The following is a 72089-nucleotide window of genomic DNA, read 5'->3' on the forward strand; positions in this document are numbered from 1 at the left end:
TCAACAGGTGCCCGCAACAAGGACTTCAAAGATATGTAGAGTTATGTAGAGTTGATATCATGAATAAGGGTGGATTTTAGTTTCAGCATATGAAATGACTTTAGAATCTCATTCACATATTAAGTGTTAGAACTCACAAAATTCTTTGAGAATTTCCAGTACAAATAATATTTTCATTTCTATTTTACTCAAGGATTTATTGAACACTTTTGCAGAAAGTACTACCAAGGACAAGGATACAAAAGGACACAGTATATGGAAGTATCTCCTCAGAGAATGACACAGTGTATGAAAGGTTTCTCCTCAGAGAAAGAGAAGACTAGTACATAATATGTGGAATAAAATACATGAGAAATGACTAATTGCTATAAGAAACTTAGGAAGACTTAAAGGAGTTACATTTGAATTTAACCTTGGGGGATTTTGAAAGGCAAAGTTCGGAACCAAAAGCAATTTTAGGGCCATAAACAGAGACTCCAAGGTTGAGTACCTCTTATTTTCTATGTAGTAGCTAGAGTTGTATGAAACATTAATCAGATCATATTGCCCTTCTACAGAAGAAAGAGAAAAGAGAACCAAGGACACTTTTTTGAATCCTAGATGGCTAAGTTTTCCAAGTTCCTCTGCATTTATTACAGACAAAATTTCATTTCTAGTTTTAGATAGAGAAAAAACTCAGAGTCCAATGGAACAAATTAAGCTTTTACTTAAGTCAACAATTTTCTGCACCCAAGACTTCCTAAAAGTATGGATGTCACTGACAAGGATGTCCATGAGAATGTTCCTTTTTAATTGGCTTTTGTCACACTGCATGTTCACAGTACAGCTTCCAACAATACCAACAGAGCCAACACAACTTTATTTGTGAAACTCAAAAAAGTTTTGATCCTTTTGAACTAAGTTGAAACTATGGCATTACTCAGAGATACTTGCCTAAAATACGTGTGAATTGATTCTACTTTTAATCCCCACAGTTATTTGAAAAATTAAGACCATTAGGCTATATATAATGAAGACAGCCTTCACAAATTGTGACTATTTTGATGGATTATATATAAAATGCATTCTTGCTTCATGTGGCATTACCTATGCAGAATTTACTTTCTATGCTGTTAAATTGGAAACATATTCAAGGACATGAACTTTAACATCTTAAGTGGAACATGGCATTTCTATGTGGATCTGTGAGTATTCTATAATGTTCAATTCTTATTGCCATAAACTTTCTACGAGAACATTTAAGAAAACATTTGCATTAGAAAACATTTTATTCAATGACATATATGGGTATGGTCTATTTTTGAGCTATTATAAATGCTAGATTTGATTAGAGAAATTTCACATTACCAGCCTATTTATGAAATGCACAGTTCAAAATATCTAAGGAATTACCATTTTTTTTTGTTGTTGCTGTTACTGTTGAAAGATTCAACAATACTGTGATAGAAGCAGAAATGCCTGAGGTCTTTTGATTCAAAATTTAACTGGTAAATCACTAACATTGTACTTGTAGTCATCTTAGGTTGTTTAAATATTAAAATCAGGACCACATTCACCATTACTATCAGAGAACAGCTATATTCAAGGATTCTTATTTAGCTTGCTTGCAGAAAGAACAAAGGTTTCAGACATATGAACCACAGCAAAGAGTTTTTATAAAATATCTCTTCAATAATAAAAGAGTATCTCTTTAAAATTAAAGAATATCTTGCATGGGGATAGCACTTTATTTTTACACAGTACTGTAAAGTATTCATTATTCTCTTTGATCCAGTCAACAATACTACAAGAATGCAAGGCAGAAGCTACTATTAACTTTTTACATTAAAAATGAAAAATGGAATTAAAAAAGAATTAAATGAGATAAAGTGAATCACCCCAGGACTAATTATTAGTAAACTGTATTTACTGATAGCGGAATCTGCAGTGTTGTCTTAATAGCATGTTTATTTTTAAATAACCCATATTTCCTCAGCTTCTATGTTTGCTTGCCTTTAACAGCCTGCATCTGTGACTTTGGAGGCTGCCACAGGGCTATGACAACTACTTTGCCTGCATAGAAAGCAAAATGCTAGGATTTTATGTCTCTCCTGGGATGGTTCAGAGTCAATGACTAGGGCAGATAGTCTAGCCCAGCTCCCTTACTTGAGTCAGGACAAACTGACTCCATGTGGGTCAGAGAGATGCTAGCACTTTCTCTGTAATCACAGCCCTAGCTTTTTCCACTTCTTAGTCCTTCAGGCAGCCCTTACTTCTTATTGGGAGCAATTCTTTAATAAATTACTGCACAGAAATTCTCATCTCAGAGGTTTGGTGTTTTGTTTGTTGGTTCTTTGTTTGTATTTTTTTTCCAGAATCCAGACCATGAAATAAACTAAGGAAGTTGAGAAACGTAAAGTTTAAATATCCAGTATAAGAATGCATATTTCATATATGAGGAAAATAAAAATCAAACATAAGCACCATAATTTTTCTTTCTTTCAGTTGTTTCATGACAAAAGACTAGAATATGAGTGTTGAAGCTTTTACTTTACCATAAATTTAATTTCCTTTAATTTAAGTCCAAGTTAGTTAAGATGTAGTGTAATAATTGTTTCAAGAGTAGAATTTAGTGATTCATCTCTTACATATAACACCAAGTGCTCATTCCAACAACTGCCTTCCTTAATGACCATCATCCGTCTAGCCCATCCCCTGCCCCTTCCCTTTGTTCTGTGTATTGAAGAATCTCTTAACCTTTTTGAGCCTGTATTTTCAAATGTAAACTGGGAGATAATAGCACCTGCTCAGACTGTTGCATATAGGTATTGTGATGGTAAAATAAATAGTAAAAATAATTTATCAACTATAAAATGTTCCAACAGCATTTCTCGAAATGTAAAAAATAAAACGTAGATTCCCAGGTTCAACAAACCCTCTCCTCAAATGCACAGATTCACACTTAGGGAAGAATTAGGGAATCTGCATTTTTAACAAACACCCTAGTTGAGTTAGCTGAAGATTGTCCAGGGTACATACTTTTAGAAACTTCAAACTGTTGATGAGATGGTATCACCATCATCTACGAAGAATGGTCTTAATCTCTGACTTCTCTGTATAAAATCTAGTGTTTTGTTATAGGGTTTTAACATTATTAATTGATTTTCCCCATTATCTTCCTTTTACTTCTTACCTGACACTAGCAAAATTTTTATAATTTAGTCAAGGAAGTAAAATGAAACAAGTCCAACAGAAAGACTAAATAAGCACATCAGAAAAAATTGAAAATGACCAGGAGGAAGTTCTTAAAAATTAGCTTTGATTTTTTTTTCATACAGACAGTGCTTATTAATGAGTCATTAATATTAAAAAGTTTAGAGAAAAATAATATGGTGCCAGTTTAAAAAATGAATTCACCTACAGCACTCTTCAAGCCATGAACATAATTACCAAAGTTACATAAGAAAAATGCAAAGCTTGAAGTAATTATACTTTCTAAGTTTTGGATCTTCTGCAACTTTTATAGTTCAAATGCATTCAGAGAGTGTACACTGATACAAGGGTTATTAATTAGATATAATACTGACTGGCTATTATTGTCAATTGGTGTTTTCTGCCTTTATGTATAGTAAAGAGAAGTAGGCTTCTGTTTAGTTGACTTCAATTCTATCTATCCAAATACCAAAAGACTATGCAAGATATTTTAAATGTCTATTTACAACCATATACTGGTATTTCTTTAAATTTAGGCATGATATCAATTATTCTAGTTAGCAAAACTTTGAACTGTTAAACTGCAAAATAGTAACTTAGTTTCTTTTAAGGGAAATAAATGTAGTATATACTTTTTTGGCAAATTAAGTGATTTGATGCTTTGTCCATGCTGATGCCTCCCAAATTTTTATCTGCAGCACAGAACTCTCCCGAACTCCAGATTCCCATAACCAACTGCCTAAATAATGTGTGTTATAGGCATCTCAAAATTAACATGTCATCAACTGAATTCTTGACATACCCCTTAGGCCTCTTCCACCCCAGTCTTCTACATCATTCTACCAGTTGCTTATGACCAATGTATAGCTAAAAAGCCAAAACAAACAAATGTGGACATTGTAGTTACTCTACTCTTTCTCTTATACTCACTATCTAATTTGTCTCATTGTAGTGATTTGTTAAAATATGTAATACATATTATGCCATTTCCCAAACTTTTCAGTGACTTTCCATTTCACTCAAAAGACAATCATTATAAAGATCTATATATCTCTTAGTAATACAGAACCAGATCCTCTAATGCTTTCAATCACCTATGGCTCTCTAAGTTGGACCAGCCTACTCTGATCCAAATTATTTGACCACTGGCCCTCTTTGCTGTTCCTCGATTATGCCTGGAATGCTCTCTTCCCTAGGCCTTTTCACTGCCATCAGGTATCCAATGGCCTTCCTTGGCCAAATAATTCTTATTAAATGTTATTTCTCAATGTTATTTCTCAGTGTAGCTATCATCATATTATAATTTAAAATTATCCAACCCACACAATATAGTCTCTCATCGTCCACTGCTTTTTCTTTTTTTCACAATAGATTTGATGATCTTGTCACATCCTGTATAATTAGGTTACCATACTTGCTCACTTTCTTCCCACTTCTTCTAAATGTAAGTTGAATGAGGGAAGGAATCTTTATTTTTTTGAAAATCCTAACTAATGCATTTTTAAGCACTTAGAAAAATGATTATCACATGGTAACAGATCAATGAATAATTATTGAATGAATGAATTCACATAAATGAAAAACAAAGAAACATTGTGCATTTCAGGAAACACGTAATGAGAGATGAGGTTCTAAGCAGAATGAACAGGAGAACTGGTTCTGGTGGAAATGGATAATCTGGGTAATATAAAGAACATTAAAATATTTCAGTTAGAATCCTCTGTTGTGAGATAATATTTAATTTATTAGTATTGGAAAGCTATAAAAGAACCAAATCAGAACAAGAAAGAGATCCCGAAATAAACTGTAGATGATGAAATTAAAAACAAGCCAAGAAAAAATCCAGAAGAATTTCATGGAAAATTGTTGAAAAACTTCTCAAAATATAGAGCAGCAAGATAGGAGAAGCAAACTCTAAGAAAAATTTAAGGAACACAGAGGATGGATTTAAGAGGTCCAGTTTTCATAACAGGAATTCCAGAAAGGGGACACAGGTGAAAATAAAGTGAAGAATAATGGATAAGATTTCCACATATGAATGTAAACATCTTCAAATTGAAAGAAAATTTCAGGCAGGCTATACATAAAGATACACAGCATCTCTCAAAAATTTTCAGAACAAAAATCATTTAACACGCGCATACACACACACACACACACACACTCTATCTATCTATCATCTATCATCTATCCTGATTAAAGGAACTGAAGACGACATGAACAAATGGAAAGAACTAATAACCTCATGGACTGGAAGAATTAATATTGTTAAAATGTCAATATGACCCAAAGTCATCTACAAGTTCAATACAATTCATATCAAAATACCAACAGCATTTTTCACAGAACTAGAGCAAATAATCCTAGAATTTGCATGGAATCATAAAGACTCTAAAAAGCCAAAGCAATCTTGAGAAAGAAGAACATAGCTGGAGGTATCACAATTCTAGATTTCAAACTATAGTGCAAAGCTGTAATATTCAAAACATTATGGCATTGGCACAAAAAGAGACACATAAATCAATAGAACAGAATAGAAAACCCAGAAATAAATGCATAATTATATGGTCAATTAATATACTAGCAGGAGGAAACAAGAATATACAATGGGAAAAAGACAGTCTCTTCAACAAATGGTGCTGGGAAAACTGGAGAATTACATGAAAAAGAATGAAACTGGACCCCTCTTCACACCATACACATTAATGAATTCAAAATGGATTAAAGACCTAAATGTGAGACCGACAACCATATGATTCTTAGAAGAAAACAAACCTAAGCAGTAATCTCTCGGACACTGGCCTTAGCAACATTTTTCTAGATATGTCTCCTCAGGCAAGGTAAGCAAAAGCAAAATCAACTATTGAGACTATAAAGGAAACCATCCACAAATGAAAAGGCAGCCTACTCAATGGGAGAAGATATTTACAAAAGGTATATCCAACAAGGGGTTAATATCCAAAATACAGAAAGAAACAATACAACTCAATACCAAAATAACAAATAATGCAACTAAAACATGGGCAGAGGACCTAATAATCAGGAAATGTGAATGAAAACCACAATGAGAGATCTCATTACACCTGTATGAATGGCTAGAATCAAAAAGACAAGAAATAAGTATTGGAGAGGATATACAGAAAAAGTAACTCTTTTGCACTGTTGGGAATCTCAACTGGTGCAGCCACTGTGGAAAACAGTGTGAAGATTCCTCAAAAAATTAAAAACAGAAATACTATATGATTCCATGATTCCACTAAGGTATTAACCCCAAAAAAGCAAAAACACTAATTTAGAAACATATATGTACCCCTATGTTTATTGTGACATTATTTACAATAGCCAAGATATAGAAACAACATAAGTGCCTATTGATACATGAATGAAGATGTATTCTATACATACAATGGAATATTAATCGGCCATAAAAAGGATGAGATCTTCCCATTTGTGACAGTGGGGATGGACCTAAAGGTATTATGCTAAGTGAAGAAAGTCACAGAAAGACAAATATCACATCAATTGACTCATATGTGGAATCTAAAAACCAAACAAATGAACAAAGAAAAGCAGAAACAGACCCCTAGGTACAGAGAAACTGATAGTTTTCAGAGGGATAGGCGGAATGGGCAAAAAGACAGCGGAAGATACTGGCTTCTGCTCATGGAATGAACGTTACCGACGTGAAAGGTACAGAATAAGCAGTACAGCTAGTGGTATTATAATAACACTGTAAGGTGACCAATGGTAGCTACACTTGTAGTGAGAATAACACAACATAAAGACTTGGCGGATCACTATGTTGTACACCTGAAACTAAGGTAACACTGTGTGCCAACTATAGTTCAATAAATAAAAGAAGAAGAAGACGAAAAGTAAGTAACAGAATATTTAAAAACCTGACATAACAAAGCAGAATTATAAACAAGTGAAGTTATCTTCCAAAAAATTAAGGTGCAATGAAAACAATTTTGGGAAAATGTGTGATAAATAGCACTACAAGAGATATTGAATTTGTTTCAACTGAAGAGCAATGATTCCAGATGGAAGCCTGGGGTCTTCAGAGATAAACATTACCGGAAATTTTAGATATATGTATTTAAGAGTAATGATTGCTTAAAACACTAATAATAATAGTGGTATGTAGTTTAAAACATGTAGAGATAAAATATAAACAATAAGACGAAGGCAGGAAAGTGGATAAATGCAATTTTACTATTATAAGGTCCTTGTGTGTTATGTGGTAGAATATTAAGTGAAGATGTACTCTAATAAGCAAAAGATGCATTTGTCATCTCCATACGAAACATAAATATGACATTACCCCAAAACAATAGAAAACAAATAACTAGATTATAAATGTAAATTTGTCTATATCAGCAACTAAATAAAATAATAATTGCTATTATACACTGATGATATAATTTTATACATAGAAAATCTCTATGTATCTGTAAACATAGTAAGTACATTAATCAAGGTATCTAGATACTAGCTCTGTACAACAATATATTTTTGTATACCAGAAACAAATATTTGGAAGCTGAAAAAAATATGTATGATAGCATCAAATACATAAACATAAGAAATGTAAAAAATTTTTATACTTACAACTACAAAAAATTGCTGCATGAAGTGAGAGAGCATCTAAATAAATGGAAAGGTATTTTATGTTCATGGAATGGAAGATTCAATATTGTTAATATGTTAATTTTCCCCAAACTGATTTGCAGATTTACTACAATTCCACTCCAAGCTTCAGAAATATTTTCTTTTGTAAATATTAACAGACTAAAATTTATTTGGATGTGCGAGGGACCTAGACAAAATAATACTGAAAAAGAGAAATAATTGAAGGTCTTATGCTACATGATTTCAGACAGTCTGTAAAGCTACAAGAATGTGTGGTTGACACAATGATACTTATATAGATCAATAAACAGAATGGAGCCCAGTAAGAGACCACAAATTATTTTCAATATAGAAAGAAAAAATTATTTAAAAGGACATATAAAGCATTTTCATTAAGTGTCTCTGGAACAACTTTTTGTGTTTTTATGTATGTTTATACACATACACATACATATGTATATAGGTTGAAAATAAAATTTGACCCCTTAACTCTGTTTATATTGTTCATAAAAATTAATATTTTACCTATTTCTACATCTGGAAACAAATATTATTTGTTATATATTCTAGAAATAAAACTTAAGTGAATGTTTTTCTGGCTTTCAAGCAGGCAGTTTCTTAACACAGAAAAACCACCATAAAAGAAAACACGTGAAAAATTATATTTTACCAAATTTAAAACTTCTGTGATCTGAAGATACCATATAGGAAAGTAAAAATGCAAGATATAGACTGGACGTCATATGAAATATATGATATGAAACAAAAAATTGATACGTAAGATATATAGCAAACTTCTACCAATTAGGAGAAAACAAACACACTTAAAAAAAAAGTGGACAGAAATATCCACAAAGATACTTCACACACACACACAAAATTCAATGGCCAAAGAGCATATGAAAATTTGGTCAAGATCAGTACTCATCAGTGAAAAACAAAGCCACAATGAATAATGGTAGAATGTGTGATCTTAAAAATTTTGATGAGACTGGGTGTCGGTAGGAATGTGTAACAAAGAAAATTTTCATAAATTGCTGGTATTATTGTAAAATGCTCCAGCCTTTTGATCAACTAATGATTTCTTTCAAGTTAGCACACAGACTTGCTCCATGGCACAACAAATTGACTCCTAGGAACTGGAGAAATAAGCCTTTTTGTCTACAAAAAGACAGGTACAGGAATATTCATACCAGCTCAATTCGTAACAGTCTTCAGCTGGAAATAACCCAAAAGCCCATCAATAGAAGAAAATATACATGAACTTTGGATACTGGTAACAAAGGAAGACTCCTCAGCGATATGAAAGGAAAGGACTATCGATCCATACTAATACATACACGAACTTTAATTTTTTTTAAATTTTTTATTTATTCTTGAGAGAGAAACAGAGCACAAGCAGGGGAGAGGCAGAGAGAAAGGGAGACACAGAATCAGAAAGCAGGCTCCAGGCTCTGAGCTGTCAGCACAGAGCCCCATGGGGGGCTCACACTCAGGAACCGCAAGACCATGACCTGAGCTGAACTGGATGCTCAACCAAGTGAGCCATCCAGGTGCCCCAATACATAGATGAATTATAAAAACATGTTGGTGAAAGAAGACAGACATAGAAGAGTACATATGATATGATTTCATTTATAAGACATTCAGCAATAGGCAAAATTAATTTGTGATGACAGAAATTAGGAGCCACTGGACCAAGTCACAAGGTGCTTTCCAGAGTGATAGATTCTTTCCCTTGTTTTGGGTAATGGTCATATCATGTTTATATTTCTCAAAATTCTCTTTACTGATTTTAAATTATAACTCAAAATACTAATTCTAAAAACCAAAAATGAGATCTAGAATTAATTATCATAAAATATCTCAAAAGAGCTCTAGAATTAAGTGTCAGATCATAATACTCTTTATAAACTCTTAGGAAGACAAATAAGAATGGTAGCTGTAGACTTTGGAAGAATTTTAAGATACTCCTTCCATCAGTTTCTTGTGTCATTTTTTTTTTTTGAGCATAAATTATTTGGGGTATGGCTCTGCAGATTAAATGAATTTAAATCTTTGATTACTTTAAGTCCATTGGTAGATTCTCATTGTAAATTTAATATCACAGAGAAATTTCCAGGAATTTACTCAAACAACAACAAAAAACAAAAAACAAACAAACAAAAAAAAACCCCATCACTTTCATTTAAGTAAAAAACACCCAAACTCAAACTGAGTCAAACTCCATATCTTTTGAAGCTTTTCTGAGCTGAGACCTCCTGTTCATATCCAAAATTTGGATTTAAGAAGCATTTAAATATTTAGCAATATCCACAGGTATCTTAGCTTGGAATTATTCCTCAGATTCTGGGTACTAATTTGTAGGGAGCAAGATACATTTTCCATCTCTGACACTTGTATAACTCTTGAAATTTCTTGTTATTCTTTATGTGGACCAAAATAAAACGAAACAAAAACACTCTGATGCAATGGGGAAAAACTACATGATTATTTACAGTATTTTTCTGATCGTTGCTGCACAACAATTGTTAATAATAGATATTGTTTCCTTACTCAACTCTTTTCTACTTAGAGCGGAAAGAAAATGCTTTACATCTTTACAATCTGAGGCACTGGTTCTCTGGATAGGATTGGTAATAATTATTGCAGTCAGCTCTAATACACTGCAAATGTCATTGTTCCCCAAAACGATTTTCTCAAAGACCAACACTGTTGATTTAGCTGCTTGTCAGTAGTTTCTCATGGCTTTTGTCAAGTTTTATAATCTCTCGATCCCATTTCAAGGGCTAACGAGTATTCGTGTCTTCTAGATTTCTTACACAGATTATTTCAGAGCCTATGAGGTTCAATATATCCTACAAACAGAAATATTTTCCTGTTTCTTGATGGCAATTAATGGCTAGGACAATTCTATGCAATAGAATTCAAACTTAACACAAACTGAATTCATTCACTGATACCAAATCTTCTTTCTCTCTCCCTCTAGGTTTCTTCACAGATGTGTTTGACTATTGCTAAGCATCTCAACAAATCTTCAGCCTACAGACTTCCAATCTAGAAATGATGTGGGGATCAACAAACTCAACTTTAACCCTATCAAGAAGGTAGGGTATGGAAGAAGAGAGATAGAGACTAACACACAGACTCATTTTTTTATTCCCTACCAACTTGTTACTGTTGACACAGAGGCTGCCTTTGCTGAAATTTACCATATTGAGATAACTGATTGATTGTATCACCAAAGAAACATGGTGTGTTTAATATACAGGGAAGAAGTGGAGGTAAAGAAATGGTCAGTGCCTACACAGAGCTGTCAAGAACATGTGCTGCAAAACCTCATTTTGCCTTTTTTTCCCCATTCAGTAGGAACTCTGTGAATAAGAGAAGCATAGAAATGATACTAGTCTACTGCACATTCCTTCTTGAATTGCCATGCAAATCTGTTAATCAAAATTACCGAGTAAAATTAAATCATACAATTAGACCTAATCACCTAGGCCACATCATCACAGTTGAAACATCTTAAACATACCCAAGGTGATCTAATTTAAAAACCTGTCATTTTGTGGGGATATATTAACACTTTCCTATTTGGAGGACACAGCAACTCCTTTACCCCATTCTTCTTAAATATTTATGTGCATGACATCAGTGTTCTGAAAATACCCTGTGTGTTATAAAGCCAATATATGGTTTCTCCAAAAGGAAAGCATTAAAATAATTTGCTTAGAGAAATTAGGGTTATAAATTTTTAAATTAATTTAACTCCACATATTTACTCTTATAGAAATGGGCACCAGAGTGAAAACAGGGAGATAGGAATCCAAGAGACTGATGGTGACCAGGACCAAGGTGCCATCAGGAATGTACTGAAGTGATTGGATTCAAAATATATATTGCAGTCAAAGAAATTGCTAATGAATATAATGTAGAAGACGGGGAAAAAAGAATTCCTGATTGAAGAACTGGGAAAACTAGAGGTGCCTGGGTGGCTCAGTTGATTAAGTTGCAGCTCTGAATTTTGGTTCAGGTCATGATCTAATGGATTTTGAGTTTGAGCCCCTCATGGGGCTCTGGGCTGACAATGCAGAGCCTTCCTGGGATTCTGTCTCTCCCTCTCTCTGCCCCTCCCTCACTTGCTCTCTCAAAAATAAACACCCATGGGGGAAAAAAAAAGAAATGGGAAAACTGAAACAAATAAAAATACTTTGGACCTTACACATTTATAAGCTCTGAAGAGAGATTTTTTTTTCCCCCAGATCACTTCATCCCACAAAGAAAACTCAAAGGTCTTCAGCAGGCTATGGGCAATTCATTAAAGAATGGCAAAATCATAGGGTAGTCTGAAGTACATATATTAGAGACCTGGATTCAGCTGTGTGATCTTGAGGACACCATCTTAACATTCAGGCCTGTTGCCTCATCTTTAACAAAGGTCAATGATAATGCTCTACAAAGCTTTCGTAAAGGTCAAAAGAGATAATGCCTGAAAAAATGCCATTTGATGGAAGTTAAAGTTGTATTAATTGTGTCTTTTAACTTTTCTCTGTGTTTCTTATCACAACGTCATATCCAAACAGGGTCTTTTATAGCATTCGGTTTATTTGGATCTAAATATTTCATTGATATTAAGATATATAATGTGTAAAAAAATTACATATTATATTATTCATATTAATTTACTTAAATGATATATAATTATTTTATATTAATTACATAACTATATATATAAGTATTTGTGCAGGCATATACAAAGTAACCAAAAACTAAAAATGAGAAAACCAAGCTCCCCCACCCCTGCTTTTTTTTTTTTTTTAGGCTAATACTGTTGCAAAGTTTCACAATGAAAAAGGAATATGGCAGCAAAGAGCTCTTTTTCAGACTTATTTATTCTTTTCAATGCTAGGTTGGTCAAGGAATGCCTAAAGCTCTGCAGCTCAAGTCTCTGGAGCAGGTCAGTTTTCTGATTTTTTTTTCCCCCTCTGGAATCTGTCCAAGGAGAAAGGCAAAGGCTGTGGTTGAACAGCATTTTTCACACTGGCCAGCTCATTCATTTGAATCAGTAGCACTATTTAAATAAGAATCAAGACAGTGAAAACATCAGGAGGCTCCTTGAAGGATGCTTCCAGTCGGAAGGATTTTTTTCTGCTGTTTAACTCCAAAAGCATGTTAGTATCTCTCTTAGTACTTTTCACTGTCATTATAATATACATGTGCATGTGTGTCATACACATATACACATATACTTACATGCATGTTCATTATATAGCACATGTATTATACTATAAATATATGCTAACATGCTTTATGTGGACCATCACTTTTTAGGTTATTGCTTTCTGTAATAACCTAGCACCTGGTTTATACTGGAAAGTCAAATTTATTTCAGATGAATCAAAGAATTAATGATTGCATGGATGGCTAGATAAATGGATACAATGTTTAGGCAAAACTCTAAATAGTCGGAAAAATAGGATGAATTTATTATTTTCTTAGTAGGCATATTTATGTAAAAATTGCCTCTCTTTAACCTGTTTAGAAGACTTTTTATAGCAGTCACATTCATTTATTCATTCAACAAATATTTTTAAATAAATTTTTAAATGTTTATTTTTGACAGAGAGTGCACATGAGAGCTGGGGAGGGGCAGAGAAAGAAGGGGACAGAGGATCCTAAGTGGGCTCGGTGTTGACAGCCAAAAGCCAGATGCAGGGCTCGATCTCAGGAATCCTGAGATGACCTGAGCTGAAGTCCAACAGTTAACCAACTGAGCCACCCAGCGCCCTCAATATTTTTAATACTTCTTTAATGTATTTATTTTTGAGAGAGAAAGACAGAGCATGAGTGGGGAAGGGACAGAGAGAGAGAGGGAGGCACAGAATCTGAAGCAGGCTCTGGGCTCTGAGCTGTCAGCAGAGAGCCTGACGTGGGGCTTGAACTCAGAAATGGCGAGATCATGACCTGAGCCCGAAGTTATTCGCTTAACAGACTGAGCCACCCAGGTGCCCCAGTTTTTAAATAAATGCTTTGACCAAGGTACTCTGCTAGATACTGAGTATACAATAGTAAAAATAAAAACAGCTTATGCCCTTGTAAGTATCATCTTTCAAGATATGCCCTTGAGCTAAATTGTAGATTAATACCTGAGTTGCAAAGTAAGTTAATAAAAGGTAACCTTTGCTTAGACTGTCCTCCCTCACCTCTTCCAAACTTTCCCAATCAGTGCTCCTTTAGGTTTGGGGGCCTACTCTGGTATTTTCATAGTCACCTTGCAATCGCAGTACTTACTAATGTGTTTGAAAGTTTTGCAGGGACTACCCTCTCTTCAAGAATATAAGAGAGAAAATAAACTTTTTTCAAACATTACACACATTACTGATTTTCTTAAAATATTGGAGATAGCAGATGATGTAAACTAAATCATTTCATTATCTCTTATGCTATGTAGATGATTTTTGAAGAGTATTATATTAGGTGGAATATATTTTATTGGATACTTAGAAGAAATATACTACAAATTTTCCTTTTGAAGGAATGAGGTCATAATGATTTAATATTAATAATGGTAAAATGTACATAATTAAGTTTTAACTTATTTCCCCTAATAGACTGTAAAATTAAAAGTTATTTGTCTGAGATGGCCAGGAGTCAGTGAAGTGAGGAGGTTGTATGGAAAGCAAATTATCTTAATTCTTTACGGCCTAAAAATAAGTTATATGGACTGATACAAATTTTACCTAAGATTTTTTTTTAACTTCCATTATGTTTATGACATTGTTTTTATAAACCAAACATCTTGACAAAAAAATGTGTGAACCAAAAGTAAAGGCAGAAAAAGACCAAAAAGCTATAAATCTTAAATCAGTATGCACATGGATAGAAAGGGAGTGGAGGCAGAATGATTATATTGAAAATATCTTGGGGGCACCTGGGTGGCTTAGGCAGTTAAGCATCAGACTTCAGGTCAGGTCGTGATCTTGCAGTTTGTGAGTTTGAGCCCCAGGTTGGGTTCTGTGCCAACAGCTCAGAGTCTGGAGCCTGCTTTGGATTCTGTGTCTCCCTCTCTCTCTGCCTTTCCCCATTTTGTGCTCTCTCTCTCAAAAATGAGTAATAAAAAAAAAGTTTAAAAATTCACAAAAAATTCTTGGGACCAGGGTTTCAGAAAGTATAGATTTATGTCTTGACTTAGCCATTTTCCCAATGGTTTTATTCTAATCACAAACTCTCTAAGCCTTTGTTACCTCACCTCTTCAAAGAAGGTGTGAGAGCATTCACCATATACTACCTCAGAGAATTACTGCAAGGGTAAATAAAATAAAGGAGATAAGCAAACAAACATGTGTTAGTAAACTTCATAGAGCTACTAATTATATATACATACCTTCAAGAAGTTTGCCACTAGTGGGGAAGTGAGAGCTGGCACAGAAGCTCAAAGAACAAAAAAGTTTCTAAGAAGGGTGTCTGGATGGCTCAGTTGGTTAAGTGTCCGACTCTTGGTTTCGGGTCAGGTCATGATCTCACAGTTCGTGATTTCGAGCCCCGTGTAGGGCTCAGTGCTGCTGGTGCAGAGCCTGCCTGGGATTCTCTCTCTTTGCCCCTCCCCTTCTCTCTCTTTCTCTCAAAATAAATAAACTTAAAAAAATTTTTAAAGTGTCTAAGGAGGAGTTATGTGTTAAATTGTGTGTCCCCCACCCCCACTTCCTGTGTGGAAGTCCTAATCTCCAGTAGTTTAGAATGTGACCTTATTTGGAAATAGGGTTAGGGCAGATGTAATTAGGTAAGATGAGGTCATACTAGAGTAGGGTGAGCTATGACTGTTGTCCTTATAAAAAGGGAAAATTTTGGCACAGAGAGATAGACATACATATAAGGTAGATGACAGGAAGAGACATGAGAGAGGACAGCCATCTGCAAGCCCAGGAGATGCCTCCCTCACACCCCTCAGAAGGAACCACTTCTGTGGACGCTTTGACTTCTGACTTCTAGCCTCCAAAACTGTGAGACGATCAACTTATGTTGTTTAAACTATATGTTAAACTCTGTTCAAACCTATGTTGTTTAGGGTTGCAAGTCATGTACCTTCATATTTAGCTTTCCAGACTTCTTTACAGGTTATGAGTAGTTTTGTGATCTAATTCTGACCACGATAATATAAGAAGTGCTCCATTGGCTGGAGCTTACAGAAAAGTTATCATTTGTCTCATAAACAAAAGACAAATCATTCAACATTTACCTTTGCCAGTTTGCAGCATTTTGTTAAAGCAGACTGAGCAGGGAGATAAAAATAGAAAAGCCTAGGCCATTTTATAGTGTGAGGAAAGTAACCAAAGAATTGGAAAAGTGTATCCTTAGATTTCATTTTATTTTTGTCATCATTTTCACACCATGTCTAAAAATGGGATGGGCATGATGGTCACTAAATAATATTGACCGACCTCAGTATTGTGAACATGACACAACAGCTAGAGCAGTGCCACATTGATTTCTGCTTAAGCTAACTACTGTGCTGTAACAGTAGAAAAGTTTAAAAAGCAGTAACTTAAGACTAACAGTACAAAAGGAGAGATTCACAAATAGGAACAAAGAAAAATTTTCAATTTTGACCTCAGTATATTTTATAGAAAATGGAAACGCACTTCTTGGAAATGCAAGAAGTGTCTTAGAGAGAAAATCAATTCCTTTGCCCTATTCCGGTTGCAAGTTGCTTACCATGGTGCCCCAGCTGAGGCGTTTATCCTTCCCTTCTTTCGTTTTTCTTTTTTTTTTTTTTTTTTTTTGCATATGAAGTAAACCGTATACTCCTACATCCCTGCCATTCTTCCACCATTGTTGTAAAAGGTGATTACGTATAGCAGGTGGACAGGGCCAGTTAGAGTAGCTAATGATTGCCGGTTCACTCAAATTACCATCCTATGAATAATAGCAAAACTGGAAAAATAAAGGTCGTATCTTTTTCCATGAGGACACTCACATCACCAACTGTAGACGCATCTCAGCATTTATTGACTGTCAACAGTAATGAAAAGTGGCAGCACCAGTTACATATGGTAATTCCAATCTAAAGAGTCTATTGAATGATGCATTTGCTTTCCATCAAGGCACCCAGCGCAGCATTATAGGAAGTTAGAGTTTGTTATTCCCTCATACATCAAAGTCGGCTTGCCAGTATTGTATTTATTGACCTGTCCAACTCTTTTTACATGATTGATCACTTTTGCCACCCAAGGGTTTTCCCTGTTGCCCTGACAGAGCAAAGTTCGTAACAGTACTTAAAAAATTTAAAGTCCTCTTTACTGTTTCCCGGGGAAAAATTTTAATTTCACAGGAACTAGAGACATCCAGTGTTGTAGCAGACATTGACTTTGCTACTCAACATGCATTCTCCCCTTCATTACCACCAAAGACAATCCTTATTTTGTTTAGGGTTACAAGGTACGTGCCTTCACATTTAATTTTCCAGACTTCTTTATGATTTGAGTTGTTTTGTGATCTAATTCTGACCACAATAATATAAGAAGTGCTCCATTGGCTGGAGCTTACAGAAAAGTATCATTTTTCTCATAAACAAAGGACAAATCATTCAGCATTTACCTTTGCCTTTCACTTGGCCTACTTCTTTTTTCCTGGTATGTGAACATAATACATCGTGGCAAAACAATTTTGTGAACATGAGAACTGAACCACTCAGTAAAGATGCTTATGTGAGGTCCTATGGCATTTCCAGGAGGCAAGCAACGAGCTCTGGAATGGTCACCTCTGAACTCAAGTGAGAAAAACTGCTCCCTATTACATTTAAGTCACTGGCATTTATTTGAGTTTTCTTCTATAGGCAGATGAATGCAGTATTAAAGAGTTCACAGGCTCCATGTATAGGTACAACCATTCTATAATAGCTGGGCTTTGTAATGATATTTTTATCAGGGCAACAACTATTTCTACCAATCAATTTCAAGATAAAAATGTTATATTTTAAGAATTATATCTTATAGACTTTAGAAGACATTGTATATGTAGAGAACTAGGTCTGTTTTCCTCTTTCCTTCTGGAATTAAACATCAGAAAATACTGACATCTTAATATAGATGGCATAGAAAATGTCAAGTCTCCCTACCTTTGACATGATACTAACATGGTATATTGGGCTTCCTTCCCTCCAGGTCACAAGTCACTCTCTAGCAATAATTTAATCCTCAGAGAGGTTCATCTTGATGAATTTGAGTGTGGAAGGTGAGAGGGAGGGAAAAAAGAAGCAACAGGCAATAGGCCATTGACTTCCCCAGTTTGAGGAATTCACATTAATAATCTCAGCAACACAGGAATTGCATGCCTATTATATGATGTATACTATGTATAATATATATAATATATAATAAAGTGATAATGTATTTATGTACTTTTTTATGGAAAGACATATCTTCTCTGTCATATTGCTTTATTTTCCTGAGCAGTTCACATATGTTCAGTGGCACAAACCCAGGGAAATAAGCCATAGGCATTTGCTGATAAAAATAAATATGTCTTGACTTCTCCACTCATAAATATCTATGAAAGATATTTTTTGATTCTGACATCTCAAAGATGAGTACAACAGTTTTTTTTCTAATATATGTATTGATAAGCCAAGTTACCACTATCCATTTTATTACATCCCTGAAAGAAAAGAAAAACTAATTATAGTGTGAATCATTTTGGTATATGGATAATTAAATATGTGTAATTTAGAGATGACAATCTTAATTTCAATTTCTTTTTAAGATTTATGAGAAAGTGATCTGTATTCAACTTAGGAAGAATGCTGTAGCTGTAGAGTTTCTGCCAAATAATCGATATATTAATGTTAAGGAGATGCAACCAATGACAGAGTTCAGTCTCTGAATGACCAAGATCTAGAACCTAAACCTGATAGGGGGAATAATCACTTATGAACTACTGCCTATTCCATATCTTACTTATCAGTATCTTTGGGCACCCAACAATATTAGATACACTTAGAAATAATTCAAAAGAGAGAACAAACACCATCATGGAAACACAAAATTCTCTAAGACTTCCAATAAAATAATTTGTTGATTTTATTATGTCCTCCTACGAATTTTGCTTCTCTTTAAGTGGCTACTGAACATAGGTTGGAATCTGTACAAACTTAGGAATCTATACAAACTTCACTAGAATCTATACAAACTTAGGAGGAAAGTGAAAATACATTTGATTTCTCCCAGTACCTCACCCATTAGATGCTGCTGTCTCATTTTATGCTTTGCTTAGAAATGTAAAGCCAGAAATCCATTCTATCCCATACCCATTTTTTAACACATACTTTCAATCCTTCTTTCCAGTTAAGGTAAAAATGGTTGATAGTTTCCAAAATGTTCCTTTCTGAGGGGTCCTTAAATTTTAATAATGACTAAGATCTAGACCGAAATGGAGGAGGATAGGTATTTCAGGCAAGGACCCTGAAGTGGCTTGGGCCTAGCACACGGTTAAATAATCACTTTCAATATGAAAAGTAAAGGAAGGGAGAAGAATCTTTTGCTAGCTTAATACTTATCATTCAACTCAGAGAGAAATGAAGACAGAGATTTGACTCAATGTCCATAATATGTATTTATCATCTATTGTCATGTAACAAATTACCTTCACACTTAGTTTAAAACAATTTATTATTTTTCACAGTTCTATGGTTGACTGGCACACCTCAGTGATCTCTCTCAAGGATTCTCATGAAGTTGTAGTCAGATAGACACTGAGACTGGAGCTATCCAAAGGCTTAAACTGGCTGCATGTTCAAAGTGAATCACTAATGTGGCTGGTGATTGATGCTTACTGTCCTTACTAGGTGGGCTTGTTCATTGAGGAATGAACTTAAACATGCCTTCTCTACATGTCTTGGTCTTCTTGCAGCAAGATGGTTTGGTTTCCCCAAGAGGGTCCCAAAAATGTGTATTCCAGAAGACCCAGGGAGAAGATGTAAAGCTGATGACTTACCCTCAGATGTGACAGAATGTCACTTCTGCTACCTTTTATTGGTTAAATATCCCAGAAGTCAAGATAAACTTTTAACTCTAATTTTGGATGGGAGAGTGGCAAAGTGACATTGACAAGAGCATATGGGATGAAATACACTTACAGATCATCTTCTGAAAATGCAATCTCCACAACCTCTATGACAAGATGGTCACTGCTTGACAGTTTCCATTTTCTCATTTGTTTATAAAATGGGTTTCCAGAAATATAACCGGGTCCATTTATGGACCCAATTATTTTCCATAATAGATACTATTTCACTAGAAATAGTATTATCTAGTGTTCTGTTTTGTTTTTTGGTGGCTTTTGTTTTTGTTGTTGTTTTGTTTTCTTAAGCTCACTATATGATATTCGATCAAGTTCCAGGCAAGGAATGTGAGCAGAAGGGATATACGCATGTTCAAGACCTGTTCTTAAAAGTGAGGCTGGTTGCGGGACACCTGGGTGGCTCGGTCGGTTCAGTGTCTGACTTCAGCTCAGGTCATGATCTTATGGTCTACGAGTTTGAGCCCCGCGTCGGGCTCTGTGCTGACAGCTCGGAGCCTGGAGCCTGCTTCGGATTCTGTGTCTCCCCTTCTCTCTGCCCCTCCCCTGCTCATGCTCTGTCTCTCTCTGTCTCAAAAATAAATAAAAACATTAAAAAAAAAGTGAGGCTGCTTGCTCTCTATGGACTTCTCTTACCCTGTGTCCCATAGCTTGAAACTGTTGAAGATCAGAGCAACAGTAGAAGCCCCATTTTATGAACAGCAGCGTCTCCCTACCAGCCTTGAGCTTCCAGTCTTGGAATTATCCCATGGGAGGAAAGTAAAATATCTATCTTAGTTAAGTCTTTGTATTTATGGGTCTTTCATTATAATAGCTTGTGCCAACTGTAGATACTATACTTTCATATACCATTTCCCAAATCCCTGGAGTAACTATATGTTATTATAGGGCTATTTTTCTGATTGAGCTTAAGTCTTTTAATGTAAGAGGTAGAGATAGTGGACAATGGAATGTGTTACTGAACTACAAAGAAAATTACATATATGCTTACTCTTTTTTTTATGTTTATTTTTATTTTTTGAGAGAGAGCGAGAGAGGCAGAGAGACAGAGGGGGACAAATGATCCAAAGCAGGCTCCAGGCCCTGAGCTGTCAGCTGACTGCCCAACACAGGGCTAGAACTCAGGAACCATGAGATAATGACCTGAGCCAAAGTCAGACACTTAACGGACTATGCTACCCAGGTGCCCCCATATATGCTTACTCTTAAAGTGTGAACGTGCTCTATCATGGATAATTTTTCACCTTCTTTTCAGCAATAATAACTTTAAAATTTTGTTGCACTTATGTCTTCCCAGGGGAATAGATGAGTGTGGTTTGTGCAGACAGGGAGAGAAAGGAGTTAAAATGGGAATTATTTTCCATAATAATTCTTAAACTTGAAGATAAGTATAAATTTAAGGAACTGAAAGCTGTGATTTTGTTTCAACTCTATACAATTGTTATTGCTGGTTCTGTTTATAAAATCTTTGAAACGAATTCTGCTTATGTATAATTTTCACAATTAAAATTTTCTTCAAGAAAGCTAAAATCCTATATGTATTTGTAATTTGCTAATATTTCACCTGTACTTTAATTTTTCCCTGTCCAACTTCTCAATTTCTCTGTCAAGGATTTTAGAAAGCAAAGAGCTTTCTTTTTTCGTTTTTAATATTATTTATTTATTTATGTGAGAAGAGCTTTCATGACTTCACTGTTGAGGAAAAGAAATCTGTTTATTTGTAACTGTAGGAAAATACATTTTAGAGATACCAGCCTAAATTTTAACATAGGGCATGTAAGCCATAAATATTTCAGTTCAATATGAGAATATTTTAAAAAAAGGAATTTTAGGGGTGCTTAGGTGGCTCAGTTGGTTAAGCCTTTGACTTCAGCTCAGGTCATGATCTCACAGTTTGTGAGTTTGAGCCCCGCGTCAGGCTCTGTGCTGACACCTCAGAGCCTGAAGCCTGCTTCTGATTCTGTGTCTCCCTCTGTCTCCGTCCCTCCCCCACTCACTCTCTCTCTCTCTCTCTCTCTCTCTCTCAAAAACAAGTACTACTTGGCAATGAGAAAGAATGAAATCATGCCATTTGCAGCACTGTGGAGGGAACTGGAGGGTATTATGCTAAGTGAAATAAGTCCATCAGAGAAGGACAGATATCATATGTTTTTCCTCATATGTGGATATTGAGAAACTTAACAGAAGACCACGGGGGAAAGGAAGGGTAAAAAAAAAAAGTTACCAACAGAGAGGGAGGGAGGCAAACCATAAGAGACTCTTAAATACAGAGAACAAACTAAGGGTAGATGGGGAGGGGGGAAGAGGGGGAAATGGGTGATGGTCATAGAAGAGAGCACTTGTTGGGAGGAGCACTGAGTGTTGTATGTAAGCAATGAACCACGGGAACCTACCCCAAAACCAAGAGCATGCTTTACACACTGTATGTTAGCCAATTTGACTTTAAATTATATTTTAAAAAAAAATTTAAAAAAATGGTAATGTCAAGAGAACTGTTTTATTCCTTGGACTTCTGAGTATACACATCAAATTAACAAAGAAGGATCACTATATGCATTCCATTTTGTATGCAGCTTATACCTACTCTAATTTTCCCTATCACAAACATAAAAGCCAGCTAGCTAGCTAGCTCCCAATAAATTGTACTTATTAGTCCTTTTGGCCAAAGCACATAATTTAGTTGATTCCAGATTAGAGAGGTAGTGCAGGATGTCCAACCACAATGTGAGGGCGCTGGCAACTTGTATAGCAATGGCAAGGATCGCAAGAACTTTGCAAAACTGGGACTACTTTTTTGTGATCAATCTATTCTTCCTCTTCTCTCACCTTTCCCCTTCCAACACTGTTAAGATTTGAGATACTTTCATTCTTTTCTGTTACCAGGGTTTTCTTTCTTGTTTCACTGTTTGTTTGTTTTATCGCTTTATTGTGCTATAATTGATATACAAAGAAATGCCCATATACAGTGTGTGTAATTTGATGAATTTAGATGAATATGCAAACATTCATGACAACATGACCACAACCAACATAATAGACATATCCAGCAACTCTCAAAGTTTCTGTGGATTCTTTTTCTTATTCTAATAGTAAGAACACTTAACATTAGATCTATCCACTTAAAAATTTTGAAATATATAATACCATCAAGTTTGCTCTCCAAAACTTATGTCAAGAAATTTGCATGGAGGGGCACCTGGGTGGCTCAGTCAGTTAAGCGGCCGACTTCGGCTCAGGTCATGATCTCACGGCCCGTGAGTTCGAGCCCCGCGTCGGGCTCTGTGCTGACAGCTCAGAGCCTGGAGCCTGTTTCAGATTCTGTGTCTCCCTCTCTCTGACCCTCCCCCGTTCATGCTCTCTCTCTGTCTCAAAAATAAATAAACGTTAAAAAAAAAGAAATTGTATTCCCTCTGGGAATAAGTGTCATAGGATACACATTTTTCTGTGAGGAATTAATAGATACTGATCGATCATTTCCTAGCACTCAGAGTTGCTCCAGAGAAAGCCCTCCCCTAGCATTTTTAATCATTGAACTACTAATATATACTTCAAGCTCTGAGAACTTCAGGTCAGGACCCAAGATGTTTCTACACACAGTTGGAAAAAAGGCTTAGAACAAACAGACTTGTTTTACTTTGTCCTATTATAAAAACCAGAATCTATAGACTGTTAGCTGAATAATGGGAACATTTGGGGAATACTCTTCTCCTTATTTCCTGATACCCATATATCTTGGATAAAGTTCACATGTCATCACTTTTATTTAATTTTTAATAAAAATATTTACTGCCTAAGACTTGCCCTTACTTTCCTAAGCTTTTTTTCCCCTGAATTAAATTTTCCTGTATTTAGAAAGGTATTATTCAGTAGTCTTAAATAGAAGTAAAACACCTTAGAAAAGAGAAACCAAAATATAAAGCATTTCTAGGACTCCTTTCTGCTCTTCCCAAGTCCCCATTTAAATAAAGAACGTCACAGGAATTGCTCTTAGAATAGTCTTTTCTTCCATCTACACTGTCACAGTAAATTTGTTCTCTTCTGAAATTTGGAGGTATACAGCGACCTAGGAAGTGTGAGGTAATAGTCTTTCCTATTTCCAATCCTGATATTTGCTGACGGATCAGCTGTCTCACCTCACGGTTGTTCTTTCCTTTCAGGACCAGGCCCAGCAATCTGTAACTAACTATAGAAGCTACTACATGCACAGGGATTAAGTGTTATCTTCCAAGGTCAATGTGTAGTTATACTCTTAGTAGAATTTCCTCTTTCAATTGTATTTTATCTGATCATCTGGGAGAAGAAGAACTGAGATTTTTCTTGTGTTTTTAATTATTAATTTTTATTCTCCATCTATATTCTCATCTTTCTATGTCTGTAGACTAGTTTTTAAAAATAAATGTGTTTTCCATTTGGTGCTTCCCTATCTGTGGTTATGGAAAACCATCTGCTTTAGCTGGTTTCTGCAAGAAAGTTTCACCAAAATTAGAAAAATTTTACCTTGGCAAACTGCACACAAAGTCTATCATGTCCCAGAATCCTCTAGAGGAACTGAAAGCATGGTACTAATTAAGACTGAGTTGGTTCTTACACTGAGTCAAGATTTTGGAAATATATTTTATCAGCCTTCACAGTTGAAAAACTTCACTATATATGATATACCTGCTTTAAGCAATCACCAATTTGGCTTCAGAGTTTGCAGAAGTTTTGCCAACTCTGTGTCTAAAACTTATTTTGTTCGTACTGTATGTGAAGTTAGCTTATCCTACTGGAAAATAGAACATTTAAAGTATCAAGGGAAGAATAAATGATTATTTTTTTAGTGAAAAAGCACATAGAACTGGGAAAAACATTTACATGACGTGAACTGGGCTGATTTTTATGAGTTTACAAAGGTAATCTTTTTTTCTTTGCACAAGAGTTTCTTGCAGTATTATTACAATTAAAAATATCTCATGTCAGTTTCTCCACTAAAAGAGAATTATATTATTATAATTTCTGGGTACATTTTGAAGAGTTCTATTTTTAATGCCAAACCAAAATGAAAAGGCTTTCAATTACATATGGCAAAAATGTAGAAAATGTATACTAAAATAAAAACACTTGTAAAACTCACAGAAATGGGGAAAATAGACAAGTGGTGATATACCGCTGTATACAACTCCAAACACAGACCCTAAAATAATCACCTGTGGCCTATAAGAGTCAATGTAATTACTTCCTTCGAACCATGATCCAGAGGAAGGAAAGGGAAATACTTCACTCCTGTCAACTCCTAATGGAGCAGAAAGCTTAAGCTGGACACTGGGTTGTGAAGCAAGTAATGTTTTCTGTAATTCCAACAACTAAAATGGTTACCTTTTCACAATGCTAAAAGAGGAACGGCAATAATATAATAAGGTATTGTGTTGCATTATTAATAATTATTCCTACCATTAGTGAAAATGCCAGGCAAAAACTGGAAATCCTGTTTTTCCTTCTTATAGGCCAAAACTTCCTCCTTAATTCATTTTTCTCCTTTATCAGCTACTCCTAAAACAAATGACCTTGATATGTTAAATGGTAGTTTCAAGCATGGAAGAGACGGGAGATCTAAGAAAAGAGAATTGTGGCTTTTAGACAAACACATGTCGGTAGTATAGTTAGCTTAGGAAAGAATAAGTTTTTAATTAGTGCAACTTGAAAACATTGTATTCATTTCATCTTTATGTTATTCATTGAAAGTTGAGTATTCAAACATAGCATGGTTACAAATGACAGAAATACCTGGAGTGGTGAGATAAGCTGATATCTTCTTATGATTACTGGCCCTGCCACTAATTCTGCATCACTGAACATAAATACCTTTTCAGCATAACCTCTCCACTGTCTTTTTAGGGAGAAATATCTCAGTTTGGTTGTGCTTTCTTAATGAGTCTCTGGAATGCACCAACAAGAGGCTGAAATTACAGGTATAGTTCTATTTGGGTACATACTTCTTTGATAATAAAGAATCCAAGCAGACGAGTGAATACTTAAGAATCCTTTGGCACAACCTGACCTCTCTGCCTTAGTTCAGGCCTTCTAATTCATCACATGAGAGAGAAAATTGCCTTGAAAACTCTCAATGTCACTGACCTTTATGAACCTAATAACAAAAACTAGTGAATTGCTCATCGATACAGAGAAGATCCTCATTTCACCGATGGTACAACTGCCCAATAAAACTTCTTTTAGAAAGCTTATGTTTCCTGTTTAAACTCTTTAGCTGCAGAGGATTTCAGATAGGTCTCCAACTTCTCTGGTCATTGTTTTCCACATAGACTTCTATCAACCTAAGTCTGCACAGTTAAAGCCTTGATTAATGCACAGGGTGAAAAAGGCTCTCTCATCCATGTGCTGAGACCTGACAGGTTCTGTGACAACATCATAAGCAGAAACTGTTTGGACAATCAGTCATTGCAAGGCCACCTGAAAGTTTGGCCATTTACGAAGAAATGAAAACTGACATAGAATAGGCAACTCATCCTAAAATCATATTTGGGAAAATAGTTCTGATGCGTGTCTCATTTGAAACAGAAAGCTTTTGAAATTATTCCCCCTGTGACATTTTCTGTAAGCTACAAATTTCACTGTTTTTCCCCAAAGTTATGTGGATCTGAACTGATATTGCCTTATCTTCTTGTAAATCTATTTTATTCAATACTTCTATGAAGCAACAACTGTATGAGTTTCAGGGAGACAGTGGGAAAAAAAAGAGAATGGGAGAAATAATGGGGAAAACAACAAGCAATAAGCAGGTAACTAAATATCACATAATTCCAGATACAGATGAATTCAGATAGAGACAGATTTCAGAGAGAAAGAGTATAAAATAAGTCAAGGCAATGGAATGTGTACTGTGTGTGTACATGTGTGAACACCAGGCTGTCTTGAAAAAGTATCAAGCAAAGACATCAATGAAGAAAAGGAGCCAGCCATGCAAAGATCTGAGTGAGTTGTGTTAAAGACAGAGGGAATAGCAAATGCAAACAACAAACCACGTTCACCTTGCTTGAAGGTTAAATGAAATATAACCTATTTCCTTGATAGCTAAGTCTATATAAATAACATGAGCCCAGTAAAATTGCCTAAGGTTCTGTAAGTGAAACTAGTTTCTGTCTTCCTGGTGTTAAGTCACACCACACTAAGAAGCCAAACAGGGGGAAAACATGGTATTGGTAGCAATGTACTTTGCAAAGTTCACATGGTATTGTTTTTAATGTGTTGATGGAAAAGCCAGGTTGCCTTTCTTTACTAACTGCTCTTTCATTACTACATATTTGGCTCTAGAGATTTTTCCCGATCTGTCATTCTCTGTCTTTGAAAATGAAAACCTTGGAGGATTCAACACCATTAATCTGTTTTTTTTTTTTCATTAATCTGTTGAGTTATTAAAAAGGCACATTGTTCCCCTTCACTTAAAATAAAGCATTTATGTTACTTGGGAAGAACTCTTTGACACTAACTGTCACTGTATAAATAATAGATATACCACTCCAGAAAGCAGTCAGAAAAACTAACTGACATTTGCCTCTTATCAGGTTTTGATGCAAGACCAAAATGGAATTGTGTGTATATAATTACATGTTGCAGAACAGTTAATGTACTCACTGTTATTCTCTGAGCTTTTAAAGGACCAAATGTCTATTCTCTGAATTTACTGGAATTAAGATTTACACATTCCTGTAGTCAAAATGATTTGGAATCACAACAGGAATAAAATAGATGTTCAGAAATAATACTTACAGCTTCATAATTAAATTCTCTGCTAAGGGAGTACTCTTTGAAACACGCATATTGGTGTTTGGCCAAGAAAATACTCCTGATGGCAATAAGTGGGTGTTTCTAAAGCTGATTTAAAATAGAGTTTTGAAAAGGTGGCTGTAAACATTAGAAACTATATTGTTCAGAAGCAATATAAAAACTACTTTGGAAATGATGTAAATGTACTAGGTAGAGTGGGAGTTTTTAAAGATTGATGTATGTATGAAATGATAACTTGAAGGAAAATTTATGGTTACATTATGTAAAAATTAAAAATCTCATTCTCAAAGAAACATTACAGGGTAATTTCAGAAAGATTCCAAAGTGTTTAGAGGAATAGAATTTGTTCATTTTTCCCCCCAAATCAGCTAGAAATTTTTTTTAAAGAATATTCCCCTTCACTTTATTCCTTCCTCATAAGTTTCAAGTACTCCAGTAAATTTCATACAAGCAGTTTCTAAAAGATTTTCTCTCCAGAGAACATAAGGATCCCAAGCCAGAGGGAGAAAAATAATGAGATGCAAATATAGGATAACTCAGGGGAAGCTTAACAGTTTCTTTCCTTTTTTCCTCTTTTCCCTTCTGGCAGTAAGAGTGGGAACCACTGTGGGAAAATGTGGATGGGCTCACATACATGCTAGTGGGTATATTTACATACAGTTAAGTGCTTAGAGGTAATGTAGAGGTGAATTTGAGCCTCAGAGCCAAGCACAGGGACAAAGTCTACTTTATTAGACTAATTGGAAGGATATCAAATAAGCTTGGCCATCTAACAAGAGGAGGTGTGCTCCATCCATTTGGAGGAGATGGTGAAGAAAAGTTGACTGTTGCTAGACAAGTCGAGTTTTTACACACAATCTTCGCAAACTGACTTCAGGGGAATCATTTGCATAGTTTAACAGAGAGAGAGGGTGCTGTGTTAAATATATGTCTTTAGTCATTTAATACTCTTTTTTTTCCTGCAAAATACAGTTAGCCATTTGTTATGACTAATCTGCAATCTTTTTTGGTCACTCTGAAGATTCCTAGTTCCTGATTCTGGGCACAGTGTGACATTTACCTGAGCAGACAGGAGAATATCACTAGAAGATGCAAAAGGGGATGTAGGTGCCTACGGATTACTATGAATGTAGAGAAGAGCACAGTGTGGAGAAAAAGGGAGAAGCCAGAGACCTTTCCCCTCATTCAGGAGCCCACATGATTCCTAAAGCCAGCTACCACTGGCAGAGAATTCCATCTCCAAGTTACCCTTAAGATGCAAGCCACTGTCCCCCATCTTTGTGGTTAGCAAGAGCCTGGGGTATGGAGGGGGGAGTCTTTTCTTGTTTAACATGAAATGGTGCTTTATAAACTAAGAATGAATGTCAGCACTCTTTGGGTTTTTAAAAAAGTGATGGAACTGGTCAGAGAGGACCTCAGTCACCAACATCACTGTAATAATGGAAAATCCTGACGATGCTGGATGCTGCATGACTTGTGTGCTCAAGTTGAAGTTTATACATACCTGTGAGTCTTGATCTTCTAATTTTGCTCTGTTTGTTGAGTTTAAATGAGTGTGTGTGTGTGTGTGTGTGTGTGTGTGTGTGTGTGTTTTCTCAAGTTCTGAGGTCTATTTGCCAATTGCCTCATCTGTAAGAGAATAATCCAGGGAGCCATGTTGTCTCATTGCATTAACTAGTCAAATAAATAAGGTACCCAGAAAGGGAGCACATGTACTCCCTCTAGATTACTAAATTTATTCTGATGTAAGGTGTCATTTCAAAGATCGGCAGCTAAGAACCAGAAAGTAGTATATAATTCCTCAGATTTTGGTGATCTGAGATCCACCCCCACCATAAATTGCCTGTAGTTTGCTTTCTTGATGGCTCCTCCAGGAAGTGGAGCCGGCATTAATGCTAATGCACAAGGGGTAGGGAGACTCCCTTTCTCATTACAGATGTGCCTAAGATTTAGGTTATTAATCAGGTCGACAAACAATACTCCACTACTTCCTACAGTAAGATTTTAGGGGCCATCTTTTTAAAATGCACCACTTTATACACCTTCTTTCCTCAAGATAAAAGTTGTAAACTAGTGGTCCCTGGGCTGAATTTAACTGACAGAATAGCTGACTCATTTCTAAAATTAAACACTATTTTTTCAGCTAATTATAGATTCATATATGAATCTGTTGTGAGAAACAGAGAGACATCTTATATACTTTAAACCCAGTTTCTCCCAGTAGTCACATCTTGCAAAACAATAGAAAAGTATCTCAACCGGGATATTGATATTGCTACAATCTACCAATCTCATCCACAGACTTGTGGATAATTTTAACTCAAATCATGTTGTACATATGATTATCAGCTAATATTTACAAATTTACGTAACAGTGGGGTACCTGGGTGGCTTAGTCAGTTAAGTGTCTGACTCTTGATCTCGGCTCAGGGCACGATATCATGGTTTCTGAGTTCGAGTCCCACGTTGGGCTCTGTGCTGACAGTGCAGAGCCTGCCTGGAATTCTCTTTCTCCCCCTCTCTCTACCCCTACTCTGCTCATTCTCTATTTTTTCTCTCTCTCAAAATAAATCAATAATACTTAAAATTTTACATAATAGTATGGATTTAAATCATCTCAAAATTGGGCCTGCATTCTACATATAACATTAGGCTAGAACTGAACAGCATTTTTATTAGCCAACATAAATTTTTCATTTGGTACCAGTCCTCACCTACCCCAGGTGTTTCCTTAATAGGTAGCCCAACTCATGTATTTATGTTCCTATGAATGTCCCTCTTGTAATCTGGGATGCATCTAATCCTCTATTACCAAGTCTGTACCCAGTGTGCTAAACCTTGTCAGATATCCAGCAGAGGGCACTCCATCCCTGCCTGTGTTCAAATGTAGCTGGGAAGACTGAAGGTACCATTAGGCCTCTGAACAGTGAATAATTGGAGTCCTTAGCGAAAGAGGCCAGATATTTCTCAATAGAATAATGTCACCAGATGAAATGAAATGAAATAATAATTTGAGATGATACGTCAAATGAAATTTTTTTATTTCTAGTCTTGACTTTTCCCTGAGTCTCCAACATATTCAACAACCTATTTGATATCTCGACTTGGAAATTTAACACGTCTAAACTTAACATACCAAAACTGGACCATTTGTTACCTTTCTCCTAAACCTCAGAGTCCTCATTTCAGTAACAAGTTCCACCATGTAACTACTTGTTCAAGACAAAGACATGGAAATCTACCTTGATTCATCCCTTTACCTCAAACCAACCTAACTTCCCTTCATATCAAGTTCATCTGTACATCTTATTGGTTGTGTCTCCAAAATAGATCTTTAATCTACTAACCATCAAGTCCAGCCTATCATGATCTCTCACCTGGATTAATGCACCAACTTCCTACCTGGTCCATCTGTTTCCATTTTTGCCCCTTTAAAAATCCATTCTATAGACATTTTTTCAGATGGCAAACAGACATGTGAGAGGATACTCAAAATTACTCATCATCAGGGAAATATAAATCAAAACTATAATAAGATATCACCACACCTTTCAGAATGACTGAATTCAACAACACAGGAAACAACAAGTGAAAGGGGAACCCTTTTACACTGTTGATGGGAGTGCAAACTGGTGCAGCCACTCTGGAAAACAATATAGAGGTTCCTCAATAAGTTAAAATTACAACCACCCTACAATGCAGCAATTGCAGTACTATGTATTTAACCAAAGGATACACAAATACTGATTCAAAGGGACACCTGCACCCTGATGTTCAAAGCAGCATTACCAACAACAGTCAAATTATGCAAAGAGCCCAAATGTCCACCAACTGATGAATGGATAAAGAAGATGTGGTGTATATACAGCTCCCCTAAACACCCACACCACACCCATCCCCCCATACACACAATGGAGTATTACTCAGCCATCAAAAAGAATGAAACCTTGCCATTTGCAATGACATGGATGGAGCTAGAGAGTATTATGCTAAGTGAAATAAATCAGTCAGAAAGAGACAAATACCATATAATTTCATTTATGTGGAATTTAAGAAACAAAACAGATGAACATAGGTTAAGGGGGGAAAAAGGAAGCACATCAGAAGAAACTCTTAACAATAGAGAACAAACTGAGGGTTGATAAGGGGAGGTGGGCGAGGTATGGGCTAAATGGGTGGTAGGTATTAAGGTGGGCACTTGTTGGGATGAGCACTGGTGTTTTATGTAAGTGATGAATCAATGAATTCTACTTCTGAAACCAATATTACACTGCATGTTACCTAACTAGAATTTAAATAAAAAATTTGAAGAAAAAAATAACAGAAGAAAAAGATTTGTATAGACAAGAAAATGAAGAATGAAAATCAGGATCACTTCAGCAACATCTTTAAAGAACAGAAAGAAAAAAAACTTATCAAACTAAAATTCTATACCCTCCAAAAATATGTTTCAAAAATAATCCAAAATAACAATCTAAAAGAAAGAAGAAATGAAAAAAGAATTAACTAAAATGTTAAAATAGACAACAGTGTGACTCCAACATAATTATAGCATTAATCATATTATATGTAATTTTTAATACTCCCCAATTAAAAGGCAGAGGTTGTTGAATTAGATATAAAAGGAAGACCCAATTAGCTGTCTATAAGAAATCAGTTACATATAAAGATACGAACAAAGGTAAAGAATGGAAACATATATGCCAAACTGTTACAAAAGAGTAAGTTTAATTATTTCATATAAGACAGTACAATTCACAGTAGTTAATGGTAAGAAGGAAAAGAAGGTAATCTCATGATAAATTTATCAGTTTATTAGGAGGACCTAACAGTTGTAAATGTTTATTGGGAAAATGACAGTGTTGCAATATATATGAATCAAAACCTGATAGAACTGCAATGAGAAAGAGACAAGTCTAGAATTATAGCTACATACTTTAACACTCCACTCTGAATACTGATAGAATAAGTACAGAGTGTAGTATATTTGATCAACACTCTCAACCAAAGTGACCTAGAACGTTCAACCAAATAACAGCAAAATACATTCTTTTCAAGTGCATATGGAATATTTATCAAGATAGACCATAGACACAGTCATAAAATAATTCTGTATGAACATAAAAGGATCCAAACATGCCAAATACATTACTTATTACAATGGAGATCAATTAAATATCAGTAACTTTAAAAATTGGAAGATCTAAAATATTTCAAAAGTATGCATTAATAATTATAGATCAAAAAGAAACCAGAAGGGAAATAGGTAGTATTTTGAGCTGAAAAAAAATGAAAACTTGAAGTACTAAAATTTATGGTGTGCAGATACAGGAATGTTTACAAGGGAATTTTGATAAGTTCTTCTATTACATAAGTAGACAAGTTTAAAATGAATGACCTAAGCTTCCAATTTAAGAACCGAAAAAGAAGACAAAAAAGACAAATTAAATCTAACCTATGGAGGAATAATCAATGAAAGAACACCAAATTAAACACAAAGAACAGAAAACAAGGGCATGGAAAATAGAAAAAAACAAAACAAGACAAAACAAAACAGAGCAAGTCAATGAAATCAAAGCTGTTTCTTTGTAACAATACATACAACTTGATAAATGTGTAGGCAGACCAATCAGGAAATAAAGAGGGAAACAATATCAATATTAGAAATGAAAAGAATAACCACTACAGATTTTACAGATATTAAATTGATCATGAGGGGACTTTAAGGACAACTTTCCCAATAAATTTGAACAATTTAAATGCAATAGACCAGTTCCTTGAAAGACACAAACTATTAAATCTAAATAGCCTTATATCTCTCAAAGAAATGGAATATATATTTGAAAATATTCCTACAAAGGAAATTCCCAATACAGACATCACAGGTAAATTCAATGAAATATTTAAAGGAAAAAATTCCTTCTATACAAGTCTTTTCAGAAAATAGAAAAGGAGAGAATACTTCTCATCTAACTTTATGAGACCAATATTACCCTGATTAAAAAAATTAAAACAATTATAAGAAAACAATAGGACTGCATCTGTGACCTAAGATACAAATATTCTTAAAATTTTATCCAGTCTAATCCAACAATGTATTTAAAAATAGTATATTCTGATTAAGTGGGATCAACCTAATAAGGTTAAGTTTGGTTTAGCATTTAAAATTTTATATATTTCACCATATTAACATTTGTTTTAAAAAAAGCCATGACTATTTCAATTGATTTAAAAAAAATCACTTGACAAAATCCAACATCCATTAATGATGACAACTCTCAAAGCAGTAGGAATAGAAATGAACTTGATCAGTGTAGTAAAGGATATCTATATTAACATCATCCTTAAATGTGAAATAATGGATGCTTTTCCCCTAATATTACGACCAAACAAGAATAATTGTTGTCATCACTTCTACTGTACTACATTGTACTGGAAGCACCACCCAGGCAATAAGACAACTACTGCAAAGAAAAGAGACAGAGGAGGGAGACAAAGAGAGAAGAGGAAAGAAAGAACAAAAAAGAAAAAAGATAAACAAAGAAACAAAAAGATATACAGAATGGAAAAGGAAATAAAAAACAGGTAGATGACCTAATAGTCTATGTAGAAAAGCTTAGCTAATTTAAAAATCTGTAAAGCTAAGAAGTAAATTTAGAATGTTTGCAAGATTAAAAATCAATATACAAGGGGTGTCAGGGTGGCTCAGTCGGTTGAGCATCCGACTTCAGCTCATGATCTCAAGGTTTGTGGGTTCGAGTCCTGCATCAGGGTCTATGCTGATAGCTCAGAGCCTGGAGCTTCAGATTCTGTGTCTTCCTCTCTCTCTGCCCCTCACCCGTGCTTACTTGCTTGCTATTTCTCTCTCTTTCAAAAATAAATAAACATTTAAAAAATGTAAAAAAAAAGTCACTATACAAAAATCAAATTTATTTCTATAGCAACAAAAAAATGAAATAAAATACACTTCAAAATTGGATCAAACATTGAACAATCAGGAATAAATCTGATTTCAAACTTTCAAGATTTATATGCAGAAAACCATAAAACATTTCTAAGTGAAATTAAGCAAGGGAATAAAATGAGATATATACTATGTTTATGAATTGAAAGATTCAATATTGTTATGCCACCAATCATCCTCAAATTATCTCTAGATTAGAAATAGCCTTTTAAAAAAAAAATTAAGGTTTACTTATTTTGAGAGAGAGACAGAGTGTATATGAGCATGCTTGCGAGCAGGGGAGGGGCAGAGAGACCAGGGGAGAGAAAATCCCCAGGAGGCTCCACATTGTAAATGAAGAGCACCATGTAAGATCATGTGAGATCATGATCTGAGCCAAAACCAAGAGTTGAATGCTTAACCAACTGAGCCACCCAGATGCCCCAAAATTAGATAATCTTTTTTTTTTTTTTTTACTGTTTATTTATTTTAGAGAAAGAGACAGACAGAGCTCAAGTGGGGGAGGAGCAGAGAAAGAGAGGAAGACAAAGAATTGGAAGCAGGCTCCAGGCTCTGAGCTATCTATCAGCACAGAGACTGAAGTGGGGCTTGAATCCACTAATTGTGAGATCATGAGCTGAGCCAAAGTCTGACGCTTAACGAAATGAGCCACCCAGGCATCCTTCAAAATTAGAAACAATTTTAAACAAAATATTAGCATTTTCTTCCGTAGAGACTGATACTCTAATTCTAAAATTAATAAGAAATGCAGAACACAATGATCCAAAATGTTGATACAGAAAAACAAAGTTGGAGGACTCATAAAACCCTGATTTTAAGACTTAACATAAAGCTACAATAAATACACCCTATCACACTGGCATAAAAATACACACATAGATTAACCAAACAGTATAATTTTGAAATAGACCCATACATATATAGGCAATTTATTTTCCATGAAATTTCTAAGAGATTTTGATGGGAATTGGTAATTATTTCAATCAGTGGTTTTACAAACATATGCAGAAAAACAAAACAAAACAGAACAGAACAAAACAAAACAAAAACCTTTCAAACTTTACCTGACACTGTATACAAAAATGTACTCAAAATGGGTAACACATTTAAAGGGAAAACACTATAAAATATCCAGAAGGAAAACTAGGAGAAACCCTTGGTGACCATGGTTTTGGAAAAATGTTTTCTATAGGAAATCAAAGCCATCAACTATATTAGAATACTCTTTTTTCTTCTGAAATAGTTTCTCCTGAAAACAACCATTTTTAAAAATCAAAGGGCAAGGCACAGACTAAGGAAAATATTTGCAGAACACGTATCTGATAAAGTGCTTATACTCTGCTATATTAATGACTGTCAAAGTCAGTAATAAGAAGAAAAACAACAAAAGAAATTTGCAAAATACTTTTACATATTACCAAAGAAGACATACAGATGGCCAATAAGCACATGAAAAGATGCTCAAATGCATTAGTCATCAGGGAAATGCACACTAAACCAAAGTGAGATAGTGGTACATACCCATTATAAGGGCTAAAACTAGAAGACCTAACCATACCAAGTGTTGACAGGGATGAGGAACAACTGAAAATCTCAAGTACTGTTGATGGAAATGTAAAACTACAATCATAGAAGAGTTTGTCCCTTCTTTCAAAGTTAAAAATACATCTACTGTACAAGTCTACTTTCAAGTATTTATTCAGCCAAGAGAAACGAAAGCATGTGTCCACACAAAGAAGTGGTTAATGAAAGAAAACAGATTAACATATACAGAGTATATGATTCAATTCCATAAAATTCTAGAAAATGCAAACAACCATAATTGTAGGCATAGCATTTGCCAAAGAACAAAGATGGGTGGATAGCAGGGGGGATTCGTCGGATTACAAAGTGGCATGAGAAAAATTTTTAGGGTAATGGATATGTTAATTTACTGACTGTAGTGAGGGTTTTACAGTGTGCAAATAGGTTACACTCATGAAATGTTATACCTTAAATATGTGGCAGTGGACTGTGTTATTTAAACCACAGTAAGACTGTTAAAAAGAGTAAACCATAACTGAACACCTGGTAAAACAAGTGGCCCCACTCTTCAGTTCCATCTTCTTGAAACAAACTGTACCTTTAACTGACCAATTGAAGGATCACATGAGAAAGCCATCTTACATGTTATTATCATTTTATGAGCTTTTAGTGTATGTCAGGAACTCTTCTAAGTATTTGTCATAGATTAAGTCTTAATCTTTATAATACCTGATGAGGTAAATTCTATCATTACCTTCTCATATTTTATTATTAAATTGTATTATTAACTTCCCCAAATTTTTAACTGACCTGTTCAAAATCACAGAAAGAGAGAGACTGGGATTAAATATAGACACTCCTACACTTAGTAACAACACTTGATTTCCTTAGGGTGGCGGAGAGCAGTATTATGCTTCAAGTAATGTGTTGAAGCAGAATGCTTATCACAAAACCACTGTCCGATCATAAGCCTTTAAAAACTGAGCAGGAACCATTGCTTCTTTTCTTTAAATAAAAGATGTCTTTACAACAATGATGACAGTCCTGGAGCCCAGGAGAGATCAGGGCAAGATCCTGCATCCTGCCAGCAAGAAAGGATGAGCAAGCAAAGCTGATTCTTGCTGTAAATTGTTAACAGAGTCCCAGCTGTTGACATAAGGTCTCTCCTGCCAGTCATTTATGTCAGTACTGTTGAGGGAAGAAAGAGAAAATGAAACAGACAAAGGTTCGGCATTAAAGAAATAGGTGTCAAGAGAAGAGTAGGAATGAGTATAGGCAGATGTTTATGGGCTGTAACACTAGAGTTGGCTTAGTACAAGTAACTTAAGAAGGAACGGGATGGTAAATAGGAGTATATTGACTCTCTTAGTTCAATTCATTTTCATCCAAAAATTCTCTAGGTATCCCTAGTGTGTAACTAAGTTTGGGAATCAACTATGACAGTCAACTCCTATATTTTATATTTGAAGAAAAAGAAGTTCATAGGGCCAAGTAACTTGGTAAGTCATCTCAAACTAGGTCAAGACCCCCAATTTGTAGACTTTCAACCAAAGACAACTTATCAGACATTGACACATCACTGTGAATGAGTTTGAAATCCTTCATGACAGGCTTTTTTACAGAAAGAACATAGAAATGATAAAGTCTGGAGCCATAAAAGGGTTAACTCCACACCTAAACCTCCTATATTCACTATCAAGTTGAGGACTGGGATGCTAGTCTGTACCCGTTTCCCAACCTCTCTGTGATACAACTAACAGCAACAGAAACTTGAGAACTGTTTTCTTATACTGTAGAGATCATCATTATAGGTAAGTTTTTTTAGTATGAAATTTATTGTCAAATTGGTTTCCATACAACACCCAGTGCTCATCCCAAAAGGTGCCCTCCTCGATGCCCATCACCTACCCTCCCCTCCCTCCCCTCCCCCATCAGCCCTCAGTTTATTCTCAGTTTTTAAGAGTCTCTTATGGTTTGGCTCCCTCCCTCTCTAACCTTTTTTTTTTTTTCCTTCCCCTCCCCCAAGGGTTTCTGTTAAGTTTCTCAGGATCCACATGACAGTGAAAACATACAGTATCTGTCTTTCTCTGTATGGCTTATTTCACTTAGCATCACACTTTCCAGTTCCATCCACGTTGCTACAAAAGGCCATATTTCGTTCTTTCTCATTGCCACGTAGTATTCCTTATGTATATAAACCACAATTTCTTTATCCATTCATCAGTTGAGGGACATTTAGGCTCTTTCCATAATTTGGCTTTTGTTGAGAGTGCTGCTATAAACATTGGTGTACAAGTGCCCCTAGGCATCAGCACTCCTGTACCCCCAGGGTAAATTCCTAGCAGTGCTATTGCTGGGTCATAGGGTAGATCTAGTTTTAATTTTTTGAGGTACCTCCACCCTGTTTTCCAGAGGGGCTGCACCAGTTTGCATTCCCACCAACAGTGCAAGAGGGTTCCCGTTTCTCCACATCCTCGCCAGCATCTATAGTCTCCTGATTTGTTCATTTTAGCCACTCTGACCGGTGTGAGGTGATTATCTCAGTACGGTTTTGATTTGTATTTCCCTGATGAGCAGTGATGTTGAGTATCTTTTCATGTGCCTTTGGCCATCTGGATGCCTTCTTTAGAGACATTATAGATAAGTTTAAATAAGAAAGGTACTTTGTTCAAATGTCACCTCATTTACCAACACAATTTCTCTTTTATCTTCTAATGACTAAGGCAAAACTTCCCCCCAAAGACAGAATGCCACTAGATATTAGTATCTCAGTTAGACAGATCTTGGAAGACAAATAAATGACAGTGATTAGTTCCCTATACAGTTGTGAGCCAGAATCTGTGAATGGAGTCATCACTGTATTCTCACTAATATTCTTCCTGTGCACTGTGGCCATAACTGAGGCTACACGTTGCTATTGTTTTTGGGCAAAATTGTGACTATTTCAGGCCTTTCCTACCTACTACTTAAAAACAAAAGTAGTACCACCTTAGGTTAAGACTTCATAAGTTTTTTGAATGTTTATTTATATTTAAGAGAGAGAGAGAGAGAGAGAGAGAGAGAGGCAGAGAGAGAGGGAGACACAGAATCCAAAGCAGACACCAGGCTCTGAGCTGTCAGTACAGAGCCCGACGTGGGGCTCGAACCCACGAACCGTGAGATCATGACTTGAGCTGAAGTCAGACACTTAACCAACTGAGCCACCCAGGTGCCCAGGACTTCATAATTTATAAAGTATTTTACAATTACTATCTTACTTTTTTATATAATTGCCTTGCTTTATAGTTACAGATAGCAAGAGGTAGAGACAAAGTAATTTGTTATTATTTACATATCTTATTGGTAGAATCAACATATTAATTGATACAGTTAAATGGAAAACCCGAGTTTCACCCCAAATCCTGTATTCATGCTAAAAAAACCCAAAGCTGTCTTCCCATTCTTAATTGTGTGGCATTAATTCTTAGAACTGCTTCATAGGTTATCATTCCCAGTGGGTTAGGCATATTAAAGAAAGCCTCAACATAAATTTTAAAAATTCTAATTGGCTTTTTGCATTGGGGGCTAGCTTGTGTGTCAACTTTGGTGGTCATTTCCCTCTCTTGGAATCTTCCCAAAGGATGCATATACTTTTCTTCCACCTATAATCCCCTTCCCATTTGCTTAAATGTCCTTCTCTGAGAGGCTTTCTGGCCACCCTAACTCACATAAACCTCAGGGTTTGTTCCTCAGACCCTTGTTTATTAGTCCCATAGCCTTCCTGCCATTTGGTGTTATTTTTAGCATGTTTGCTGACCTAGATACTGCTTCCTCCACTAGTCTCTGTGATCTATGGCTGTCTCCCCGAAGTGTGGTTTAGTGTTGCCACGCTTTTGAAACTTGACTGATTGTGTAAGTGTCGGAATTCTCAAAGCTCTTTAACCATATGGCCAGTCTTGCGGGCAGTCCTGGCAAACGGGTACTGTGGGATGAGACCATGCATGCCTTTGGAGAGAGGCTCTACCACTTGCCAGCACACAGTAAAAGTTTTGATATTTTTGGTGTGATTTCTCAGCTGCGTGTCACCCGTCACATTGATCCCTCAGGCACATTGACTCACCAGGGCTTGGAATGTAATATTCTGATTTATGCCAGCTAAGGTATTTTTTAAAATTAATTTGCACCCCAAAAATCTGTCAAATTCAGAATTTTGCTGAACTATGTTAATCTCCCATCTGTGCAGAATGGGACTCACCAGAAGTTCCTGGTGGCTAATAATGTTGGACGTGTGTTTTGGAAAATACACCTGACACATTTTCAGAAAGCACACTTCTTTCTGGCATAAACTTTAATAGCAGATGACACATAGCAAGGAACTCTAGATATGAAAAGACTTTGCTGATTTTCTGAATTTTTATTATTTTTCCTTCATCTTTTCTTTAACTTTTCCTCTAGAATATCACATAAAGAAGGCAAAAATGTAGAGCCACTGGTTAAAAATCCCTTCCATTCTCACTGTCCAATTCAGCTCATATTCTCCATATCATCTGATGGGATGGGGCTTTCTGGTAGTGATGTTACTGCTAAGTACCCAGTGCCCTGCTACAGAGTAAAAGGACAAGAGTGAATGACTGATGGTGATGATGATAACAAATATGGAGGATGAAAGTGCTTGACTATGCTAACTGGTGCAAAGCTTCATTAATAGAAGCTCACATATCAGAAGCAATAGATAAAAGCATAAATGTATGCTCTCCAAATGGCCAGGGAGGGGGTTCAGATTCCAAAATAGGAAATTATTCTCTAGCAGCCTAGAATCTAAGAAGATCTGGTATTTAAAGAATAAAGAAAGGGCATAAAACTCTCTTAAGCTAGGATGCTGAGGACTAAATGAAAGTTAAATCTTTCTTGGTAATCAGGTGAGGTGAAAACATGCTTAGTTAAGAAGACAGTGCTGATGGGACTGTCATAATTTTAAGATAAACTTCAGCTACAACATGCCTGGAGTCTTCTGATCAGAGAAGTCCAGAACTTAGAAAACGTTAAACGTTCTATTTGATTTTCATTGCTGATAAAGTGGATTCTGAAAAGAGAGGGGATTTAAAAACCCCTTTCTTTGAGGTCAAAGTCACTATTTGGGTAATGGCAGCAAAGAAAGAGGCACATGTGATACAGCAGAAATGAACTTGGTCTGTCCCAGGGATCCCAGCAGCACTAAAGGAGATGTGGATGACAGAATAGGAGGCCAATGGCAAGAAAAAAGTTGAGTTTCCAAAAAATGAGAAACACTGATGTGACTATCCCCCACCCCCGACCCCCAAATGTGAAATTGGAAGATCAGTCTGGGAAAGGAAAGGACAACTGTTACTAACCAAAGATGAGGCTGAATACAGGGCATGAATCCACACAAGGGTAGGACAAGCCCTCTACAGGGAACATATCACAAAGAATTTTTAAGATTAGCAACTGGAAGGTAGATATCAAGGACTCAAAATACGAAAATCAGGAATGAAAAAGGGGACATTAATTTTGCCTTAGAAAAATGAAAATAAGTAAATACTTTGGGCAACTATAATCCAAGACATGCATAAACTAGATAAAATAAACTCAAAGACATGAACTATAAAAACTTCTTTATGATAATATATAAAATCGGAAAAGAACTATAATAAAGGGTTTATAAAATTAGTTATAAAAAATTTCCTCAAAGGAAAATCTAGAACCGGAGGGCAGCACTGTCAAATTATCAAACCTTTAAAGAAAACTTAACATCTATCATTCAAAAAAGACTTCGGAAAATAATAGAAGAGGAGAAAACACTTTCCAAAGCATTCCTAAGTAGTAATATCAATACTGAAAGTCCTTATGAATAAAACTACAGATGAATATCCTATATAAATAAAGACACAAAAATCTTGAAGAAAATACTAGCAAACCAAATGCAGAAGTACAGAAAAAAAGATTATACACTGTGGTCAATTGGGATTTACCCCAGGAGTGCAAGATTGGTCCAACATAAGAAGATCATTAACACAACGTACCATACAAGTGGATGACAGAATAAAATCCGTATAAATATACAAACAGATGCAAGAAAAAAAAAAAAACATTTGACAAACTTCACTCCCTTTCATGGTAAAAATACTCAACAGGTAGGGATATCAATCTAGAAAACCTACAGATAACACCACCGACCCAAAAGACCTATAGTTCTTTACATTAAGCCACCCTCCTCGCCACCCACTCCTACTACACTGATTCAAAAGGGTCAGAGGATATAGGACAAAAATAGAACAAGTAGTGTGAATAACAGACCATCTCTTCCCTCTTGTGGTTTACATAAGTTACCAAAAATTAAATTGGCTTGGTACTTGAAAGTGAACAGAATAAACTGGGATCACCCTGAGATATCTTCAAGAGGCTGGGAAGTGAAACTGAGGCCATATTTGAAGAGAGACATAGGACAAGCAAAGAAGCTTTTGGTTTTAACCTGTAATAGGCAGAATAATCACCCTTTAAAGATGCCCATGTCCTAATCACTGTGTATATGTAACCTTACATGGAAACTATGTATATGTAATCTTACATGGAAAACACAACTTTGTATATGTAATTAAGGATCTTGAGATGACTATCTTGGATTATCTGGGTAGGTACCATGTAATCATGGAGGCCTTTATGAGAGGGAAGCAGAAGGATTGGAGGCGGCAAAGAAATACGATAATGAAAACAGAGGTTAAAATGGTAAGAGGGGCGCCTGGGTGGCTCAGTCTGTTGAGTGTCAACTCTTGATCTCAGCTCAGGTCATGATCTCAGGCATCGGCCTTTGCACGGTCAGTGCAGGGAGCTGTCTTGGGATTCTCTGTCTCTGTCTCTGTCTCTCACCTGCTCACTTGCTTGCTCTCTCAAAATAAATAAATAAACTTTAAGAAAACGTGATAAGAGAAAAGGCCCACAAACCAAGGAATGTAGTCATCCTCCAAAAGCTGTAGAAACCCAGAGAGTCTTGTCCTTGAGTCCAGAAGGAACACAATCTTGCTGATACCTTAATTATAGAGCTGGCCTCTAGAGTTTAAGATAAGAAATATGTCTAGTTTTAGGACAAATTTTGTGCCAATTGTTGTAGCAGCAATAAAAAGTTTAAACAGACTTCAGTGCTGATTGTGGAGTGCTACTGTAACGAATACCTTAGAATGCCCAAGTGGCTTTCCAAAGACTGGAAGAATTTTGAGAAGAATGACAGAAAAGCCCTAGATTTCCCTGAACAGTTAGCCCAAATATGGATGTTGACAACCATTCTAGTAAGAACTCAGAAGTAAGTGAGAAACCTGGTTAAAAAAAGTAATAATTAATAAGGTTTTTAAGAAAAGATATTATTGTAAAAATAATTAAATCATCATACGCAGGTAGTAGAAATATCAAATATTAAAGGTGCTGTTGTCAAATGTTAAGAAGGAAATGAGGAACTGTGTCATCAAAAACTTGAGGAAAGGGGATCCTTGTTATATAAGAGATAGAAAGTTTAGTGGAATTTGTCCCATGGTTACATAGCAGAACTTTTAAGTGATGAGTCTGAGCAATTGGCAGGAGTAATACCTAAGCAGTGTGAAAGAGAGGCCTGGTTTCTTCTTGCTGCTTATAGTAAAATACAAGAAGAGAGAAACACTTACAGGAAAGACCATTCAGTAAAAGGGAACGAGAACCTTATGTCTGAGGCACTCCTCTGCCTCTCTAGATTGGAAAAGACAGTAAAATTATATTCACTGTCAGGAAAGTGTACTTTGGCAAGAAAGCCAAGAGTGTGACTAGACAGCCGCTTGCTTGTGTCTTTAAACACACACAGTGCCAGTACTGAGTTGCACTGAGAGCTCTCTAATGAGATTAGGATGGGACTCACAGATTCCCTCACCAGTTATATAAGCAGAAACCAGGAATAGAGAGAGAATTATCCTGAAGTCATATGGCGGCGGAGGGGTGAGCTTCTTGTCTAGTGGAGTGAATCTCAGGACATACCAAAGGAGACGCACAATGTTCTAGAGGATTTTACATGAGCAGAAATACTATCCATTTGGACTGAAAGAGATAGAAGACAAACTGAAAGAAGGCTAGGCTACTAGACTCCTTACATTCTACAGGCAGGCGACAGGTTGATTAAACTACTGAACTTCAAACACATGCTAGTGCTCATGAGAAGGAACAAGTCCTAGGGTGAAGACTTGAGCTCAGGGATTGGAGTCCTGAGTCCAGAGGATGGGAGTATGAACCAAAAAGGATTACTTCTAGACCTCGAAATCTAATGTTTGTCCGGCTACATTTCAGAATTGCCTGGGATTGGTGTCTCCTTTTATTTTCCATGTTCATACTTTTTGGATGAGAATGTCTGTAACAGCTATCCTAGATTATTCCATCACTGTATTTTAGAACTAGAAAACCTGTTTTCTAATTTTTCAGGTCCACAAATCCAGCGGAATTTTGCCCCAGGGTTTATTATACCTAGGACTAAGCCGTACCTAGTTTAGAGCATTTAAATCACGAAATGTGAGCATTTTGAGCTGATGAAGCTTAGATAAAATTTGGACTTGAGTTGATGCTGGAATGGGTTGAGGTTTTGAAGTGTCTTGGCATGTTGTGAATGTATTTAAGTGTGAGATGGGCATAAATATTTACAGAGTGAATTTTGATAGACCATATCATGTTGTTCACATCTTAATCCCTGGAACCTGTAAATATGTTGTCTTACATGGCAAAGGGAACCTTGCTGATGTGATTATTCTAAAGTACTTGAGATGAGGTCAATGTAAAGGGGTCCTTATAAAAGGAAGGCAGAGAGAGGGATAATGAGAGAAGCAGAGGTGTGATTTGAGGTCATGAAACTAAGAATGCAGATGGCCTCTAGAAACTGAAAAACGTAAGGAAATAGATTCTCTCCCTTACCCTCTAGAAAGAATGAAACCTTGTTGACATTGTATTTTTAGGACTTCTGACCTTCAGAATTTGTCTTGTTTTAAGGCACTAAATCTGTGTTAATGTCTTATAGTAGAAATAGGGAAATAGCACATAACCTACTGAGTTCTGCCCATTCTATTAACCGGTTAAATGTGTGATGGTTTTGCACTACATTTTTTTTTTATATTTAATGATTAAAAAAAGTCTGAGACAAAACATTTAGAAAGAAACGAAATTTAGAAAAAAGGTTTACAAGAGAGTCCAGGATTTATCAGGATTGACTCAACAGCAGAAAAATGCATGTTATTTACAGGAAACATTTATTATGCCAAATTTTCTGACTTTATAGTTATTTTGTTCATGATGGAAAAATAGTAATGTTCTTACAAGATTATTATAACTGGAAGGTTTTTCAGATATATGCACTTATCAGCCTTGCAAAATTATTTGGAGAGTCACTGACCAGAAAGCTTTATTATTTCTTTTATGTTGGGTTTAGAGCTAGACAGGATGAATCTGTTATTTTCCACTTGATTTTGTTTTTATTTTTGGTTTACCTCCAAATTTAAAGTGCTTTCCCCTCAGGTCCTGATTATAAAATATAACGTGCACGCACTCATAATGGCAGCAGGACAGAGTGCCAATTTTTCTTAGAAATATTTTAAATATTTTAATATCCATCTGTCTATTAATCTCATTACTTTTAATACCCATGCACTATTCACTTTGATGGAAGTAGCATAATTAATGTTCTCAATTAGCTATCTTTGAACATTGACATTGTTTCCATACTTTTGCTATTATAATTAACCATTCAGTATGCTTTCTTATAGTCAGATCTTTGTGATCATTAATAACTGTTCATTAATAATAGATTTTTAGAAGTTGACTTTTGAAGCAAATGGTCCATCCACGCTTAAGCTTCAATTCTATACTTATGAACTGTATGTTCTATACTTACATCCTAAATAAGAATAGTGCAGATTAGGCAGCTCATCAAGTTAACCCAGAGAAGCCATCCTAAGGTTAATTCATTCTCAGGTTATTTTAAGCCTTTTTATCCAATCTGAAAATTAATCAAGCCTCCCGTTTGTCCTTTGCTATATTGATTATATAGACTTTTGGTCATCATCATACCTGCTGTAGTATAGGGGACAAAAGAAGGGAATTTCAGAAATACTTGGGGCGCCTGGGTGGCTCAGTCGGTTAAGTGTCCGACTTCGGCTCAGGTCATGATCTCATGGTCCGTGAGTTCAAGCCCTGCGTCAGGCTCTGTGCTGACAGCTCAGAGCCTGGAGCCTGTTTCAGATTCTGTGTCTCTCTCTCTCTCTGACCCTCGCCCGTTCATGCTGTCTCTCCCTATCTCAAAAATAAATAAACATTGAAAAAATATATTAAAAAAAAAAGAAATTCTTCCCTGCATTTTTTCTCTCATTACTAAGTCCTTGGCCCATATGAAGCCTATCAACGTTTCTCAAGTTATTATCTGGTAGGAATAGCTAACTACATGGATAAGGTAATTAATCACACAGAGAATAATCCAGTTGTTTTCCAGTAACTGGCCTTTTCTTCCATTTTTTTCCTACTGAATAAGAAACCTTAATTGAGATAGTAGTAAAGACATGGCACTTGTTAGCCTTAAGGCTAATACACTGCTCTGGAGTGCTTGGGCTCATGATGGTTCTCCAAGTTTTAATTAGCTAAGAGATGATACCTATTATGAAATAATTCAGAAGTCTGTAATTACCTGAGAAAGGCTACTTAGCATGCAATAGGGTAAATATCTTTTGAATTTGGTTGAAGAAGAATATAAAACTCTAGCCCTTCATGAAACATATCACATTTCCCCAAGTGTATACTGTTCTTGGTTTTGTTTGTATATTCTCAAACCATTTCAGTATTCTGGTGGAAGAGCTCAACCCAATGACAAGTTATTAAGTTAATTAAAGAGTCAACTTGAGGGGCACCTGGGTGGCTCAGTCGGTTAAGCATCCAACTCTTGGTTTCAGCTCATAGTCTTGATCTCATGGTTCCGGAGATCAAGTTCTGCATCAGGTTCTGTGCTGAGAGCACCAACTCTGCTTGGGATTCTGTCTCTGCCTCTCTTTCTGTCCCTCCCCGGTTCTCTTTCAGTCTCTCTCTCAAAATAAATAAATCAACGTTTAAAAAAAAAGAGTCAGTTTGATTAAAACTTTTAAATAAATTTCAGTCACTAAGCATACTCTATGGAAAAGTAAGTTTGGAATGGTTAAATTACAACCCACCCAAGCTGCCTACAACCGCTGGGGGTAGAGTGAGGTAGGTGTTTGATATGCGATGTAGGTGCATTAGAATGTATGAATAGTTTTATTTTTAGGAAAACACTATTCTAAATTAAACTCATCCCTCCCCAAATGGGAGGAAACCTGAATCTCTCCCACAGATACAGGGAAGATCAGATGGTTAAGTGATATTTTTATATCATCTGATTTTGAGTCACTATAGGAAGCAAAGCCATTTCTGGAGACAGATATTCCATTGAGAATACTTTGAGGTACAATACAGTACTTTAAATCTTAGTAACTTAAAATTTTCTTCAGTAACTTCCATGCACTATGGATGGGCAGTAACAGGTTAAAGACTTTTAGGTTCTAAGATCTATCAATATAATTAGTTATTATTTTGTCTTAAAGGCTGATGTTTGAACAATTTTAGGCAGAGAGATTAGAAATTCCTTACCATTTGAGGACACCTAATATAAAATTAATATTCATTCAGAAGCCGACCTGCATTAAAGAATGAATCTGTGAAGAAGTCAATGGACTAGGCATCCATAATCAGAACAAGAAGAAACAGGGGTAAAGCTTTTGAAGAAAGACACATGACTACATTGAGGAGGAATAGAAATTTCATCAGAATGATACTTGTACTTCTGTATGCATAACATAACTAATGAATAACATTAGTGTTATTCACTAACTGTAAACTCTCTACATATCCTATTCCATAGTGTGGAAAACAAAGTGTGAATGGTTAGACAATCATGATACACCTTTGCCAATTTTATTTCCACCCACACAATTCTAAGTTCAAAAAGCCTGGGAAGTTTTATAGATATATTATCTTCAAAAAAACATTTGAAGAAATATTGGAGTTCCTACTATGTGTCAGGATCTGCTAACGTTTCAAGCCCTGTCGTTGCTTTCAGATACCCAGGGAAGATTGTTATATCCTACATTAAGTAACTCTCCCAAAACGTTGACTTTTCTAAGAAATGTGGATTTTCAAGGTTGAGTAACTTAAGATACTCAGTGGCAAACACAGAAATTCATTTCTGTCCCACGATATGCTTATAACTGTGGTCTGTGTGGTTATTTTCCTCTATTGTTCCCTTACTCCTTTCAAGAAAGCTCAGCTGAATTATAATAATTTAACCTGTTCCCTAACTTGTTGTAAGTCTTTCCCTGTAACATGCAGGGCCACATTTTCAAAGGATCACACTGTTTACATTATCGTCCTTTCTCTTTTGGAACCTGACACTTATATTCCTTGCCCAAATTCTGTTGCCCAAATTCTGTTGTGTTCCATATCTGATGATGTGTGAGTCACTGTTCAAACAAATACCCCACACCTTCATCACTTTGAGAAGACAATTACACCTTGAAGGTCCCCTTTCCTAAATCTGAAATATAATGTATGGCTGATCTTGATAGAGTTTCCAATCTGACACCTTTTCACAGTTCTTGTCACTCTATATTTTGTTAGGGACACAACTGTAAAAAAAATTGCTGGATCTATTCCCTCATAACATGTGCCATAATGACATCCCAGTCTACATTCTATAGTCTTGAAACTCAGTTAATTGTGCCGGAGGTAGTCTATACTGACTTGTCAATTTTCCTCTTTCACATATAACAAATAGTTTGTCAACACCCAGTGCTCAATAGTTTCAATTATTTTTCTTTGCATTATTTTTTATGAGTGACCCCTTATCTTTAGTATTAAAGGTCTCCCTTCACAGTTAGCTGTTGTTTAAAGATTCTGATATCCAGAATTCTGACATTCAGGATGCACCCTGGTCTAATTAAATCAGAATTTCTGCAAGTGGGATCCAGGCATCAGTATTTTTCCAAAAATCCCCAGATGGGTCCAACACATAGTAAAGTCAGGGAATCTATAGGTTACATGTTTTTACTCTACATGCTCTCTTAACATAAGGTGAGAGAGACCTCCTTTATAAAAATTTGAGATGAAGGAAAGATTTTTTCCCCAATGAACAAATCACTTCATTTCTATGGGTCTAATATTTACTTTCTTTAAAATGGAAATAATAATATCATAGTTGAAAGAGTTATTTTAAAAAGTAAACTATACTATGCAGTAAAACATCTTACACAGAGGAGGTGTTCAAAAGACATCTCAGACATTTCTCATTCGGAAGGAGAGAGGGTATAAATTATTATTTAAATATAAAATCAAGCACTGCCTGTGAATGCACCCTTATTTGGCTGTCAGTAAATGCGTATTTCTACACCTTTTGAATTCTCACTACGCTTTATCAGAACCAGATGGTGTAATCTAAGCTCTACTACTCTGTAGCTTTTAGGATTTCACAGCGTATCTCTTTCCAGCTCTATCATCAGTAATTCACTTTATGCAATTATAAATTCAAAAGGAACCGTAAAAGCAACACAGGAGATCAGATAAATTAGAGTCCTGAAATGTCATATTTCTGTTATGTTTTTTTGCATTCTATGATTTAAGGAAGAGTTTTTAAAATGCATTCCAAGTTATAGATAGAAACCAATCATATTCTTCATAGAGGTTCAAAGTGTTAGACACACTGTGTTCATTTTTACTGGTTCATCCAATTTGTTACCTGCACTTGAGAAATGCTTTAAAAAATTTTTTAAAATCTTTGATTAGATTTCTCCTTTTCTTGTGTTCCCTACTTTCAGATAAAATGTGGTATTCATTGAGATCTGGGTGAATCTTTTTCAAGTCCTCTAGGAAAAAAAAAAAAAACAATGCCAAAATGAACAAACATGCATCTGGGCACTTTTGAATTATGATTAAAAATAAATTATTTAAAAGATTTGTTTATATATGAGAATAACATTAAGGCATAATAGCGATGCTTAACAAATTTCTATCAACCAAATCACTCAAATAAAAGCTGGTAGATATTATAATCAGACCGAAACAATCACACCATTCTAAACTCTTTCTTTTTAATTTTTAAAAATGTTTTTATTTATTTTTGAGAGAGAGACAGAGCGCAAGCAGGGGAGAAGCAGAGAGAGGGAGACACAGAATCTGAAGCAGGCTCCAGGCTCTGAGCTGTCAGCACAGAGACCGAAGTGGGGCTCCAACCCACAGACTGTGGGCTGTGAGGTCATGACCTGAGCCGAAGTCAGATGCTCAACTGACTGAGCCACCCAGGCGCCCCACGCTCTAAGCAGAATTTTAATTTCTAATTTTCATCAAAAAGAATGCTTAACATCAATACACAAATAAAAAGCATCAGATTGCTATATCCTTAAAGAATCTTACATTCTGGCACCCTGGGGCTGAAAAATTGTTACGAAGCTACTTTTAAGCCCCAGGGGTTTACCTTATGGAAACCTTAGAGGAGAAGTTAAATGGGATTCTGCTTTCTATTTTTCATCTTCGATAAGCCCAACTTGAAAAAGCTACATATATTTCATACACAGAATGCAGGGATTCAAACGTTAATATAAATTCTGTCACCTCCCTGATCTTCCACCCCAGAGACCTCCCACATGTATCATGGCTTGTTTCCTCATGAGTCAGGTCAAGGTTTAGTGTTCTAGGACCTCACTGCCAATTTGTAAGATCTGGCCCACAGGTTAAATGGATGTGTCATCCTCATATTATACAAAAGTAACTCCTCACATTTATACTGTTATCTACTCTTGCAAATTTACATATCCTCTTTCAATCCCAGCAACAAGTACATGAAATGCATCCATTAATTTATGAACACATATTAATTCTGTCAAGCACTGTGCCAGGTGCTGGGTTTATGATGGAACATAAGACGACAGTCCCCACTCACATGGAACTTACAATCTCCTTTTTCGGCGACACTGTATTAGTTTTCTACTATGGTGTAAAAATTACCACAAAATCAGCATCTTGAAACAATAATTACCAGTTGCTCACAATTTTGGAGGTCAGAGATCTGGCCAAGGCTTAAGTGGGTTCCTTGCTTAGTATTTCACAAGACCCAAATCAAGGGAACACTCTGCTTAGAAGAATGTTTGGGTAGTTGACAGAGTTCTACTCCTCGAGGCCATGGAACGGAGATCCTTGTTCTCTCCCTGGTTGTTAGGGTTCACTTTCTCCTGAAGGGATCCTGCATCGCTTGTCACTTGCCTTCCTATATCTTACAGCCAATAAGGGCCTGGTGAACTCTTCTCATATTTGGAAATCTCTGACTTCAACTGCTACCACCAAAGAGAGAAAACTCTGCTTTGGAAGGACCTAATGTAATGAGGTTAGACCCGCTCAGATAATCTACCTTTTGCCATGTAATGTAACATAGTCATCAGAGACAGAGCATGCTGTCTCATCATGCTCACAAATTCCACCCATACTAAAAGAGGAAAGTATTATTCAATGCTGGTAGTCATTTGGGGAGGGGTGATATTAAAATTCTACCTAGCAAAGTAGAACACAACAATCTGATAGACAATTTAACATTAAATAATAAAATGCTATGAAGGGGTTAATATACAGTACCATAGACACTAAGCGTAAAGACCTAACTATGTTTCTGATGCTTTGGAAATACGCGCACACACACACACACACACACACACACACACACACATATATATTTAATTTTTTAATGTTTATTTATTTTTGAGAGAGAGAGAGACAGACACAACATGACCAGGAAGGGGCACAGAGAGAGGGAGATAGAATCTGAAGTAGGCTCCAGGCTCTGAGCTGTCAGCACAGAACCCGACAGGGGCTGGAACTCATAAACCATGAGATCATGATCTGTGCTGAAGTGGGACACTCAACCAACTGAGCCACCCAGGCTCCCCCAAAATCTATTTATGATAGATTATTAAAGGGGAAAAGTTACAAATCAGTATTGTTATATGAGTGTGTGTATACAGAAATACTTATAATTAACAACATTTGATGGAATTAATGTAAGTTTAATCTTTAAATTTATGTGTATTTTCTAGTTTTTCCATATTAAACATATGTACGTGGTACACTGAACAAGTACATCTTGTGGAATGTGGTCATAAATACTTTCTGTCTCCAATGTCCCTTTAAATTTGCTAAGCGGCTCGTTATTTCTGTTGGCCAAGGGCTATGATTTTCTGTTCATCTTGATGTCACCAAACACTCTATTTAGTATTTGAAATATCAAAATGCTGAACTTATTATTTTATCTTTCTCCTCCAAGGGCTAAGAACTGCTAGACGCTAGGCGTCCTACAATGGGGAAGAGAGGAAGTGTGGGTGGCAACTTCTTTCTTTCTCTGCCTAGTGGTTCCACACCCCCATCCCCGGCTGGACCACTGAGGTTTCTGACTCTTCCAGGCATGGCGTACAGGGTGGGAAGAGAGGGAAGAGGGGAAGAAAGGTCAGAGTTCTGAGTGATAACTTTCAGCTAGTTAACATTAAAATTAAAGAGAATGCTTAAAATAAATCTGTTTTACAGATACTTTGGTGGGTCTTCTGGAGAATTTCCTACACTGGGGATCTCCGATTTCCCATTCTCAACAACTAGAAATTATGCAATTTGTTAACTTGTTTTCTGCTGAGTTCCCTTTACCCACGATGGAAGACTGGACTCAGAATACAAGCATCATCAGGCTCTGTGCTGTCAGTGGAGAGCCTACTTATCATCCTCTGTCTCCCTCTCTCTTTGCCCCTCTCCCACTCGTGCTCGTGCTCTCAGAAATAAACAAACAGTAAAAATATAAAAAGAATATATGCATCTGTTCACAACATTGTAGTTCTCAAATCTCTTTTAATCTCCAGCAACCTGAACTTTTTAAAGCTTTGATGTGGATAAAGAATTTAAAAGTCGTAATTTGTGTTTAATTTTTTTTTATATTTGTATCTTGCCCAGGCACATCATTTTAGAATGTCTTGCCTATAGCATCTTGACATGAACACACAAAAATCAGTCACTATTTCCAGTTTAACACCATGTCGATTATTACAGTACTATGATTCTCTTTAAGATGACAAATGAGATAAAACAATCAGCAATGGGGTCAAGGATTACAAAAAATCAATGAGCAATAGGAAAAAAGAAGTCATTGGATCTATCTTCGATTTGTAGAGCATTTTCAGTAGAACAATGGGAATAAAAGGTAAATTGCAGAAGGATGATGAAGAAGAGATTATAAGGAAATACATGTAGATGGCTTCCTTCCTATGATGGTTACAGGAATCCTAATTTCACGTACTGCTAAACACAAGAGACCCTGCCAACAGGTCCTTAAGTAGATTCTGGACTCACCAGTTCCACTCCACCTCTCGTCTGCCTATTTGGTTCCACAACCCATTAGATGGGGGTTTGTAAGTGGACATTCTGGTTTCCAGAAATATGCAGGCTGTTACTAAAGGGAGTCTTCTTCCTAACCCTATACCACTTCATTAAACACAATCTGAAAGAAACCAACCACATCTGAAGGCCAGTCATTCTGCCCCTGAGAATTCTTTGCAGAACACTTTTTAAACAATTGTCTCATTAGGTAAACACTATACGTTGGTATGGGAAGGGGTTTGGAGGAGAGAGTTAACACAGTATGGACCTGATAAGTGGTGTGGAAAAACTTGATTTTTTACATTTTGTTTTAGAGAGAGAGAGAGTGTGTGCAAACAGGGGAGAGGGGCAGAGGGAGAGAGAGGAAAAGGGGGAGAGGAAGACAGAGAGAGAGAGAGAAAGAGAGAGAAAATCTTAAGCAAGCTCCACATTCAGTGTGGAGACTGACAAGGGGCTCGATGCCACAACCCTGAAATCATGGCTTGAGCCAAAATCAAGAGTCAGATGCTCAATCTACTGAGCCAGCCAGGTGCCCTGAAAAACTTGATTTTTGACAGAAGTTAGAGGTCAGGAGAAGAGGAAGGGGGAACAGTACACTTAGAAAGAGACTCAGTAGAACTGAGAATGGGCATAGAGTTATGCTGGCTCCTTTGGCAGCAAAGATGTAGAGAGCCTTCTTCTCTCTAGAGTCACAGATCTTTCAGGATGTTTTTAACACGAAACACCTATGTACACTGTAGAATTGAGTGGGTCAGAAAAAAGGCTAAATCCCAGTTTTTTTCTAACATTAGCTGCATCTTCCCAATGGAGGAAAGTGTTATTGAAGCTAATGAATTTCTGACGTTAATTACAAAAGAATCATCTTGGGGACTTCCAGGTTACTGATGCTGTTGGATATTTTTCTTAATCTTTTTTTTTTAATGTTTATTTATTTTTGAGAGAGAGAGAGACAGAACATGAATAGGAGAGGGGCAGAGAAAGAGGGAGGCACAGAATCCAGAGCAGGCTCCGGGCTCTGAGCTGTCAGCAGAGAGCCTGACACGGGGCTCAAACTCCAGAATGCAAACCTGTGAACTGTGACCTGAGCCGAAATCAGAGGCTTAACTGACTGAGTCACCCACGCACGCCTTTCTTCATCTTTTTTTGACATAACGTATATTCTGAAGCCACGAGAGGTGAGACAATGTCAGAGTGATAATATTCATGGGACTTTAGGGCCAACTACTCACCCGATATTTTACCCATTAGCTTTCTATCACTTCTTTCTCCCACTCTCCAATCTCCCCGTGAGCTCACAAGGAGTTGTGTGTCTAAAAGCTTCTATGTATTTCACCAAAATTCTCATAAAGGACAAGTATTTTAAACCTAAGGAGGGATTATTGTCTTATTTCCAAGTGACAGAAACGGTCACCAAAAGAGGCCCCGAGGGAGAGGATGTAGTTTGTTTCGGGGCTCAAGTTTTCACATCCTATCACAAGTAGCAGAGGTCAGCATGGCCTTTCCCAGATTACAAGATTTAAATTGTTGCTTTGGCTCACAGGATCAGTGCTTGCACAGGCAGTCCTTGCCAGAGACACAACCCCTCAGCTCATTAACTTTCGTATTGTGTTCTTTACATGCCAGGCACCCTTTCAATCAAAACTACTCCCTGCGGTTTTAAAATTTGGGAAACACATAATCCCAGTGAGTAGCCTTTCCTACAGGCACCAACATCTGAAGAGCCACATTAACATGTTTGTGAAAGGAAACTTCAAAACCATAGGAAGGTAGAGAAATTACTTCATTTACACATCCTTTCATCCTCTATCCGATTTCAAGCAAACTCTTTTTTCAACTCTGTCAATTCCTGAGAATCCGCACGTCACTTCTAATACACGCGACCCATCTCAAGCTTGCCAGACTCACTAATTTGTAAATAAGATTTTGGAGTCCCAAATGATGTTATGTGAAACTCTTCCATGAATAGAGAACATCAAAAAAAAAAAAAAATAGTCATGTTGCATTTGTGAAGTTTAACAAGTCATATATATGTACATATATATGCTTACATATTTATGATATATAGATCTGTATATTGAAAACATGTATGATATATATGTACTTCATATCATATGAAACAGAATATGACAACTCAAAATATGTCTTTTTGCATAAGGATTATTTTGAGATGATTATTTTTTTTAAGTTTGTTTATTTATTTATTTTGAGAGACAGAGAGAGAGAGAAGGGGAGCCGAAATCAAGAGTCGGATTGTCAACTGACTGAGCCACCCAGGTGCCCCTGAGCTGATTATTTCTGAGAACAAGCAGACACAAGGTAAGCTCTAAAAACAATACAATTTACCCTTTTGTAATATTTTGTATAAATTGACATTTCTAAGGGAAATCTCCATTTTGAAACATATTTCTCTCTCTGTACCTGGAAGAAAAGGATGAGTTTATATCAGAAGAAACTTTCATCAATAAAGAACATGCCAGAAGTAACCCCACATAACCACCTATCTGTTTTTCCTGATAACCTTTCATAAGTGACCTCCACATTCCCCAACATCTTTCTTCTGACTTTAGCTGAAGATAGTATTTAAGAGGATGATGTGGACCATTTCAGGCCTTTTGTTTAGTTTTCCTGAGCATAAACTGTGCATATATAACATACACATGTTACTCAACTTCTGCTTGTTTTTCATCTCTAATCTGTTTTATATCAGAGGAAGGGTCTCAGCCATGGAACCTAGAAGGATAGAAGGAAAATTATTTTTCCTTCCCTACATATACATATATAAACATATAAATAAGCACACATACCAATATATAGAGATCTGTGTGCTCATATATGTATAATGTATAAATACATGTCAATATGAATTTATGATAATCTAGGGGCACCCGGGTAGCTCAGTAGGTTAGGTGTCTGACTTTAGTTGAGGTCATGATTTCATGGTTCGTGGGTTTGAGCCCCGGGTCAGGCTCTGTGCTGACAGCTTGGAGCCTGGAGCCTGCTTTGGAGTCTGTGTCTCCCTCTCTCTCTCTGCTTCTCCCCCACTTAAGCTCTCTCTCTCTCTCTCTCTCTCTCTCTCTCAAAAATAAATAAACATAAAATTTTTATGATAATCTATATAGAGATATCAATATATCTATTGATATATGTATATACATATATTATAAATATATATAAATAGAATGTTCGTATACTTTTGGTACCAGCTGTCCATTCTTTTCTTCCTTTAATGAAAGAATTGTCACATTTTAGATGGGCCCATGAGTGCTGAGAATAAAGGAGACACTTCCAAGCCTCCCAGGTAGTTGCCCTTGTATCACTAGAAGAAAACATGTGAGCATTTTGTTTTTATAACTGCAGTGGTAGAAGCTTTCTTAAAATCATACAACATTGAAAATTCATAGAAAATGCAGATAATACAGGGAGAAAAAAAACTGACAAAATGACAACCATCTGAGAAAATTACCAATCATAATATTAACCAACCAACCAAACGAAAAACAACAAAAAAATCCCCAAAACACAGGGGCACCTGGGTGGCTCAGTTGGTTAAGCACCCAACTTAGACTCAGGTCATGATCTCACAGCTAGTGAGTTTAAGCCTCTGTTGGGCTCTGTGCTGATGATGGCTTGGGGCCTGGAACCTGTTTTGAATTCTGTCTTTCTCTCTCTCTCTCTCTCTCTCTCTCTCTCTCTCTCTCTCTCTCTCTCTCAAATAGAAATAAACATTAAAAGTTTTTAAAAAAAGATCATTTTTCTTAATGTATTAGAAATCTCAGCAGGTCAAGGACAAAATGTTCAATAACTCCATTTTTAACTGGACAAACAGGAAAGAAAATGCCAATGATTCTTAACGTAAGGAAAAAAGCCCAATCCGCCTTACACATAACAGAAACATGAATTTACCAAGACGTGTGTGCAAAGGTCAAACAATTACCGATCTATTTCGGCAAGGGTATGGGGAATTTACTCTCAAGAACTGCTGGTGGAATATAAACTGGCAAAACTTCTTTTGATGTAGCTCTTAGTATCTACTGGTGAATATAAATGTTTATCTGTGTTTACCCAGCAATTATATTTATCTGTTAAATTAAACAAGGAAGCCATTAAACTGAAGTAGCTCTAATGCCATGGAGCCCTAAGTATCAAAACAAAATCTAAGCCTGTAAACGCCTTAAGGTTACAAAACTGAAACCTAAGGGCAAACAATCATAAACAGCCAACTAGACTTTTATCTATAGCCAATCAATAATTTCCTTGGTTTGCTTCCATTTCTTCTCTATAAAAGTCTCTTCCCTTTCCCCTTCAGGTCTCCTCAGTGGGGTTCTTCTAGCCACGTCTCATGGGGTACTGTCCAATGTGGGCTGATTTTTGCTCAAATAAACACGTAAAAATTTTAATACCCCTCATTTTATCTTTTAACGGTGCCATTTAGTTTTACTCCTGCAAAAGTTTGCGCAAACAAGAAAATGTGTTCCAGAATTTGTAATGGAGCAAGTTTAAAAAGCTCTATTTAAATGTCCATCAGGATGTAAATGAGTAACATACATTCATATAATGCAGTATTCTTTAGTACTGGAAAAGCATGAAAAAGTTCATATATAGAGAAATATTTTTCTAAGTATATTAAGTGAATAAAAATCAACTTCTGGGATACTACATATATTGTGCTACCAGCTATTAAAAATAAAATTATCTACATAAGAAATAAAAATTTTAGTGTGACTGAGGCATAGTAGTAAGTGGAAAAATTACTTTTAGCTACATCTTTTGTGCCTTTAATAAATTTTGTCACTAACATATAGTAACTATTCATTGATTTTTTAATTAAACATTTTCTTCCTAATGACTGCTACTCTACTTTTGAGAATCAATTTGGATATTCCCTTGGAGCCCCTGCCACTTTAATGTTCATCTGGATTACTAATACAACAGAGAAAGAGAAGGTAAACTGACATTTCTTAAGCATAGCAGTTTGTTAAGATCAAGTGCTTTGCAAAATGTGCTTTTGCACATTTACTCTTTATAAAAGAAAAGCAAAAAATGTGGGCAGTGGGGCTATCGGAGCTGTTACTTCCCACTTCACATACATTCTATTACTTAATTTTTATGAGTCCTGTAGAAGAAGTCTGACTGCCCATAGATCACAAATGACAAGAATAAACTCCAAGCATATTAAAAATACTTCCTAATGTTATCCATATAAAAAATACCAGGACTGTGATTTGTACTTTCGTTTCCATACACAAAAACATCACCATCAACAACAAGAAAGCAAGAACAAAACAATAGTTCTGTCTTGCGTTATGTCATTTTTGTGATTCATTTTTGTAAAAGTTAGGTAAGTAAACTTGTTGATGGTGTTTGGGTCTTCCATATGTTTAATGACTTTCTGTCTAATCTATCAACTAGAGAAGTGCCACCTAAAATTGTGGATTTGTATTAGTTTTGTTTTTGGTTCATATGTTTTGAGATTCTAGGGTAAGGTGCACACACGTTTAGAAATGTTATGTCTTGGGGTGCCTGGGTGGCTCAGTCAGTTAAGCCTCTGACTTCAGCTCAGGTCATGATCTTACAGTTCGTGAATTGGGGCCCCATGTCAGGTTCTGTGCTGACAGCTGAGAGCCTGGAGCCTGCTTCGGATTCCATGTGTGTCTCTCTCTCTCTTTCTCTGCCCCTCTCCTACTCATGCTCTGTCTCTCAAAAATAAATATATGTTAAAAAAAAAAGAAATGTTATGTTTTTCTAGTAAATTGACCTCTTTATAATGTAATATCCCTGTTTGTCTCAGATAACGTTCTTCTTCTGAAGTCCATTTTGTCTGAAACTAATGATGCAGTTGTTCCCACTTTTGTTGGGTTATTGTTTACATTTTATATCTGACAGAATAGGCAGTTAGCTAGAGATGAGCTGGAGACAAGGGTGGTGGTAAACACTGGCTTTGCGGTTTCCCTCCTCCAGGGGCTATCAGACGAAGAACAGCAGGTGCAGAGAACATACACTGTGTGTATTTCCAGCCTGTGTCCTACAATAACCTATAGCTTTATTATAATATGTTTACATTGTGGTTTCAACTCCTCTCCCTCTCTCTATAGGGGAAGGCAACCGTGACAATCCTGGCAAGCACCTTGTAGAGTTAAAACCTCCCCCACCGCTGACTGATAGGAGGAGTCCATTAGATGACTGGAAACCGAAGTCAGAGAATGCCCTAGATATGACCCATAATCTATGCAAACATAAAAGGAAAAGACACCCCTGATCTCAGTGCAGTGGCCACCTCAGCTTGCCCACCCTCCCATCTTGAGAGTGTACTGTTCTTAATGAACATTTGATAAACTGCTTTGTACTTGCTACCTTCCTTCTGGTAGTTTTTACTGCAGTGAGGACCCTCACGTAAATCTTTTCTGGGGAATCCAAGAACCAAAATTTCCAGGAATATAATGCAAACATCTACTGATGAAATATCCTTCTCCATACTTCTACTTCTACCCTATGTGCGTCCTTATATTTAAAAGTAGGTTTCAGGGGCGCCTGGGTGGCTTGGTCGGTTAAGCGTCCGACTTCGGCTCAGGTCACGATCTCGCGGTCGGTGGGTTCGAGCCCCGCGTTGGGCTCTGTGCTGACAGCTCAGAGCCTGGAGCCTGTTTCAGGTACTGTGTCTCCCTCTCTCTGTGACCCTCCCCTGTTCATGCTCTGTCTCTCTCTGTCTCAAAAATAAATAAACGTTAAAAAAAAATTTTTTTTTAAGTAGGTTTCTTATAGGGGAGATAAGTGTGCCTCATTTTTTTATTCCATGTGAAAATCTGATTTTTAATTGACATATTTAGGCAGCTTTTCCTTAGTGTAATTATTGATACGGTTGCTTAAAATGTACCATCTTGCTAGCTATTTTCTATTTATTCCATTTCTTCTTTGACTCCTTTTATACTTTTTAAAATTATTTTTTATTCAATTTTTACATATGCACTTAGCTTATTATTTGTATCTCTTGCAAAACATTCAGTTGTTTCCTAGAGTCTACAATATGCATCTTTAATTCATTGTTATCTACAAAAAACTATTTCTTAGAAATGAATTCTAGAAACCATTTTGAAAGCTATTTCCTAGAAACAAAATTTTCTTAGAAACAAGTTGAATAAAAAATATGAAACATTTTTACGAAGCATCTGCTGAGATCAGAAAAATTGAATGTGGTAACTTGGGGCAGTGTCCATCTCTGGGCCTAATATAGTATATGCCACTCTCTTAATGGAGACCTGGCTCAAATGAAGTGGTCTCTCATTCCTTTTCTGATTTTTCTACATGCCACTCTGACTTGTTTACATAAGGCTGGGCTTGAAATAAATTCAGCAGTTAGAAGTTCTGATGTGACTCCTGTTTATCTAGACTTCATCTGGGTGGGATCTGGAAACCTAAGGATACTTCTGCTGGTCTGTCTTTTCTGTGACCTGATTATGCCAACTTGCTGCCACATTCTTTATATTAACGTGTTACATTAAATTGTTGGCCCCAATTTCCCATTCTTTACACTGTCCCCACTCTTCAGATTCATTTACATCCACAAGACTTGGCCAACAAGGGTGCAGGGAGATTTCCCATTCCTTGACTTTGGGCTTGGCCCTGTGATTTTTGGTATCCAATGAATGTTAGTAGATGTGATACAGAGTTGAAACAAGCCTTTTATGTGTCGTCCGACACGAGAAGAATCGGCTTCTGTTGGCCCTTTAAACCAATAGGATGAGAGACCAGAAGAGCAGACTTAGAGCTAACTGTGCAGCTTGGAGCCAAGACTAGCTTAAACCAATATAGATCAGCCAACTCCCAGCTGATCCACATATATATGACTAAGAATGAAATAATGGTCTTTTAAGCCACTGAGTTTTGTGATGATTTTTATGTAGCATTATTGTGACAAAGGCTGATTATATAGCTGCTGATAGCTATAAATAGAGTACTGTACTAACCAACATCTGAAACATATTCAATTACAGCTGGGAGTAGGGCTAGGGAACAATAAATTGTTATAAGAGGCTATACAAAATGTACCTTATGTTATATAGTGGCAAAATTTTTGGCATAAGTCACCTGTAATGGTCTGAAAGATAATTCTACCTAGTCAACTTTTAGAACTGCAGAAGGATATTTCAAGGAAAGTTCTTGAAAGTGTAGCTGCATTTGACAAGGTATCAAAAGAAAAGAAGTTCAGGGGGGAAGAAATTAATAATTAAGATCAGGTAGTAACACATATTTAGAGGGAATATAGGAAGCCAAGAAACTTTACAAGTATAAAATGAAAATGTTTTCCACCAAATCAAAAATGTGGCCATTAAAACATCTTTTAGGAAATAGATCAAACTAGATTACCAATAGAAAAACAATTTCAATGTGAAGATCACCTGAATGGTTTGACTGTTATGCCTTTTTAAAAGACTTCTCAAAGGATTAAGAGGGAACTCAGAATATTTTTTCAGCTGAACATGAAGGTTGTTAGAAAGATTATGGACATAGTCGCACAGAATCCTGAAGTGCAGAAAGTACTCAAGATTAAGTTTAGAGAGAGATGCATGTCTAGTATAAAATTCCCTTTTAGCATATTTAGCTGGTTGAAATCAAATATATAGAAAACCAACATCATTTTTGAGAGCACTATATTGGCAAATGTGCTACTAGGCTGAAGTAAAAGAAACTAAATTGTTCCAGATGTAAAGGTGACCTCTGGGTTTCCAACTTTTTATAGCAAAAAATGAGAGTAGAAAATTTTCAACTGTCAAAAAAGCCTGTTGTCCAAAGTTCTCTTCAGTAGTATAAGGAGTATGATAAGAAAGGGAGAAATTCCCAATGGGCATATCCAAGAGCCTTAGAAAGGCTTAGAAAACAGTGTACTAGAACTACCCTCCAGTGGAGCACAGCCAGCCTCAATCAAAGTCGTCCCTTACATCTGAACTAAGGATTGCCTAGCAGGATTTCAGAAATGATATTAATCAGGGACTACTTTATGGATCTCATCTTTCCTTTGTCAAATGGGAATATTTAGGTGTTTTTGTTTGTTTGTTTTGGTCTCTGTTCTACTTCTATAAGTTGAATGTTTTGGAGGCAAGTAACTTTTAAAAATTCATAGTTCCCTAGATTAAGATAACTACATCTGGACTTGCCAAATCTGCCAGAAATTATAGCAACAACTTGAACTTCAGGCATATAAAGTTCAAGCATATAAATTTCTGCAATAAATTATAGCAGTAACTTCAACTTCAAGCATAATGCTCTGACTAGATGAGAACTTTAGTATTGGAATGCATTTTCTTTTATGTAGAAGAGAAATAAAAATTATAGTCAAGTGGTTGAACTGCTTAAGACTCAATTATTATTCCAAATTATTTTCACCCTCTAGTCACTGATCTTTGCATTTTGAATTGGTAATTCTTCTCACTGGAGGCAACATATACTTCCCCAGGGTGGATTTTAGGCTCATTCATCTAACTTTCTTTGGCCAATGGAATTTGAGAAGATATGATGCTGGGGAAGACTTGGAATGATTTGTTAGGTTTGGCTTGTTTCTTGAGCTTCTTCTACCTTATGAGAAGGTATGAAACCGCTATCTCACTGGTCCAAGAAGGAAATGAAACACATAGCCCAGATGTGGCTATAACCTATAGCTGAGGTCATCTGAGCTTGATTACTTTGGCTGAATTCCCGATGTATGAATAAGAGTAAATGTATTTTTTTTTATGCCACTGACTTTGGGGGTGGTTTTGTCACACCACGTTATCAAGACAGTGGCTAACTGATTCAAAGTAAAAGGTATATTAGAATTACCAGAGTGTTGGCTATGCTTGTCTTTCCCTCCAATCATAACTATTATTCAACTCTATCAACTAATGGCTATACAATAGTAATAAGGTAAGGTGTTTCCTGTAAGGCATAAAGACTTAATTTAAGGATGAAATAATTAAGAGTAGGTAGTATTTGTATTGGTATATATAGATTGAACCATAAAATAGTCTGGAACTAGATCATGCTTGTAGGGATTTATATATGGATATCATATTAATAAGTCAGTTGAGGATGTACTGACATGTACGAAGAAAATTCAGTATTCTTAATGAGAAAATGTTATTACTTAACATACATGAAGTCAAATTCCATACACATTGAAAACCTAAGTATAGAAATAAAATGTATAAATCACTTAAAATAAAATATTGAAGATTATATTATGACATTGGAATAGAAAATAATTTCTTAAACAAGACATAATGGCAGACGTCCTAGAAAATGACAAGTGTGACAAGATTCAAATTACAACTGACACTGTCTATAGCCTAAAAACAAGAGAAACAAATTTGGAGAAGGTATGTATACTCTTATAAATGACAAATGAGAGGCGCCTGGGTGGCTCAGTTGGTTAAGCATCTGACTCTTGTTTTCGGTTCAGGTCATGGTCACACGTTTCATGAGTTTGAGCCCCTCATAGGGCTGTGCTGGCAATGGGATTCTCTCTCTTTTCCTCCTCCTCTGCCCCTCACCCTCTTTCTATGTCTCTCTCCAAATGAATAAACTTAAAAAATAAATAAATGACAAATGATTACTAAGTTGATAATATAAAGAAATACTTCAAATGAGAAGTAAAGACCAACAACCCAATTTAAAAACAACCTAGAGAAAGAGTTATAAAAGAATAATTAACAAAGTGAAAAAATGAAGCAGTTAAAAATGTCAAAAAATATGCTTCACTTACCAGTAATCACATACATTATAATTACAACAAGATATAATTCACATCTACAAACTGGCAAAAATTTAAAATGTGATCATACCAAATATTGTTGAAATGGGAACTCTTACGTAGTAATGCTGATAGTATACATTTCTACTTCCACTTAGGGAAAAAATATTTCTCCATAACTGGTATACTTTAAAGTGTTGATAATATTTAATCCAGCCATACCTCTTTCTATTATCTAGCCTACAGAAACTCCGACATGCATGCGACACGTACAAGGTGCTTCAATTGTGCTTCTCTTCCCCTCTTTGACGGAAGTAAAACAGTGAGAACAACATAAATGTCTTCAGTAGGAAATATAGATAAAAACTGCTTAATTCATTACGTAGAATGTTACATGAGAGTTCAAGTATATGCACCTGAACTATCTACCAGTTCCAAAATAATCGCCCCAGTTGGATAGAGACGGAAGTGAAAGAGCTAAAATGGTGTGGCTTTAGTTCTTTAACTTACTCAATTTTAATATATATATATAAAAAAATCAACAGATATGTCAATATCTATTCTCTATGGTACATACATACACATCCCTTATTCTGTACTTTTATGTATGATGAATTTCATAATCAAAATTATAATTTCAAGCAAAAGACAAATGTAGTCTTATGATGTCATTAAAATTATTAGAAACAATTTATGTACAATAGTAAGTAACTGAACATGCAAATAATGGTGCTTCAATATGAAGAGTCAAAGTGGCAAAAATGAATTTTATTCAAATAAGGGAGATTGTTTTGAGTATTTTCCAATCATGTAGCATCAAGGAAAAATATTGAAGTTAGAGCCAGAAGACTAGATTACAATGCCAGCTCTGCCATTTATGAAGTATGGGAGTTGGGGAAATTTCAGTTCACTGCTGTGAACCCATCTCAGTTTTCTCATGTCACATGAAAAGGTGAATCATAATTTTGAAGATCCTTTCAGGTCTGATGAATAGATTAAATACCTACTCTGTGTTTCATGTAGAAATAAAAGATGTAGCTAAAGGCAAATAACAAATATACACAATTGATACTAGTTTAAAATATTCACATTTGTTTAGGATCCCAAATGAATAAGACTATAAAAGCACAAAGAACAAAGAAACTGGAGACAAGTAAATTTGAGCTAAAACCCCATTTGGCCACTTAATATTTTTATGTTCTTGTGTCTAAGCTTTTTTTTGTTTTTATATCTATTCCATGGAAGTGATAACACTTTTTTAGGACTGTGGATGGATTTAGGACAATACATGAACGTGTCTATCCTCATTCACTTTTTTGTGCTGTTTTGTTCTGTTTTTAGAGAGAAATCTTCAAATTGGGTGGTACTTCAGAGAAAGGCATTTATCATTAACTGGCTGTGTTTCCAGCAATTTGCTAAGCCTTGCTAGGCAGAAGTTCCTCCTCTATAAAATAAAAATGCAAAGCCAGATTGTTTATATCTTATAGTTCAAAGATTAACAAAATTGCATCAATTTAACTCAATTATTCAAATGTCTATCTACCTTGGGTTTCTATTGTGATTGGAATTACCAAAGCTTTCTCAGGCACATACAAATTATTTAATGTTGTTTTCTTACTGTAGACATACAGGTAAGAACTCTACAAAACTGTGAGAGCAGGATCTAGACTTGAACTTTTTAGAAATTAAATAAATCAACTTTTTCTTAACCTAGCTATCAGTAGTAATAACACTGGTAATTATATTGAGGAAAGTATGCAATTAAAATTAAAATAATTATAACAACAGTTTTACACTAAAAGTCAAGGGCATTTTTTTTTTCTTTTTCATTCACCTCAACATTAGTATTACTGCTTAACTAGATTCTGACAGAATTGGATTCATTTATTGCGTGGCAAGCCCTCAACTATTTTAATCCTCATTTAATTCATAGTAGGAAATCTTACCATAAAAGGATTATTAAAATCTTGTGTCACCTATTTTCATTATAAAACACTATTTTAAAAATCAGCTTCTGGTATGGTATCTAATTATTATAAACTGACAAATACATTGTTAATGATAGAGTCATAAAATACAAAGTTAGCCTTTAAAATAAGTGGGCTCTACGTGTTGGTTTTTTCTCCTATAATTTGGATAAAGCCATGGGATGAAATCCTTGTACTTCCTGATTATTAAATTTAAAAAAAATTACTGGAAAATTCCCTATCTTTGGCCTGAGGCTGTATATAAAATGAAAATAAGTTAAGATTGCTCACCTAATATCACAACTTTCCAAGTAGTAAAATAGGTTTTCAATTTATTGATGACTACTGTGTTTGGGATTTTTACATTTATTATCTTTAATCTTTGTATTATATTAGTCATTCAAGTGGATGATATTATTCTCTTATTGCTACAGAAGGAAGTGAGATGTAGATGTTACTTATGTACTATAACCACTTAATAGGTGGCACAGGAACAACAAGAAACTAATTGTTTAACTGTTTTATTTTATTTTATTTTATTTTATTTTATTTTATTTTATTTTATTTTTATTGTATTTCAGATTTATTTTTGAGGGAGAGAGTGTGAGTGGGGGAGGGGCAGAGAGAGGGAGACAGAGGATCCCAAGGAGGTTCTGTGCTGACAACAGGGAGTCAGATATGGGGCTACAACTCATGAACCCTGAGATCATGACCTGAGCTGAAGTCAGATGCTCAATCAACTGAGCCACTCAGTTGCCCCGTTTAACTGCTTTTAAATTTCATACATTTCCGTGGCCCCATGCATCCTCAATAATGATGTGGCATCTGAGGAACAAATGCTAGAATTTTCCAGAGAGTTGTATCAAAAAAAGAAAAAAAAAATGGGACGGCAGTTCAGTGTTCCTAGTCTGAGAAAGCAAGGAAGAATGCCTCTACCTAAGGAAATGGAGCAAAAAAAAAAAAAAAAAAAAAAAAAAAAAAAATCCCAACAGGTAAAGAAGGAATTATGTATTCAGGACTGAGATTCCATGCATATTTGCTGCAGGAAGTGAATGAATCTGGGCTGGATAAGTTGGGACTCTGAATAGGTGTGAATGAAATATGACTCATTGGTAAGGTGAGTTGAATGAATGAATAAATGAACAAACAAGTAAATAGGACTGTAAATAACTTTTAGATCTCATGAACTAAGTTTTTCTGACTTTGCCAGCTGAAGTAGCATCCAGCCTCCTTGGCTTCTGCTGCCAGAGAGATGGTAGAGCCTCAGTTTCTTCAGTCCCTTCCTTTCTGGTCTTTTTCTTCAATATTCACCTCTTGTTACCTGTTCATTTTCTCTTGTAAAATATCTTCATAAAACACAGTTGATGTGATAACATCATATCCTACTAATCCAAGGGAATGTTTCCCACCCTGGTTGAAGACCCTATGTCTGAGAGATACAGAGCTCTTACTTACATTAAACATGATTATGTTGTCATCTTGGTGTTTGCCCCACCATTTTCTAAATATTCTGATTTTTGTTAAAAAGTGAGAGAGGTGAGGGGTGTCTTGGGTGGCTTTAACTGGTTGAGGGTCTAACTCTTGATTTCAGCGCAGGTCATGATCTCACAGTTCGTTGGATTGAACACCATGATGGGATCTAGGGTGACAGTGTGGAGCCTGCTTAGGATTCTCTCTCTCCCTCTCTCTGCCCCTCCCCCACTCTCTCTCTCTTACTGTCTCTCTCTCACAAATAATAAACATTAAAGAAAAGAGAGAGAGATTGAGACAGAGGCCAGGTCAGGGCTTTCCAATTTTGAATCCAAGCATCCTTTTATTAAATAATAACATTTTACCTAATACTTTAATATCTTTATTTCAAAATACATAAATTATTGATTATAAATAACATCAATGATTGAAATTGACATTTGAGATTTTGATGTGTGTGTGTGTATGTGTGTGTGTGTGTGTGTGTGTGTGTGTGTGTGTGTGTTTAGGTGACACATTTCCCATACTTTTGCCTTGAAGTTGAAAATCCCTTGTGAGTAGTAGAAACTCAGCATCAAGGGCTGCAAGTAACTTGGAAGTCTCTCCAGTCTCATCCTTACTGTAGCAGCCACTGTTCTCTCAATACGCCCCCATTCAAACATTTTAGCAAAAGGAGATTCCAACTCTGCTTAGGGAGCATGCCCATTCCTTTAGCAATCTAAAGGTTTCTGCAATCGATTCCACTGATGATGAATATCCAGCAAATAATGATTCCCCCTCTGTCAATTTTCTCTAGAACTAGTTCTCCTAACTAGGAATGGGCCATCAACAACTATTTCTGAACTATGTGACAGTGTGCTTGGGGCTGTGGCCAACTGGCTCATGTTTAGCCATCCGTTTAGGCTGGTAAACTGGAGTCTCTTTCCTAGCACACCAAAATTTCAATGTAAGTCACAGAGACTGAGGGATTTGGAAACTGAAGTAGCCCAAATATATTAAATTCTCCTTTTCAGAGAAAGCCTGTATATGCCTCTTGCTGGGGATAACAAAGATCAATTGTTTTTTTCAGTCCTTCCTGCATTGAGATATTCTGAAATATTTCCAATAACTGGCAAATTAACTGTCATTTTGTTTTTGTAACTGGGTACACTAACTTAGATGTGAAAAGAAAATGCAGTCCTAAGTCAATGTAAAGCATATTTATGTTTTCCTTTCTGAGGCAAGTCCATGTGGTTAAATAAAAATAAAACCTTACTCTCAGTAAATAATTTAAACATCTCCTTAATTCACTCTCCTATGTTTTTTTGACTCCTTTTCAGATTTCTATCTCAGCTGAAGTATTTCAGTTCCACTGAGTACTGGATGGAATCTACTGAATTACTATTTGTTCACCTATGGATTTACCCAGAAAATATTTTTTGATTTCTTATCATATGCCAAGAACGTTTTAGGTACAGGAGAAAGAACAACAACCAAAATAGACAATCATTGCTCTAATGGAGTTTAAAGGTCAGTGAAGTATCTGGTCCAGATCCATTCTTGGGCATTCATCCAGGGTCATATATCTGAGAATAATTGTTTTTTATCTCTTTCCTTGGTTGGGATCTATACCCTTTTCCTGTTGACTGGGCTTCCTACTAACTCTCAACAGATACTGCAGACCCCTCTGAGTCTTTGCCATGTCCTTCATCCCGTATTCTTTTCACACCTTAACTGGGCACTCTGAAACATCTGTTCGAGTATCACAACACCCCCAGGGTCTATCAGCTCAATAAACACACCTGCTCAACTGTTCGAAGATCACTACATTTTGGCATGGAGTCATACAGCCAAAAGTAGTGGTCTTTACCGAATTCCTCAAGTGGGCATTAGGAAAAAATTCCTCTATCCTCAGAGTCTCCTTCAAGTCATTCTTAAGAACAGTGACTACTAGGGTACATGGTTGACAGTGTATCTTCTTTTCATCTATCACTTAACTTCTGTTTCCCTTTTTTCTCCACAATCTCCCAGAGCCGAAAGAGGTACACTTCCTCTTACTATCCTTGTGTACCCAGAATGTTCTTTACACAAAACCACTTCATTTTTTGGTAATATTAAGTGAGAGCTAAAAATTAGAAGATCTCTTCTCTTGAAAAGTGGGCTCATTTACAAGCCAGTTGGTCTAATGCAATGTGTTATTTTCAGTGTCTAAATATTAACACTGACTTCCTTTTGCATTTCCTCTACAATACCCAAATGCACTTCAAATCCCCAAACCATCACAAAGATATATGAATGTTTTGGGCTACCAAAGAAGAAAGTTATATGTATGTGTATGCGAGATATTAAGTACATGACTAGTGTATTTGTTACAATTAAGATAGTTATCCATGGATTTTATTGTTGAGAAAAAGATTTTTTAGATTCTGGTTCAAGATGGTGATGCAGGAAGATCCTAAACTCACTTCCTCCAAAGGATGCACTGAAACTACAGCTATACATGAAACACTTTCCTCAGAGAAATAAAACCAAAAACTGTCACAATGACCTCTTCTCAGTAGGCTAACAAGAGGAAAAATCAAGAGGCAGGTAGGAAAGGCTAAGACAAAAATCACACCATAAGCCTCATCTTATGGTGCCTGGAGCAGAAACCCACCACAGGAGGGAACTCAAAACCCAAAGCTTCACTCTGAGGAGTGGTTCTTACCCTACATCAGGGTGTAGGCACCCTACATCAGTCAACTTTGAAGACTAGCACAGGAAACACAAGCCCCGATAACACCTAGCTTTAAAGATCAACAGGGCTCATACTCAGGAGACCTGCGGGTTGTGGCAAACTGAGGAATGCTCTTAAAATGCTTGCATGCAGACTCACCCATCCCAAGGCCCAGTGCTGAAACAGCCCTTTTAAAAAAGGCCACTCTTTATGTGAAAAGGATTCACTAGCTAATTTTATTCATTTTTAATTGTTTTAATTTAGAGAAAGAGAGAGAGAGAGTGGGAGTAGGGGAAAGTGGCAAAGAGAGAAAGCATCTTAAGGAGGCTCTACCCTCAGTGTGGAGCCCGACACAAGGCTCAATCCAAAGACCTTGGGATCATGACCTGAGCAGAAATCAAGAGTCAAAAGCTTAAATGACTGAGCCACCCAGGTGTCCCTCATTGGCTATTTTTTAAAGCATTGGTCTGATGGGCAGTGGCCTGCTGGGATACTTTCTGGAGATAGAGCCGGTGGGTGCCATCTTCCTGGTCTTACTCTGCCTCACTAAGGTTGGTGAGCTTTTTCATTTTCACCGTATTTTTCTTTCTATTTATTTTCCTTTTTATGTTCTTTTACTGTGGGTGCGTTCTTTGCACTCCTACTCTGCCCTTCTGCAGCCAGCGGGCACTATTTTCACACTTTCCCTCTTCCATACGCCAGGACGCTCATATCTCTGGGAGGTGAGGGGAAGCTTCTGTGCATATTTGCTGCCCCAGTTTTTTATATCTGTTCTTGTGGTGGCCGCACAAGCCATGTCCCTTGACTGCCTTGCTCTGGTGGACAGGGACACTTGGTTCTAAGTCCCATGGGACTAAAACAATCTGTGATCCAGTTCTTGGCAGACTACCATTGCCAGGTCACTACACAGATAGCAGATTGATATACACACCTAGGCTTTCTCAGAAAGAGGCCTTACTTGCTTGTTCAGGAGCTTTGACCTTAGGGGCAGGCTTCTGGTCTGGCACATTAGAGGGGCCTATGGAGCTGCTCTTGGAATAGAAACTGGTGGGTGTGATCTTTGCACTCTTCTGCTTTGCCCCAGCCTCCAAACGGAGCATGTATACTTCTCTAGTGCCCTGATTTTGTAGCTGCTGCCAGGAGACATCTCTACATTCCCTGTCTCTGGTAGCCAGTGAAACTTATGCTCATGGATTCCAGAGAACTATAAGAGCCAAGAAAGAGTTCTTAAACATCTACACCTTTAGGGCACAGCAGGAAGAAACAAACCCAAAGCTCAATTTTTCTTTGAAAGAGGCCTATTAGCTTATCACAGCTGCAGCCTGAGGGGCAGGCTTCTTACTAAATGCACACCCAATGGCTGACTGTAAACCTTTCCTGAGGCTTTGGAGGAGGGGCGCTATCTTTTCACTCTGCCTCTGCTGTGCTCCCTAGCATCGGCATCTCTTGAAGGTGCCCTGGTGTTTTCAGCTGCCTTTCAGGGATTCCTGGTCACCACCTAGCCCAAGTGGTGAGGGAGACTTATGTTCCTGGGGCCCATATTACTGTAACAAATGGAGAAGCAGGCTACCAGCCTCCAGGGCACTGCACACAGAAGACAGAAACATAGCTTCTTGCTGTCCT

The sequence above is a fragment of the Panthera tigris genome, chromosome A1 (genome assembly GCF_018350195.1).
Source record: "Panthera tigris isolate Pti1 chromosome A1, P.tigris_Pti1_mat1.1, whole genome shotgun sequence".
In the NCBI taxonomy this organism is placed as follows: Eukaryota; Metazoa; Chordata; class Mammalia; order Carnivora; family Felidae; genus Panthera; species Panthera tigris.